We start from the raw sequence: 66,666 nt of genomic DNA, 5'->3' as shown, positions 1-66,666 counted from the left end.
TGGTTCTCCTATGGTCTTTCTTTTATTTTATTTAAAAATTATTTTGAATTATCATATAATAATTATGATTAATAAATATGTAAAAAAATTTCTGCATATGTTATGATTTGAATTTTTAAAATCAAAGATATATTACTCAATCTATGAAGAAAAAGTGTGTATTTTAATTTTTCACATTGGCGAATTGGTAAAACTAAATTTATGTGGCTGATAAATTCATAAATTTTATTTACTCACAATTACAATATTATAATTACTACTTCAAAAAAAATCACAAAATAATGATACAAATAATATAAACGAGCAATATAAAACTGTATTATACATCAAACAAATTAAAAACTATAATATTTTAAAATAATTAGTATTCAAAAAGATATATATAGATTTACCGAACAATTAAAATATTAAAAATAAATACTATGTCAAACAAAATATTTAAAAATATATATATATAACAATAAGTTTATTATTATATTATTATTTTTAGAAAAGATATTGACCTGTGCTTTACAGCACGGGATATCTCCTAGTTATCATATTATAAATGATGATTTTATAGACATAAATTCTCATCTAGTAACTGTAACACCATATAACTATGCACCAGAGCAGATACATTTACCATATAATTTTAAAGAGTACGTAAGTCGGTAAGGGCACTATGTTAAATATTATTTAGGGTTTTTGAGGATCAATCAAATCTATCGACTTCAGATAATGGAAACATCAAAAAGATTTGAAAGCGATAGTGATAGAACCTCTCCTTAAAATTCAAAAATTAAAAAGAATCCCACTTGGAGGAGCTAGAAAGGGATATATGTGTATCAGAGAGTCCTTCTCATAGTTAAGAGCGATGAGTCACACACAACCACAGTTGAAATTGAGTTATAAGGACCACATTTTACTTGATATATTTCATTGTTTGATGAGTATTATATAAAGTTTTTGGAGGGTGGTCATCGTTGTGGGGGCAAAGCATGATTTGTCTTGTTGCTTCTACAGTGTCTCAATAATAGAATGGTTGTTTTTGTAGGCAAGTTAGTATTTAGAGTATTGTCGACGGCGAATCAAGATAAAAGTTTCTATCACTGTACGTACTGCAGGTTTGCGACATGGTCCTAATAATCCCGCCATTTTCGTGTTTCAATAAACTTTTGAATAAACATACATACACATACCAAATTCCTAGTTTTCATGTATCCCTACTGAATTATCAAAAATAAATGAAGAAATTGAATGAAAGAAGAAGAGACATCATTATTGATTATGATTTTGTTTCCTTACAACGTTTTAATTTGATGGGATGCAAAATTTGGAACTATATGCTTCATTTTGATTTGATCTAGTCAGAAAAATAAAATGGAAATGGTATGTATTATTATGAGGGAACGCAATGATAGATTTTAATTTAATGCTTTTGTTTTGAAACGCCAATGTCTTACAAAATCACAGTTTTTTTGTCTTATGGGATTTTTTTCTTTTCAAATTCATGAATATATAAAGAAAGACAAAAAACAAAGACAATAAAACAGCATGAAATGGAATCGTAAGGGTAGTTAGAGTAAGATAAGACATTATAAATGTAACCATTACTGCATTTGAATTATTATGATGCCAAGACCCAACTAAGGAATTTAAGGCGAAAATGACATTTTTGAGTTTTATTACTACAAGAAGCAAAAAGAAAAAAAAAACTTGTTAATACTGCCAATTTTAAAGACTCCCAAAAATTCAGGGTATCTGGTCCCCAATCCTAAATAATGTATAGAAAATTAGTTAAAATAATATTATAATTTTTTTAAAGTAAGGTAATAAATTTTTTTTTTTTTTTTGTAGAACTGTTTAAGGAGTATTTGTTTTAGTGTGTTTTGTTCAAAAATATTTCTTTCATCTATCCATCTTCAAAAATATCCCATATTAAATAATTAAATTTATTAAGTTTTATAAAGTTATAATAGTAACTGTTTCCCAAACACGGGATTCAATATTTATCTTATATTTATTTATAATTGTTTTTCATACATTAGGTTTGGTATGACAAGCAACAAACTGTCATAGGCTTGGTTATCCAAAATTAAACGTAAGTTTAAAAGTAAAAATAAATGTATGAATTGAAGAATAGTTGTTTCATATTGTACATTATCTTTTAATAGTTTTTTTCTAAAGTTTATACTGCGTATAGAATATTATATAAATATTCCATATAATTCTGCACCTACTGTTTAATATAACTCATTTTATATCTTTTATTTTTTTTTTATTTTAGTTATTTTTGTTATATTTAATCTGGGACATGTAAGTTGAAAATAATAATATTGAACAATATATATATATATATATGATATAATAATTTATTTAAACCGTATGAAACTATATTGTCAATCAACATACAAGTATTTTGCATTGGTTCCAAAACGACAATGTGATTCTTAACCAATTTCTTGAATTGGCTACACATTAGCTATGCATTGGTTCCAAAACGACAATGTGGTTCCTAACCAGTTTTTTGAATTGGCTACACATTTGTTTTGCATTGGTTCCAAAATGACAATGTGGTTCCTAACCAATTTCTAGAATTGGCTACACATTGACAAGTTTATTACAGCCAAATTATTGATGCCAGGCTCGTGACATGATTCAGGTTCGTGACCCAATTCTCGTGTCACTCTAACGAGTTCAACTTTCAAGCATTTCACATCGAATTTATTGTTAGCAAGTGTTTTGCTGTCAAGTTCATATATCTTGTATCTTGACAAGCTTCACATTGAATGACATGATTTTATTGTCTTGCAACAAGATTTATAGCTCATGTTCATGACATGAGTTCTAAGTTTTAGTAGAGAACGTCTTGAAGATTTGTGCATCAAGTGTCTCACCATAAGATTCTTGTTAACGAGTGTTTCGTTGTCAAGTTTTTGCATTCAGTGATTTGTCACATAAATTTTGCTAGCGCCTGCTTCCTCAATTGGTTAGCATCAACTATCATATTGAAAAATGCTTCCTCAATGGGTAAGCATCCATAAACTTTTCAAGTCTGTCAATTCATTAGCATTGGTTCTCCAAGGGTAAGCATTTTTCTACTGATTTTGTCATGAGCACATGGCTGATATCACCATGCCGTAAAAATTGAGACGTCGTTGACGTCTTTGTCATTTTGATGATTTGCGCTCCTCACTTTCAGTTTTGTTTAAAATTTGATAAGGTTTCTCACCATTACTTATGACGCTAGTGTATTCGTTTTGATGTCTTTAGTAAGGTTTATAATCTCGTGTTGATTGTTTCTCACTACGTGAAGTCAAAATGTGACGAATGTCGATGTTGATACGATGTATTTTCTTATCATTTTATTTGTGCCCATGCCCACGAGAGAACATCTTCCATGGTTCTGCACTGATACTTGGTAAGTTCTTTGTACAAGTCACCATCATGAAGTAAACTTCTCTTGAATGTCGATATGGCAGTAGACATGTTTCAACTTGGTATTGACACCATCTACTTGTTGAATCATCCCACGTAGGCACGTAACGACTCATCTATCCTATGTCGTACCTCATAAAGGTCATCCACTGTCTTTTCGAGGTTCTGCTGCTTGCTAATTGTTCAACAAAAAGATCCGTCAATGATACAAACAAATTTATTGAGCTGTTTGGCAAGTTGATAAACCACTGAAGCGCAGCCCTGTAAGGCTTGAGCCAAATCCTTTGCACATGGTAGCTTCTTGATATTCTCTTTGAATGGCTGTCGTGAACATTCGTTGTTTGTATTGCGCTATGTAGTTATCCGGGTTGGATGTTCCATCATACATCTTTATTGTTGGTAGCAGGAATTTTCTCGGCATCTCAGTGAGTGCAATTTCATCAGAGAACGGTGTGTCAGCATACAAGTGTAAGTTGCTCTTCCAGATTGGCTGAGCTACACCTGGTAGTCGTTCGATCATCGCTTCCATCTCTCCAAAATGTTTGTTGAACATTGCTTCCAAGTGGGCGAATTGTCCGTGCTCGATTCCTGTCATGCGCGGTGTGTTGACAACTCCTTGTTGATCCAAATTTTCTTCTCGGATAAGGCTTTCACGTGCCTGCCTTGTGTCAGGGTTTCCTCCGCCGTTCTCTTCCTGACGAGGAGTTTCCAACCGTCCGTCTTCCGTTGTGGGTGTTCGATTATAGGTTCTAGGCGTTGAGTTAAGGTCTTGCATCCGATTCACGCTGCAAAATCTATTTCTTGCTTCGGTAAAAACTCTCCCTGCTGTCACCAGCGAGGCATTCTCCTCCCATAGCCAAGCGTTATCTGCCTTGATCTGTGTCATCCTTTGGACTGCCTCGTTCAGCTTAGTAGTCAAGGCTTCAAGCTGAGCAGTGACATTCGCATCGATGTTAGGCGTATCACCTCCGTTTCCCATCATACTCACGTAGTTTACTCTATTCCCTCCTTCTAGCGCCAATTGTTTGTGCAAAAATAACCGATTCGTTTAGAGACTACGGAAACAAGAAATAGATGTTGAATAGTCGTTTTTATTGATCAAAGTATCAAGCTCAAATACAAGAGTTTAAGGCACAACGAGTCAATTTAGAAACCGTTGGTGTGCTTTGGATTTGAGTCGTGTGGCTATGCTTTAGGTCTCTTGTTTTTCTCTTGATTTCGTCCCATATCATGTCGATATCGCTCCCTATTTATAGGGAAGTCTCTTTACCCTAATCCTCATGGGATTTGGGCTTGAGTAACCGCCTCTTCATGAGATAAGGTCGTTCCGAATATTCTCTCCACTAGATTGAATCAAATATTTTATTGATAATGTCGTAGCAAATCAGAGTCGGCCACAAAGTCCAATTACAGCCTGTATTGACTCGTTGTTTGTCGTTACAGCCCGTATTGGCTCGTTAATTGTTGTATCGGTCCGTATCGGCTTGATGTTTGCCATTACAGCCCATATTGGCTCGATGTTTGCCGTTACGGCCCATATTGGCTTGATGCTTGTCATTACGAACCGTATTGGTTTGATGCTTACCGTTACGGCCGGTACTGACTCAATGTTTACCGTTACGTCGGTATTAACTCAATGTTCTAGAGAATGCATAATTCTCTATTATTTATGTATTATAATTTATATGATTAAAATTATGCCAAACATAAACCTTGATATGACCTAAAATTTTGTTGAAACAATCAATGTAACTAAGAGGGTGTGACACCCAGGTTTCAGGGACATGCGGAAAAGTTTAAAATAATTGATTTGACCACCTATATCATCAAAGTGCACTTATCTTTTCAGTCAAAGGTTCTGAGAGAACTCCAGAGTTAAGCGTGCTTGAGCTGGAGTAGTTTCAGGATGGGTGACCTTCCGGGAAGTGACTGTCGGAACTGTGCAAGTGAGAACAAAACACAGGGAAAGATCATGTGTTGATTTTTAGGGACGATAACATATCTTTAAAACCTCCCAGACGTAGCAAACTGGCCGTCAGATATGGATGGGCTCACGGGCCTAGTGGGAGGACGTGAGGCCCATTAAAGAAGGTGGGTCCATGGACTGGGTTGGACATGGGGCCTACTAAGAGGTGGCAGTCGGGACGTTACAGAGGGAGTTTTGAACTTGACAATTTAAGGATTTGGTAGGATTTTAATATTTTGAATTTTTGAATGAGTTTTTAGAATATTTGATTATTTTTTAGAGTTTTAAAAGATTTTTAAAAATCATCAACTGAATAACAAGTGGTTTTAAAAATACTCTAAAATATTTTAAAATGTTATGTTTAATACCTCTAATTTAAACAAAATCTTTAAGTCATAAAATTTTATGGTATTATTCTATAATAAATTTGATGCAAAATTTTATATGGTATTATTTACATATTTAGCTGTAACAGAACAATCAATTCTCTTTTTATTCATTACATATTTACAAAATATTTCATAATAGGTTATTGTAAATTTTGGTAAGAAAGATGGCGCCTTCAAAGTGTCATTTTGTTGCTTTTCTCTTGATCATTTCTCTCGTTGTTAACATTCAATCTATTTGTAAGTTTTTGTTTTCATATGCTAAGAATGTACATATTTTATAGTATGTACATATGACTATCATCAATTTTATAAAATAATTACTAACAAATCTTATAATAATTATATGTAATTATTATATTTCTAATTTGATTAATTTAACAGGGATTACGGATGATTCAAGTGATTATATGTTTAAAGGACCACGTCATAGGAGAGAAGATTGTTACAAAAGATGTGGAGTGAAACCACCTTCTCATGCTGCTTTGTGTGTACCTTTGGGAGATGAGGGACTTGTGTGTTGTTGCCTCTAATAATATGTAGGAAACTGAATATGATTGAAAATTACATATAAATGTTAAATACAATTTAAATAAAATATTATATAATTTCCATATATTTTTTCATATTATGAAATTTTCAATTTACATGTCCTAAGATGGATTAAAATATAATTTAATATTACCTAACTAAAAATTAAAATAATATATTAAGTAGTTACACCACCACTTCTACGACCAATTCCACCAGAGTTCGACTCCGCTAAGTCGCTTTACCCCTGCGTAATAGGCTATTGATCGAGTCCTATCGATTCAATGATGAATATATATATATATATATTATAATAATAGGATATCTAACATGATTTATACCTAACAATAGTAAAAATGTATGAACTTTTTTATATATAATTGATATGTTTAATTTTGAAAAATTAAAATTTCATGTTTAGTTTTACATAAATAAGTCTATGGTATTGTTTTCATGTCACATGAACCCAATAAATGAAAATTGAATATGTAATACTTAGTAAATATAGAGCAAAGAGTGTTTGTAATAATTAAAAACCCTAAAACGTGTTATCACAGTTCAACAATAACAGAGTAACACGTTGTAACACCCGTGTACCGGAATTAAAGTGGAAGAACTGATCAATTTATGTTAAATCATGAAATTGACCGGTTTGGTTTAAATTCACCCGGTTTGGACAGTTTTAGGAAGCCTTAAGTGATGGTTTTTGTAATGCTTTGGACGCCTCTTCTCTCTTATTTCGTGGCTGCTCTTCATTGTTGATGTTGAGAGAAAGAAAGAGGGAGAGAAGGAGAGAAGCTTGTTGTGGTGTGAAGGAGATTTAAGGAGGAAGCAGAATCGTTAGGGTTTGGGAGGAAACAGTTTATACATATCAAATCATTGTGAAAAGTAACGAAATTTGGTATAGTTATTACCAAGCCTTTCATCGTCATTTTCCTTTTGACAGAAGTGAATTTGAGCTAATATTCTAGGAGATATTAGCAGTTTCTTGGGACAGTTTTCCTCAGACGCGAACTGGGACCATCGAGAATTATAACTGAGATCATTGTCTTGTCTGGTTTCCGATCGACACGACATTTTGTGGGAAGCTTTGTGACGTCTAGGACTAGTTTTTTACTGGAAGGATTTGATAGTTAACGGTTGGTTTTTCTTTTAGTGTTTTGTCTTTGAGACTGTTTTTTTTTTTTATGTTTCTGTCCAGTTTTACTATAAGTCGTTTTTGGTTGTGTGGCTTGTTGTAGGGCGTTGTTGGGCTGTTGCAGACGTTAGGAAAGTCTCAACTGGTTGTATTCGTTGTTATAATCAGTTTGATAAGGTGAGTGTGTGACCATGAGCTTATCTGAGCGATTGGGTTGTATGACTTGTTTTGTGTGATGATGTGTAGGTGTGGTGAATGCGTTATTGGGTGTTCTATTTAATCGCTGGTTTGTTATGTTTTATTTGTGGTTATACTTTTGATTTGCTTGTGTGTATAGCTCGTAGATGGGAAGATCGTCTCACTGGGTATTTCTGGTAATACTCACGCATCTCATTATGGATCGGGTTGTTTCACACGTAAAAATCAAACTTTATGGGGAAAAAATGAATTAAAAAAAGTTAAAACAATCATTCATTTCCATGAATACATTATGACAGAGTAAGATTTCTGACTAGATTTAATAACATCTTTGCTAATAATTTTTTTTTGAAATAATGTTTATTAAAATGTGAACCTCTCATTTTTTTTTTTTGGTTTCATTTGAACCTATCTTATTATATAAACCTTGATGACAAAATTACTCATTAACAAGATCGTGACACGTGTCAATTATATCATTTAGATGTTGACACATGTCAATTCTAAATTTATTAAAAATTAAAAAAATGTAAAAATTCAAAACCAACCAAAAAAAGGTTTGATATAAAAGTAAAATAGAGAAAAGAAAACCTAATTTTATTTAAAATCTTTTAAAGAAAAGAAAATATCTTTGTAAACTTCCAAATGTAAAACAAAACTATTAACAGTTTTAAAAATATAAAAAAGCAATTATAAGAAAATTATAAAATTTAAATAGATTTAAATGTTTAAAAAGTATCATTATAAGGAAATTATATATATCATAAAATTCGAAATTATAATATAGTTTATTTATTTTAATTTTAAGTTGCTATTTTTACAAGAAAAATGATTACTTTTTATATAAGATTAAAAATGATTGTGAAAATATACAATTAATTACTGTTTCTATAAAAATTTAAATACTCACCTTTACATAAAGAAAAAGATGGTTGAAGTAAAAAAAATAAAAAATAAAAAAATTGTCTCATATTTTTTTCACCAATCAAATAATTTATTCAAAAATACTGCTATTGTAATATATAAGATAGGAGTATGTAATATTAACATATGCGTTTTTGTAACTATAAAAATGTTAAAGTGAAGAGACATATAATAAGTTATTTAATGTGTTCGTAAAGATAATTTGTTGGTAGTAGTAAAGACTAAAGAATATATTTTAACAGTAAAATATATTTATGTGTACAAATACACTTTTAGTGGTAATGTATATAGTAGATTTGTAAATGGATATACCTTAGTGTATTATAGCAAAAAAGATAACTATTTTCTATAACTAAAAGTTTATCTCTTTACTTTTATACATTGTTTTTCACTTATGAAAAGAATTAAATATATATTCTTTGTTAAATTTAATTTTATTTTAATAACTTTGAACTCATCTACAACTTTTTTTTTAACTAAAAGTGTATTTATTTACCTTTTTTTTCCAACAAAACAATATATTAGAAGGAAATTCCTCGGTTAGTTGTCCAAGCTGGAGGGAAGGGGTTTACAAAAGAAACTTCAGAGATAAGAGAACGCGAAGCATGGACAAGACAATCTGCATTCGTATTTGATGCATGCGGGATCAAAGAGATATATAATAGTGGGAAGGACTCCAGCGAGTTAAACTCATCGAGCAGGTTGGAGAAGGACGGCTAATCTTCAGGGACTGCACAATAGTGAGTAACTCAGCAAAATCAGTCTCGAAATGTTGACAAGCGATCCCTGTAGCACGTATCCGCTCCATGACCAACAACAACGCTTCTAATTCTGAATGTAGGGGGGGAGGGGCTCCATCTTAGACCATCTCCAATGGTTTTCTCTATTTTTTCTTCTATAATAGAGGAACTCTATAATAGAGGAGAGTTTTACTCCAATGGTCCTCTATTCTCATCTCTAAAATAGAGATTCCTCTATTTATAGAGGAACCTTTATAAAAAAAAAATAGGGTTCCTCTATAAATAGAGGAAAAAATAGCAATCTCTGTTTTAGAAGTGAAAATAGAGGACCATTGGAGTAAAACTCACCTCTATTATAAAGTTTCTCTATTATAGAGACATAAATAGAGGACCATTGGAGATGCCCTTAGACACTTGGCCCCCAACAACAAGGTTCGCTCCTTACTAACGCAACACCACCAGCCCAATCCTGAATGCACATTGGTTGCTTTCCAAGAACTATCAATCTGACAACCAGGTGAAGAAACCTGGACATCTGAAGACGGAGATGGAGCTGGCATGATCTGCCATAAAAGAGAGCGTCTCTTCCCAGGCTAACTTATCGTCCAAAGCCTGAGCAATTATATCATTTGCCTCGATCTCTAAACCTTGAAAAATGTTTTTATTTATGGCTTTCCAGATTGTCCATAAAATCTATGGTAATTGAAGAAGTTGATCAGGATCACTCTGTTGAGAGGAGCCCCTCCAGAAAACAAAACCCAAATTCGAGTACACCGATTCATATGGAAAACTGAAAGGACCGACCTTCTTTTTTTTTAATAAATAATAAATAAATATATATATATATATATATATATAAATAAATAAATAAACTACAACTAGTGGTCCCATACCCACTAGCCACCTAATCACATTCACAATCAACAGCGGAATAACAAAACCAATATCCAATAATAAACCAATAATATTCTAATAAAAATCCAATATCATAGCATAAGCAATATCCAAATACAAAACAACAAGAAGCAAGGAACCAGCAACCTAGCAATGTTTCTAATGACTCAACTCTAGCAACCTAGCAATGCCAGACAACATCCAATCGAGTCCCTAGAACATCCTCCTCTTCATTGCTTTGATTCCACGATCACACTTTGCCTTTACCTGTACCACAAACACAAATTGAGATGCATGAGTATTTGATAAACACTCAGTGAGGCAATCCTCCCATCTACTGGGCTATATACACAAGCAACAGTGATTCCAATGTTCCAAACAAACAACAAACAAAACAAACAAACCATGAAACCAAACATCGTCTCGCTGGAAGGGAGGTGTCGACCGACACCAGCCGAGTGTCGACCAACACTGGCCTTGGTGTCGACCGACACTACCCCACAGTGTCGGTCGATGCCCAATTTGCTGGTGTCGACCGACACCAAGTGGTGTCGATCGACACTCCCTCTGCAACTGCGAACCGCACGAAGTCGAGAGTCGAATCTCGCTTCCAAGTCTCCTCCAAATCGTCCAATACTCGAAATCCAAGCCTTATACATCCGTAGGAACCTGTATCAATCAATTCCAGCAAGAAAAACACACAAACAAGCAACAAAACAAGCAAGAACAAGTGAATCAAAGGCTTAGATTAGCCATGGTCATGCACTCACCTCTTTGCAGGAAGATTCAAACCAATAGAAACGAATCCAACACTCTCAGCAACCTTCTAACACGTTCATAGCCCTGGATCTTCACTCCCACAGCAAGATCTCACCAAAAGCACCTTGAAATCTCAAAAACTCTCTCAAGAACTTTTAGGAACTGTTTTCTCCTTTTATTTTTCTCTCAAGCGGCGTAAAACAACAAAAACACGACCCTAGGTCGTTTTCCCCCTTTTAAACCTCGGTTCAATGGTTTCCTTAAACCAAACCGGCCAGAAATCGATAATTAAATCTAACCAGTCGAACCCGAAACAAACAGTGTCGATCGACACCTCATGTGGTGTCGATCGACAGCCCCACCAATTTTACCAAAAATTGGTTTGCGGGTGTTACAAAAACTCTCTGACGAGACCAAAGTTGGAAATAAATCCCAATCTTCACACGAGCGAAGGCATTCAAAAAAAACATGATTAATAGTCTCAACCGCAGAGTCGCACCATTTACACCAAATATCATATTGGACAACTCTGTGTATCAATTTTTTTTATAGATAGTTTTTACTTACTAAAAGTATTTATTTTATATTCTTTGTTAAATTTAATATATTTTAAAAACTCTAAACCCGCACATCGGGCAGGTCCTAATCTAGTCATATTATAAATGATGATAGACGAAAAATTCCCATATTGTGTGACACCCAACACAACATAGGATGATATTATAAACTTTGGATGATTTTATAATATTTCACAACACAACATAGGATGATTTTATTTTAAATAATTTTACATAAATGTCAAATTGGATAATATAGGATTTTGAAAAATCTTTAAAAATCATCAATTGAAAACCAAGTGATTTTAAGAATATTCTAAAATCTTTTAACTTCAATATCCCCCCCCTCCTCTCAAAATCATACTCTTATACCTAGAATTTTGAAGGAATTAAAGAAAAAGAATTTGAGTAACAAGAGATTGTATACTAAAAATAGATTTTACATAAATGTCAAGTTGAATAACGTATGATTTTTAAAGATTTTTTAAAATCATCAATTGACTAACAGGTGATTTTAAAAATACTCTAAAATATTTTAAAATGTTATGTTCAATACCTCTAAGGTAAACAAAATCCTAAGTCATATATTTTTTATGGTATAGAATAAATTTGTTGCAAAATTTTATATGGTATTATTTACATATTCAGCTATAAAAGAACAGTCAATTCTCTTTTTATTCATTAAGTCTAAGTGATTTTACATATATTTCATAGTAGTTTACTGTAGATTTTTGTAAGAAAGATGGCTCCTTCAAAGTCTCATTTTGTTGCTTTTCTCTTGATCATTTCTCTCATTGTTAACGTTCAATCTATTCGTAAGTTTTTGTTTTCAAATACTAAAAATGTGCATATTCTACTGTATATACATATGACTACCATCATTTTTATAAAGAATTATTAAAAAATCTTATGATATTAATACGTAATTATTATATTTCTAATTTGATTAATTTTACAGGAATTACGGATGATTCAAGTGATTGTACGTTTAAAGGACCATGTCATAGGAGAGAAGATTGTTACAAAAGATGTGGAGTGAAACCACCTTCTCATGCTGCTTTGTGTGTACCTTACGGAGTTCAGGGACTTGTATGTTGTTGCCTCTAATAATATGTAGGAAACTGAATATGATTGACAATTACATATAAATGTTAAATACAAATTAAATAAAATATTATATCATTTACATATATTGTTTCATATTATGATATTTTCAATTTACATGTCTCAAGATGGATTAAAATATAATTTAATATTAACTAACTAAAAATTAAAATAATATGTTAAGTAGTTACACCACCACTTCTACGACCGATTCCACCAGAGTTCGACTCCGCTAAGTCGCTTTACCCCGCATAGTAGGAATTTGCTATTGATCGGGTCTTGTCGATTCAATGATGAATATATATATATATATATATATATATATTATAATAATAGGATATCTAACATGATTTATACCTAACAGTCAGTAAAAATGTATGAAATTTTTTATATATAATTGATATGTTTAATTTTGAAAAATTACAATTTCATGTTTAGTTTTAAATAAATAAGTCTATGGTATTGTTTTCTTGTCACATGAACCCAATATATGAAAATTGAATATGTAATACTTAGTAAATGTAGAGTAAAGAGTGTTTGTAATAATTAAAAACCCTAAGACGTGTTATCACAGTTCAACAATAACAGAGTAACACGTTGTAACACCCGTGTACCAGAATTAAAGTGGAAGAACCGATCAATTTATGTTAAAACATGAAATTGACCGGTTTGGTTTAAGTTCACCCGGTTTAGACAGTTTTAGGGAGCCTTAAGTGATGGTTTTGTAATGCTTTGGACACCTCTTCTCTCTTATTTCGTGGTTGCTCTTCATTGTTGATGTTGAGAGAAAGAAAGAGGGAGAGAAGGAGAGAAGCTTGTTGTGGTGTGAAGGAGATTTAAGGAGGAAGCAGAATCATTAGGGTTTGAGAGGAAACAGTTTCTACATATCAAATCGTTGTCAAAGGTAACGAAATTTGTTAGAGTTATTACCAAGACTTTCATCGTCATTCTCCTTTTTACAGAAGTGAATTTGAGTTAATATTCAAGGAGATATTGGCAGTTTCGTGGGACACATTTCCTCAGACGCGAGTTGGGACCATCAGGAATTATAACTGAGATCGTGGTCTCGTCTGGTTTCAGATCGGCACGACATTTTGTGGGACGCTTTGTAACGTCTAGGGCTAGTTTCTTACTGGAAGGATTTGATAGTTAACAGTTGGTTTTTCTTTTAGTGCTTCGTCTTTGAGACTATTCGTTTTTTATGTTTATGTCCAGTTTTGCTATAAGTCGTTTTTTGTTGTGTGGCTTGTTGTAGGGCGTTGTTGGGCTGTTGCAGACGTTAGGAGAGTCTCAACTGGTTGTATTCGTTGTTATAATCAGTTTGATAAGGTGAGTGCGTGACCATGAGCTTATCTGAGCGATTGGGTTGTATGGCTTGTTTTGTGTGATGATGTGTAGGTGTGGTGAATGCGTTATTGGGTGTTCTATTTAATGGCTGGTTTGTTATGTTTTATTTGTGGTTGTACTCTTAATTTGCTTGTGTGTATAGCTCGTAGATGGGAGGATCGCCTCACTGGGTATTTCTGATAATACTCACGCTTCTCATTATGGGTCGGGTTGTTTCACACGTAAAAATCAAACTTTACGGGGAGAAAATAAATAAAAAAAAGTTAAAACAATCATTCATATTCCATTAATACATTATGACTGAGTAAGATTTCTGACTAGAATTAATAACATCTTTGCTAATAAAAGTTTTTTTTAAATAATGTGTATTAAAATGTGAACCTCTCATTTTTTTTTTTGGTTTAATCTGAACCTATCATATTATAAATGATGATAGATGAAAAATTCCCATATTGTGTGTCACCCAACACAACATAGGATGATATTATAAACTTTGGATGATTTTATAATATTTCATAACACAACATAGGATGATTTTATTTTAAATTATTTTACATAAATGTCAAATTGAATAATATAGGATTTTGAAATTTTTTTAAAAATCATCAATTGAAAACCAAGTGATTTTAAGAATATTCTAAAATCTTTTAAAATGTTAACTTCAATATCCCCCCCTCCCCCCTCCTCTCAAAATCATACTCTTATACCTAGAATTTTGAAGGACTTAAAGAAAAATAATTTGAGTAACAAGAGATTGTATACTAAAAATAGATTTTACATAAATGTCAAGTTGAATAACGTATGATTTTTAAAGATTTTTTAAAATTATCAATTGAATAACAGGTGATATTAAAAATACTCTAAAATATTTTAAAATGTTATGTTCAATACCTCTAAGGTAAACAAAATCTTAAGTCATAAAATTTTATGGTATAGAATAAATTTGTTGCAAAATTTTATATGGTATTATTTACATATTCAGCTATAAAAGAACAGTCAATTCTCTTTTTATTCATTAAGTCTAAGTGATTTTACATATATTTCATAGTAGTTTATTGTATATTTTTATAAGAAAGATGGCGCCTTCAAAGTCTCATTTTGTTGCCTTTCTCTTGATCGTTTCTCTCATTGTTAATGCTCAATCTATTCGTAAGTTTTTGTTTTCAAATACTAAAAATGTGCATATTCTACTGTATATACATATGAATGCCATCATTTTTATAAAAGAATTATTAAAATCATGTTATGATATTTATACGTAATTATTATATTTCTAATTTGATTAATTTTACAGGAATTACGGATGATTCAAGTGATTGTACGTTTAAAGGACCATGTCATAGGAGAAAAGATTGTTACAAAAGATGTGGAGTGAAACCACCTTCTCATGCTGCTTTGTGTGTACCTTACGGAGATCAGGGACTTGTATGTTGTTGCCTCTAATAATATGTAGGCATTTGAATACGATTGACAATTACATATATATGTTAAATACATTTTAAATAAAATATTATATACATATATTGTTTCATATTATGAAATTTTCAATTTACATGTCCCAAGATGGATTAAATATAATTTAATATTAACTAACTAAAAATTAAAATTATATGTTAAGTAGTTACACCACCACTTCTACGACCGATTCCACCATAGTTCGACTCCGCTAAGTCGATTTACCGCGTAGTAGGAATTTGCTATTGATTGAGTCTTGTCGATTCAATGATGAATATATATATATATATATATATATATATATTATAATAATAGGATATCTAACATGATTTATACCTAACAATAGTAAAATATGTATGAACTTTTTTATATATAATTGATATGTTTAATTTTGAGAAACTAAAATTTCATGTTTAGTTTTTTTAAAATAATGTTTATTAAAATGTGAACCTCTCATTTTTTTTTTTTTGGTTTCATCTGAACCTATCATATTATAAATGATGATAGATGAAAAATTTCCCATATTGTGTGACACCCAACACAACATATGATGATATTATAAACTTTGGATGATTTTATAATATTTCAATACACAACATAAGCTGATTTTATTTTAAATTATTTTACATAAATATCAAATTGAATAATATAGGATATTGAGAAATCTTTAAAAATCATCAATTGAAAACCAAGCGATTTTAAGAATATTCTAAAATCTTTTAAAATGTTAACTTCAATATGTTGACAAGCGATCCATGTAGCATGTATTCGCTCCATGACCGACAACAACGCTTCTGATTCTGAATGTAGGCGGGAGGGGCTCCATCTTAGACACTTCGCCCCCAACAACAATGTTCGCTCCTCACTAACGCAACACCACCAGCCCAATCCTGAATGCACATTGGTTGCTTTCCAAGAACTATCAATCTGACAACCAGGTGAAGAAACCTGGACATCCGAAGATGGAGATGGAGCTGGCATGATCCGCCGTAAAAGAGAGCATCTCTTCCTAGGCTAACTTATCGCCCAAAGCCTGAGCAATTATATCATTAGCCTCGATCTCTAAACCTTGAAAACCGTTTTTATGGCCTTCTAGATTGCCCATAAAATCTATGGTAATTGAAGAAGTTGATCAGGATCACCCTGTTGAGAGGCACCCCTCCAGAAAAAAAAATCCAAATTCGAGTACACCGACTCATATGGAAAACCCTCTGACGAGACCAAAGTTGGAAATAAATCCCAATTTTCACACGAGTTGGGACTGTGTTTTTTCTTGTGTGTCTATCCGAGTAGTTGGGAGGATCGCCTCATTGAGTATTTATGATAATACTCACGCATCTCATATATGTTGTGGTGCAGGTAAAGGGAAAGTGTGATCCTGGAAACAAGGTGCTGAAGAGGAGGATGTTCTAGTGGTTTGTTGATGTGTTGTCTGGCTACTGTTAGGTTGCTAGAGTCGATTCATTAGAATGTTGCTAGCTTGTTGTTTGTTTAATGACTTTATTGAATGGTTTGCTAATGCTTAGGATGACTTGATCATTAGTTTATTGGTTATTTGTTTAATGGTATCGTTTATGTTATCCGCTGTTGTTGATTGGGGTTAGGTTGTTAGTGAGTATGGGATCACTAGTTTAATAATATATACATATAATATTGTGTCGGGTCGGGTCGTTTCAGTTTGATATCAAAGCCCTTACGTTTCTAGGTACGGGTTCACTAGGGTTTTTGTTGTTGATGTTTGGGATTGCATGCTTTGATTAATTATGTGAGTTAGTCAATTGTGTGTGGCATGGGGTCCTAGAACGTCCTTTTTGAGCCTTCAATGTGATTCCACGGTAAGTTGTATATTGTGTATGGTTAGATTGTTTGCTTAGCCTTCTCTTCTTGGTAGTGTAAAAGTTAGAGGTGGTGCTGTTGCGGGACGTAGACGTGGTCGTGTATGTGGACGTGGTTATGGTAGGGGCAGAGGCCCAGCGGTTAGTGACACCATGGATAAGAGTTTGACAGTAGAGGGCGTCGGCGAGTCGTAGGCATTCAAGGAGGGGTCCTTGAGTGTGGCCGAAGGTAGGGGCTCTAGGATCTTAGGCGCCGATGGAGTCGGTTTGGCTGGTGGTAGTAGAGTTCTAGTTACCGGGAGTGATACCGGCACAGGCTGCGGTGGTGCCGCCTGTAGTGGCGGAGGTGCATCAGCCAATGGCTGCATGTGTACGAGACCATTCCCATTATGTTACCATGCAGAGGGAGATGGGCAGGATCGGTACAGAGTGGTTATCGGGTGAAACCGAACCTTGCAGATGCGTGGAGGACGAGAGTGAAACATAACTTTGGGTCTCTCAGATGTCCTCAGGACTATTGGGTGGACATAGGTATCCACAACCTGGTAGGCGATGCTCACCTATGGTGGAGGTCAGTGGCTGCTAGGAGGCTGTAGAGGGAGATGACTTAGGTTGACTTCGTGGAGGAGTTCAACCGCAAGTACTTTCCCCATGAGGCACTGGACCGGTTGGATGTGGAGTTCAGTCGGCTTCGGATGTATGGGGGTCGGGCGATGAAGTCTGAGGAGGCACAGGCCCGTAGGTTCATGAGGGCCCTTCGTGATGACTTGAGGGTTCATTGCAGAGGGCATAGCTGATTGAGACCACAACGGAGATCGAGGAGGATATTCGGGCACATGCAGTGACGGTTCGTCCAGCAGTCCAGCCAACGAAGACTCAACATCTTGGAGTTTCTGGCAAGGACGGCAAGCCTGCGCTGGGAACCAAGAGGAAGTGAGAGGCTTTGCATAGGCTGAGTGGTGCAGGATGCTACATGTGCTGAGGAATGGACCAAAAGGTGGCTAACTGTTCCCAGATGAATGCTATGATAGCAGCTCAGACGGTGGTTCGTGTATGCTATCACTGTAGGGAGCCTAGGCACATCAAGCCCAAGTGTCTCAATTTGCAGTAGATGGCAGCGGCAGCGGTGCAGTATGGAGTGTAGCTGGTGGCACGGATCGAGCAGGCATCGCGGGTGTACACGACCGTGGAGACTAGTGGAACATGTGCGAGAGGGATCACATGTATAACTAATTAGACCATGACTTTGTGAATTTCAGTAGTTCATATTTTATTAATGTCTGTAATAAAGTGTTAGGGTTCTTAGCACATGAGGTTTATGTAGGGATCTTATTGGTGGGCGGGTTTAGGTCCCACGTCATGTTTGATTATGGAGCAACACATTGATTCATTACCCTAGAGTGCGCTAAGAGCGCCTATATCAGAAGAGATCCAGGAGAGTGAGAGGAAGTTGTCAGAGTTGCGATAGGCAAGTTTCTAAGAGTCCTTTGGCGGGCAAGGGGAGTTGATATTCAGATTGCAGGAGGGTCGACGCCAGTGGATTTTCTTATCAGCCCCATGGAGTTTTATGATGTTATCGTGTGATGGATTAGTTGCATCGTCACAAGGTTCATCTAGATTGTCATCAGGGTAGAGTGGAGTTTTAATATCTAGAAGGGAAGTTGATATTAGATAGATCAAGACCGACTTCGGGAGTCTCATGATCTCAGCCATGCAGGCCGGGAAAATGATCGAGAAGGGGCGTGAAGCCTATTTGGTTACAATTTCGATGCCAGAGTCAGTGGGGCAGTCTACGGTTGGCGGTATCCAGGTTGTAAAAGTTTTTTAGGATGTGTTCCAGTCGTTGCAGGGGTTACCAACATCTCGGTCTAATCTTTTCACGATTGAACAGGAACCAGGGACTACGCCGTTATCCAAGGCGCCTTATAGGATGGCTCCAACAGAGATGACAGAGCTGAAGAAGCAGTTGGAGGACCTTTTGAGCAAGGGATTCATCTGTCCTAGCGTGTCACCGTGGGGAGCGCTGGTGTTGTTCGTTAAGAAGAAGGATGGGAGTTTCCGCTTGTGCAATTGATTATCGGGGTCTGAACTGGGTCACTGTGAAGAACAAGTACCCTCTTCCCAGGATTGATGAGTTGTTGGATTAGTTGAGGGGTGCTACTTGGTTCTCCACGATTTACTTGGTGACGGGTTATCATCAGATCCCGATAGATGAGGCAGACGTGAGGAAGACGGCTTTCAAGACAATGTATGGGCATTATGAGTTTGTGGTGATGCTTTTTGGGTTGACTAACGCGCCATCAGCGTTTGAGATTGATGAACAGCGTGTTCCAGGAGTTTATGGATGTGTCAATCATCATTTTCATCGACGATATCATCTTTCCTTGTTTTATGTTGGAATGATTTATTGGTTTAGTGGCTATAGAATTATTATTGGTTTATTGGTTATTGGATAATTGCTGGTTGATTTTATTGGTTTATAGATGTTTATTTCTGCTGCTGTGTTTTAATGGGGTTAGGATGTTAGTGAGTATGGGATCACTAGTTTAATATTGAATTATAAACAAACAAACAAATGGTTTTGGGTCGTTTCAGTATTAACTAAATGTTCAACTTTTAGGCTATTTCCTAAACAGAATTGCATCATATTCAATCATAAACAATCATTCAATCATAACGATCAAGCAATCTTCAAATATTTTCTAGTCTTCCATAAAACTATGGTATCATTCATTCTACTTTAAAATAATAATAATAAATACTTAAATGGTTTATTGTATCTAAGACATTGTGCTTTCTCTCCAAGTTTTTCAATAAACAATCAACATAATACCCTAATTATCTAAGGTCTCTATAAATATAGAGTATCATTAGCTATCTTAACTCATCAAGCAATCAACTTACCTCATAATAAATAAATAAAAAATTCTTTCCATAGCAATTAGTAGTAGCTCAATCCGTGACATTCCTCAACAATGTGAAGCCGTACAAGACGTGTGGTGTGTGCAAGTGAAGGTCATCTATACTTGAAAGACGGTGATGTGAAGGCAATATACATTTCTATATCACCTATTTATAATAATTATCTCACCTATTTAAATTTCTATATCATATAGAAATATTCACATAAACTTTCTTTTACAGGGTACAAAAATCCATGCTTTCTTTAAAAGGAGCATCTAAAATATTTTGAAAATTTGATTTTCTAGGACAATGGAGAATGTTGCTGGTGAGATTGTTGTTTGTTTGTTTGGTCAGATTTACTCGCTTTGCACAACTGACATCTATTTTGCATTTTCAAAATTGATAATTATCACCTTTTGTTTTGAAAAGGTGTAAGCTTCATGTGAAAGGTATGGATGGAACTTGATGTGAGCACGGAACCGGACACGCGACCAGGAATGACCGTACCGGACCAGGACGCCCAGGATGCTGCCGAGACGCTTGCATTACCCGCGGGACAACATCGAGCCGATGCACCAAGGATCACGCCAGGAGCCACTACACGTTCCAAGAGCTCATCAAAGGCCGCAAGACAAAGGTTCAGCCGGTTTGTGCAAGCATTTGTCCGAGAAGATCAAGAGAGCAATCTGGCCAAGACAACTCAAGTGGAGATCGTTCGCACGGCCTTCATCCTTATCCAAGGAGGAAGGCGACCAAGCCGTTAGGATCATGACCCTTACTCTTTTTCCTTACTCCGGGTTTGTCCCACGAGGTTTACCGGAGAAGGTTTTAATGAGGCGATGAGTCCTAACGCAAACCGCCGCGTTTGAAGCTAATGACGTGGTTCCCGCGTCAAAGCCTAAGGACGTGTTATCTTTTGTTTAAGTGTTGCATTTTGAACAATTATCTAGAGTCTTCCTTTGTAACGGTTGAAAAGTGTGACGTGTGTGGTTCTGTTTAAATAACATTGAGGGTGACGTGTTCTCCATCAAAGGAAACACGTCAAGGGCAAACGTGTGCGGACCATAGTGAGTTCGCGTGTCCTTGGTTCCCTCTAAACCCCCACACTATTTAAACTTCTCTATCTCTTAGCTGCAACTTTTAGACTTGAATGAAATTATTTTTCCAAAGAATGATTCTTTGTTTCTTGTCTAAACTCTCTCTTTAGCCTTAGTCTGGGACTAGCTCTCGAGAAACCCTAGTAGACTCACGAACCCGGTTCGTAATCTACTGGTTTGGCCGTATCACGAGTCGAGCCAACATTCATGCATCGTCATTCGATCCACCCTCGCTTCCATCTCGTCTAGCTCGCCAATCCTTGGTTCGCTAGCCGCTGGCCGTTCCCGACGAACAGTTCCATACCGCTATCGCCCGTATAGTCCGTTTGACCGAGAGTCGCGATCACCTTACCAACTCACGTTTCTCTCGTCCGTTCACCACCAAAACTAGTTTCCCTCGTTCGAATCTTCTCCCCACTACAAGAATATTGACTTTTGATAGCATCGGAATAACGCTATCTAACGATACCATAGCGTTCTAACAAACGTTGTATCTGCGCCCGTCATCGTAGATCAGACACTTAAGATAACGGTTTTCTATTATGCTATCATATCTTTTTATACAATAGCGTTTATTTTTCTGTAATTAAACACTATATAATAGCAATTTTTATCTGCTATTGTATATTTAATTATTCATAGATATAGACATCTGAATTTAAAATTTAAATTTTAGATTATAAAATTTGTAATTTAATTTATAAAGCTAAAAATAATCAATAATATTAATTATAGTAATTTACAAAGACAACCATTTTTATCTAAATATTATTTACTCAATGTCGAACAAGACAAATTAAAACTTAAAATTGAAATAGAAAACCACTAAGTCGTCATCGCCTTCTATTTTCTTCTGCATCTTCTCCATCTTTATTTTTTTTCTTTGCATTCAACTATCTCACCCAGTCTTGTTGTTGGAATCTTCAACCCCACAACCCATCTCATACCTTGATTTTCATACCTGAAGCAGTCAAGATCTCCAAGAAAAAAAAAACGGAGGACAAAATGAGAATAAAGAAGAAGATCTAATAGATTAAAGCTTGAACTGAGATAAATTGGAATAAACTTTAAGATCTGAATCAATTTTAAATCAAAGATGTGCTACTAAACTGTAGCAAAAGTTCAAAGAATAGTTCCATTTAAGCTAAAATGAAACAGAAATTTGAAGCTAAAACCTGAACAAACAGAAAACATCAATGAAAGAAACAACTTAATTTCGTAGAGAATCAAGGCCAAACTAGTATAAAGATTAAACTCTAACCTCTTATATGACTTCACCTCAACTAGATTTGTCACTTTCTTTCCGATACGTAGTCTCTATCCTCACCATATCGTTTCTTCCTTCATCAGTCGTCGCCATAGATTCCTCCCTTTCCACCATCGAGAAGTCTCAGATCCAACGAAAAAGCTCTTATTCTTCGTTCCCAATTATCAATCTATGAGAACATCAATTCCTTCAAAGATCAAACCACAAAGACATCTTTACCATCATCATGCCTCAATTAAATCAAACTACAAAAAAAAACCCAACACTAAAAATTCTCAAAATCATAAGATTTTTGAATGAAAAGCATAAATTGATGAACCCTAAAACAATCAACAGACTCAAATGCTAACATGTGGAAGCCGCGACAGATCTGGGAGACGGGATGGTGGCGACGCCGACGAGGACGAAGGAGATCCCTTGAAAGCTTCATAGAGTCAACAAAACATCTCTGGTCACATCTTATTTGAATACTCCGGCGGTAGAGATTCAGCAGCGACGAGATCTAGAACAGATCTAGGGGTTCATGATTTTTGGTGGACAAGAGGAAGATGACTCAGTTAGGTTCGATGGAGTAGCGAGGAAAATTATTCATCTAGTTATGAATCTGGGTTAAGGGTTTTGATGAGTATCCATAGATGGACAGAAGTAGTAGAAATTAAAAAAGCTTGATAAGTGAAACAATGGAGGGAGAGTAAACGAAAGTGAGAGGGAGAATGAAATTTTGGTAGCCGCTTCCTTTTTTTCACTAAGTTATAAGCGGACAAATGAATTAGGTTTTTCGCATCAATCAAAGATAGCGTCTTACTTTTGCCAAACGCTATAAAAAACCGAGGCGTATGTCAACCATAGCAAAACACCATCAAACGCTATATTAGAGTGCTATCAATACCTCAATTTCTTGTAGTACCCCTATCATTCCTCATCGTTTGGCCCGAAGGAAGTTCTCGCAATACTGAACGACCCGAGGATCCGACTTCCTATCCGTACCGCGAGTCGACCAGCGCTCACATCAGCTGGTATCAGAGCTAAAAGGTTCTACCCAAAGGTTGTATATTTCTGAAACCCAGAACTTTCTTTTATTTGTTTAAAGTTTTAATCTTTGAGTGTTTCCAGTAGTCTTTGTTCTTCTCCTCTTGTTTCGTTAGGGCGTTTAGTTTAAATTTATGCGTAGTATTGTTGTTAGGACGTTTGAGTTTTATTTTGTTCATCGTTTTATTATTGCTGTTCATCCTTGTTCTTGCTTAGGAATCGACAAATCCATAAAGTAGAGTGTTTGCTTTTTCTTTCGTGTTGTGGTCCCAACTTTTTATTTAGTCTTAGGTTGTCGTTTTGCATTGCTGTCTTCAATCATGGTCTGGCCCAAAGAAATATCTTATCCCTTGTCCTTTGAACGAAATATACTCACGAATATTCGTTTGTTGCAACGAGGTTTGGGACCGATCGGACAGCGTAACACGTACGGACCAACAACATCCACCGGAGATCCCTTTACCTCCACCGGAGATTGGCGCCACCTTGACGGTCCTTCGCAACAGCATAGAACGTCTGGCCGAACGAATGACACGTCTCGAACTCGCTAACCCTCCAAGGGAAGACCCACTGCCCATGCGATGCCAACGACAAGATCTGGAACCAAGCAACCAATCTGACGAAGATTATGAACCGCGTCTGAGGCAACGGCACTGACGCGATGACCGGTATGAGGACGCACCACGGCCGAACGAACCAAGACATAAGATGGCGGCCCCAACCTTTGCCGACAAATCTGATCCCGAGGCCTACCTCGACTGGAAGAGCCGGATGGAGCACCTTTACTCCTGCTACAACTATCCGAAGATCCGTAAGATCTCTTACGCCGTGGCCTAGTTTACTGATTACGCACTTACGTGGTGGGATCGCTTAGTAGCCAAACAACACCGCAACCATGACCGACCGTATGCTACTTGGGAAGTCATGAAAGCCGTCATGGGGCGACGATACGTTCCACCATTCTATCATTGTCAGCTCCAAAAGAAATTTAGGAGACTCACCCAAGGACAGCGAATGGTGGAAGAGTATTATGAAGAGTTCAAGAACTTGAGCAACCGAGTCCAAGTAGAGGGCACCGAGGAGTCCCTTATGGTGCAGTTCCTCGACGGCCTACAAGATCGGATCGCACGAAAGGTCGAGCGTCAACCGTACCAAGGGTTTGAGGAACTATTGCACCTAGCGGTGCAGATCAAAGCCCAAATCAAGAAGAAGGTCGCCGCTACAAGCTGCACCAGAGCTCAAGGGGTGCCTAACTGGTCACCTAACGCTTCACCCTCCAACCGGCCAGAGGAGAAACCAAAGGCGGCCGTTGTTGAATCGAGGTTCAAGCCCAATGAACCGACCAACGACAACCAGCAAAGGACGACCAATGACGTACGGAGCCAGGATATCATTTGTTACAAGTGCCAGGGCCGAGGACATTATGCCCGAGATTGCCCGAAAGCCCGAAATATGATCATCACCGAGTCCAGAGAGATCGAGTCCGAAGGAGAAGTGGCCGAAGAGAACGATCAGGCCTAGGCGGACCTGGAGGAGGCAGTAGCTGATATGCTCAAATTTAACCCTGAGCTACTCTCTCAAATTAAGAGGTAAATGTAGTACTTAGGGATCGAATCCACAAGAACTCTAGATTCACACAATATATTTAATAATCTTTTAATTATGCTAAACCAAAATTGTAATTTAAATAGCAATGCAAAAAAACAGAAAATAAAAGAGTTGTAAGTCAATAGGAATAAACGCTAGGCCTAGAGAAATTCTCAGGAAATCATGGAAAATCAGATCAATTAATTAAACAAGCAGGATTCAACAATTAAGCACCGTTCTTGAACTCTAAACACAATTGTAAAATAAATCAGTTCTCACTGCAAATATTATCTAAGTTTTAAAACCAGAAAATCCAAATCTCTTTGCAAAATTCAAGTTAAAAACCAGCAATGAAATCAAGTTTAGATAAATTCACAAAATTACTAAATCAAATCTCTTTGCAGAAAGTAATTTTGCTCACCAAAGGTTTTGGTCAGGAAAATCAATTATATTCTCATATCAATTAATAATCCTAAGATCTAAATCCAGATGACTAATCAAAGATCTAGCATTAAAAACAACTTATGGTGAAGAACAAGAAAGATAATGAATATTAAATTAACAGATCTAATAATCCATGAAACCCCTAATGAAAAACCCTAAATCTAACAAGTAGATCTACTCAGACATAATTGTAAGAACACAAATCATGAATAAAATAGATAGCATTAAGAGATTAAAAGAAGAAGAAAAGGAGTTCTGAATCTTCTCTGAAGGAGTCTTGATTCTTCTCTCCAAAAGCTCTCTAAAATCTCTCACAGGGTTTTGCTCTCAAAAGTTGCAGAGAAAAATAAAGCTTAGGTCTAAACAATGACCATAAAAATCCTATTTATATTCCTAAACACGTCCAGGGACTAATGATGCAAATAAGGAAAACTTTGGGGCAGCTTTGTAAATCTTCATAACTTGTGGGGAAAACTTCCAATTTCGTATTTGGCTTTGTGTCGATCGATACATCACTTGCATCGACCGATGCAAGTCTCTGAACTTCGTCTCCCATCTTTGCAGCTCAGCCTCAATGCTTTATTAAGCTCCAAATCTTCATATTTAGCTCCATTAAGCTCCTATCCATGTTAAATCCTATAAAGACTCTAAAAATACCAAAAAGACTCTATAATTAAGACTTATATCATGGCTAAAAACACCTAAAAACCATGATATATCAATTCCCCCAGACTTAGCCTTTGCTTGCCCTCAAGCAAAACAGAAACTTCATCTGTGAAAGAGGTTTGAAAACGCAGGAACTCATTTTCTTTTTAAAGTAATGCCATGATAATCCAAACCTTAATCCACATGCTTAGCAGATAAATCTAAATCGAACCACCATGTACTTCTCCGTTGACTTTCATAGCATCCCAAATTCAAACCAAATTTCACTACTTCCTCCATTAAGCTTTCATTTGCGAGTCTCATCAATTTGATCAATATCAAGAACCTTCTAGACTCATTCCCGTACAATACCATAACAAACAAGACATATCTTTTACCACATGTGGTACTCATTCTCTCCTCCAGACTTATTCTATTTTATCTTCCTTAGAGCTTTGCTTTGTTTTTTTTTTCTCAAAGTTGTAGGCGAATAATGGGGTCATCGGTAATTTACCTACCCCTCGCTTCCAAGTTTTGTATGATCATTTGACTCAAGAGTAGAATAATGAGGTCATAGGTAATTTACCTACCTCTCTACACTGATCAAAATCATCTCATCTTTTATTCTTTTTTTTTTAAAACAAAGCTCTCAGGATTTTTTTAAACTTGAATAAGGGAGAGGAGTACCATTTTCTTTCAGAAGTCTTACTTGTCAGGTATGAACAAGGAGTCAAGCTCTATGAACATCAGTCTCCTTGATGAGGTAAAAAGAAAAGTACAGAAATTACCTCAAGCTTTTGTGGATTCTGTTGGAAATTTGGATGTCTCTGGTTCACTGGTCAGCCATTGGATTTTTCATTAGTCGGATTTGTGGATTCAATCTGCAGCATTACTTGTCAGGTATGAACAAGGAGTCAAGCTCTATGAACATCAGTCTCCTTGATGAGGTAAAAAGAAAAGTACAGAAATTACCTCAAGCTTTTGTGGATTCTGTTGGAAATTTGGATGTCTCTAGTTCACTGGTCAGCCATTGGATTTTTCATTAGTCGGATTTGTGGATTCAATCTGCAGCATTAATCAACCAAGGCAGTACACTAAAAAGAAAAATCATAGTTCCCAACAAAAATTTTGACTCAATAAAACCATTTTTTTTTTACTCTCAAAAACAAAAACGTAGTTAGTAACTGCCTCCCCCAGACTTAAACAACACTGTCCCCAGTGCTATCAAGTAAGAGATTGGCGAATAAAAATAAAAATAAATGAAAATCAAAAGAAAAATGAAAAAGAAAAACCTACCAGTGGGTTGCCTCCCACTAAGCGCTTGTTTTCAGTCATTAGCTTGACTGTGTCGGATCTCAGGTATCCGGTGGATTGGAACATGGCAGTGAATGCTTCTGAGAGGATGTCCTCTTCATCCAAGGGGGTGTGTAGGCTTTAGCTGCATGAGGTTTGACAAGGATGTGAGGAGCAGGACCAGGACGGGACTGAGGGATGGGTGGCTTTCTTTTAAGTCCTGCAAAATCATCAACAGAAGAAACAAGCGCACTACGATAATCTCGCGGCTTGGTTAACTGTACAACAGTTTTTGTACCTTTGAAATTCTTATTGATGATAGGAGAAGGTTTGGGAGAAGGAGATGCATACCTTGGCCTTACCTGTGGGTTCTGGACTGTGGAATGGTGAGATTTCAGCTTTACAACTGGTCTAGGACTTGCAGCTAAGGAATCAACCCGAGAATCTTCTGTTTTGGACAAGTCCGAGCCGATTCTGGAAGGAGTGTCGATCGATGCAACAGCTGCATCGATCGATGCTTGGTCTGCAACTCGGATTTCTTCAACGATTCTGCAACTAACCTCTGAAATCCGTGTTTCCAGTACAAAAACGTCATCTAACAGCGACTTGTCATGGATCAGAACCTCATCATGGTCTCTAGTACTGATTAGATGATCTCCACTCCAATCTTCAAGCTTAGCAGGATGTTTACTCACTTTATCAACAGTCTCCATCTCTTTGACATACCCAGCAGTACTGTCTCCATGAAGCTCAATGATCAGATTGTCATCAGAAACAACCTCCACAGAAAATGTTTGACCATCAATAGTTGGAACCCTTCTCAGCTTGTCCATCTCAAAGTTCTTAACCAAATCTTCTACATTCAGAGCTATGTGTCCCTTCTTAACATCAATGATGGCACAGCTGAAGCCAAGAAAGAGCGTCCTAAAATGAGAGGATCACTAGGCTCTTTGTCATATTCCAGCACCACAAAGTCAGTGGGAATTATGCATTCTCCAATCTTAATCGGAACATCTTCTAAGACACCTTCAGGAATCCTTCTAGATCGATCAGCTAAGATAAGAGAGATCTTAGTTGGCTTGAAATCCGTCATCCCAAGACTCACAGCAACAGAATGTGGCATTAAATTGATACTAGAACCAAGATCACATAGAGAGTGAGGAAACCTTCCTGTGGAGATAGAGCAATCTAACACAAAACTTCCAGGATCTGGTAACTTCTCTGCAATCCTACTCTGAATCACTGCACTTACTTCTTTAGAGACAACCACCTCCTGCTTCTTATCCTTCTTGCTCTGTGGAGGCTGCTTCAACAGAATTGAGCTGACATCCTTGGTAAGCAAAGCTCCTTCCTCAGGACTCAAACCATTGGTGACCATTCTCTTCACATATCTCTTAATACCAGGAGAAAACTTGACAGCATCAATCAAAGGCATCTCAATCATTACCTTGTCCATCATACCTTTGCATCTAGCTTCTTCAATCTCTTGTTTGGATCTCCTAGGCTTGGGAAAAGGAACCTTAGGCTTGTATGCTTTTTCTGAATCAGATGGTTGAACTGGAACAGAAACCGTAGCTGTCTGTGGGGGGTGTCGATCAACGCTTGATGGTGGTTGCATCGATCGATGCTGATGTGTATCGGTCGATGCAACATTTGCTCCCGGATGGTTGTCTTCTTCCTTCACCAAAATCGCATTACAAGCATGCTTGGGGTTCTCAGTTCTTCTAGAAAGAAGTTCCTCTTGTCTTTTAACAGACCCAGCAGTCTGAATCACTTGATTTTCCAGCTTCTTGACATGAGTGTTTAATGCATCAAACTTTCGAGACAGTTCATTGTAGACATTATCAATCTTCCCATTGAATGTCACTGTCTACTGCTCTTGTCCTTGAAGAATTTGATCAAGCATGGCCTCCATTTGACTCTCAGAAGTCTGTGGAGGTGGAGACTGATAAGAAGAATTACCATAGGTCCTTGTAAAGTCGGTGTTCTGTTGTTGCTTATGGTAATCTGTCTTAGGCATGTAGCCTGTAGAGTTCCCACTGTAAGGTCTATTGCTTTGTTGATTTTCAAACTTCTGACCCTGATACCCAGCTCCATACACATAGTTGACATCTTCTTCTATAGTCTCTGGCTTTGGCTCAAATATCTCAACATCTTCAGCAAAATGGACAGACTTCTTTCCCACAAGAAGATTGTGCACTGTATCCAACTTAGCATTCACCATAGCAAACTGATTTGAATCATGCCCTTCATGTGCCCTTCTCCGCTCTAAGTCTGCATTCTTGGTACTGTTGCTTGATGCTAGCCTTTCAATCAACTTTTCAGCATCATCTGGGTACCTTGTCTTGAAGTTCCCATCACTAGCTGCATCCAAAGCCATCTGATACCTCCAATCAATACCACTGAAGAAGATACTAATCAACTGCACCTCTGAGAACACATGATGTGGACAGTCTCTCTGGTATGCTTTGAACCTTACCCAAGCAGCTTTGTAAGATTCAGCTGGTCCTTGTCTAAAGGTAAAGAGCTTGATCCTCCTCATCAGACATCGCATCATCATAGAAGTAGTTCAAGAAAGCTACCTTGATGTCATTCCAGGTCTTCAGAGATCCTAGTTTCAGCTGCCTTAGCCAGTGAGAAGCTTCCCCAGCAAGAGAGTAGGGGAAAAGCTTGCAGTAGAGATAGTCTTCTATGACTCCATTAGCCTTGATGCTTGTAACTATGTCCTCGAAGTGCTCAATGTGGTCTAGAGGCTTCTCATGTGGCAAGTTCTGGAATGGTCTCTGGCCAACAAGAGCGAAGTAGGCAGGCTTCAGCTCAAAATCATTCCTTGGGAATGGAGGAGGGACAATTGCGGAGCGGTTCTCATAGAATAAGTCTGGTCTGTTGAAATCCGCAAGAGTCTTGACAAGCTCTCCATTGTTGTCCCGTCGCTTTTGAACATTCTCCACATCGGCTCTGGCATTGCATCGATCGATGCCATCATTGCGTCGGTCGATGCCTTCCTGGTTGCGTCAATCGTTGCCATCGTTGCGTCGCTCGAAGCCACGTGCATTCTCATCGGCCACGACGAGTTCTTCCTGAATAATCCGTCCTTCAGCATCAAGTTTCTGGCCTTGCTCGTTGTACACATTACCCTCTTGATCCTTCAAAACCCCAGCCTCATCAGGTCTCAATATGATTGTATTGGCCATCTTCACTGACTTGGCTGCTTTTGTGTTTTCACGCTCTAGTTGTCCTAACTCTTGGTTTGTAAGCTTCACAACTGGACCAGTAGGATTTTTCCTGGTGCTAGGCTTAGGCATGTACCTGAAACACACAAGAGAAAAGAAACAAAAGCGTGTGAGTAAAATAGAAAAAGAAAAATTTAGACAAAATCAAAGACTTTAATCTAATGGTGAATCAAAAGAGTCTCTGGCAACGGCGCCAAAATTTGATATGCTCAAATTTAATCCTGAGCTACTTTCTCAAATTAAGAGGTCAATGTAGTACTTAGGGATCGAATCCACAAGAACTCAAGATTCACCCAATATATTTAATAATCTTTTAATTATGCTAAACCAAAATTGTAATTTAAATAGCAATGCAAAAAAACAGAAAATAAAAGAGTTGTAAGTCAATAGGAATAAATGTTGGGCCTAGAGAAATTCTCAGGAAATCATGGAAAATCAGATCAATTAATTAAACAAGCAGTATTCAACAATTAAGCACCGTTCTTGAACTCTAAACACAATTGTAAAATAAATCAGTTCTCACTGCAAATATTATCTAAGTTTTAAAACCAGAAAATCCAAATCTCTTTGCAAAATTCAAGTTAAAAACCAGCAATAAAATCAAGTTTAGATAAATTCACAAAATTACTAAATCAAATCTCTTTGCAGAAAGTAATTTTGCTCACCAAAGGTTTTGGTCAGGAAAATCAATTATATTCTCATATCAATTAATAATCCTAAGATCTAAACCCAGATGACTAATCAAAGATCTAGCATTAAAAACAACCTATGGTGAAGAACAAGAAAGATAATGAATCTTAAATTAACAGATCTAATAATCCATGAAACCCCTAATGAAAAACCCTAAACCTAACAAGTAGATCTACTCAGACATAATTGTAAGAACACAAATCATGAATAAAATAGATAGCATTAAGAGATTAAAAGAAGAAGAAAAGGAGTTCTGAATCTTCTCTGAAGGAGTCTTGATTCTTCTCTCCAAAAGCTCTCTAAAATCTCTCACAGGATTTTGCTCTCAAAAGTTGCAGGGAAAAATAAAGCTTAGGTCTAAACAATGACCATAAAAATCCTATTTATATTCCTAAACACGTCCAGGGACTAATGATGTAAATAAAGAAAACTTTGGGGCAGCTTTGTAAATCTTCATAACTTGTGGGGAAAACTTCCAATTTCGTATTTGGCTTTGTGACGATCGATACATCACTTGCATCGACCGATGCAAGTCTCTGAACTTCCTCTCCCATCTTTGCAGCTCAGCCTCAATGCTTTATTAAGCTCCAAATCTTCATATTTAGTTCCATTAAGCTCTCATCCATGTTAAATCCTATAAAGACTCAAAAGACTCTAAAAATACCAAAAAGACTCTATAATTAAGACTTATATCATGGCCAAAAACACCTAAAAACTATGATATATCAATTCCCCCAGACTTAGCCTTTGCTTGCCCTCAAGCAAAACAGAAACTTCATCTGTGAAAGAGGTTTGAAAACGTAGGAACTCATTTTCTTTTTAAAGTAATGCCATGATAATCCAAACCTTAATCCACATGCTTAGCAGATAAATCCAAATCGAACCACCATGTAGCGAGCACGGTAAGCGGGAAGGTGTGTGGCTTGATCATCGATGGAGGCTCCTGCACGAATGTAGCGAGCTCCTATATGGTCAATAAACTCTCTTTACCAACCACATGCCACCCCAGACCCTACAAACTTAAGTGGTTGGACGATAAGACCGTGATAAAGGTGAAGGATCAAGTCCTCGTTCCATTCAGTGTCGGACCGTACAAGGATGAAGTCCTATGCGATGTAGTACCGATGCAAGCTAGCCACCTCTTGTTAGGAAGGCCATCGCAGTTTGATAAGGGAACCTTGCATTGCGGTCGCACGAACCACTATACGTTTGTACATGATAACAAACGTATCAGCTTAAAACCTTTGACACTAACACAAGTTCGTGAAATGCAATCTAGACTGTCTAAGGATTCGAACCCTAAAATGAACTTTCTAATTCAATCTAGTGATGTTAGAAAGTCCCTTAAGGACTCCAACCAAGTTTTATTGATGGTTTGTAGAGATTTGTTGGTTGAAGGGATTGAGGGTTCGATGGACGCACTACTGGAAGCTATCCGAAACGTTCTTTGACGTTTTGTGGATGTGTTCCCGGACGAGCTGCCCGAAGGTTTACCACCGATCCGAGGAATCGAACATCAGATCGATCTAGTCCCTGGAGTCCAGCTGCTGAACCGCCCTGCGTACCGAGTCAATCCGGAGGAAGCCAAGGAGTTAGAGCGACAAGTAGCCGAGCTCATGTCCCAAGGATATGTTCGAGAGAGCCTCAGTCCGTGTGGCATCCCTGTCCTACTCGTACGAAAGAAAGAAGGAACCTGGCGTATGTTTGTCGAATGCCGAGCCGTGAACAACATCACGATCAAGTACCGGCACCTGATACAGAGACTTGATGACATGCTGGACGAATTAAATGGTTCAAGCATTTTCACTAAGATTGACCTCAAAAGCGGTTACCACCAAGTGATGATAAAGGAAGGGGACGAGTGGAAAACCGCATTCAAAACCAAGCAAGGTGTGTACGAATGGTTAGTTATGCCATTCGGTTTATCTAACGCACCATCTACTTTCATGCGATTGATGAACCATGTTTTGAGAGCTTATATCAACAAGTTTGTTGTGGTTTACTTTGATGATATTCTTGTTTATAGCTCATGCCTATCTGATCATGTTAAACATCTAGAACATGTTTTAAACACTCTCCGCGAAGAGCATATGTACGCCAACTTGAAAAAGTGCGTCTTTGCTGCTAATGAACTAGTTTTCCTAGGTTTTGTTGTTAGTGAATAGGGACTTAAGGTTGAAGGTGAGAAAATCCGAGCCATAGAGGAATGGCCCACGCCAACCAGTATCTCCCACGTACGGTCATTTCATGGACTCGCCAGTTTCTACCGATGATTCGTGAAAGACTTCAGCACGGTCGCTGCGCCTCTTACCGCGGTGATCAAAAAGAAGCAGGAGTTCAAATGGGAAGAAGATCAGGAGTGAACCTTCAAGGAGCTTAAAAGACGCCTCACCCAAGCGCCCCTAGTCGTCCTGCCCGATTTCAACAAACCCTTCGAAGTGGAGTGTGATGCATCCGGTGTAGGCATTAGAGCCGTCCTGACGCAAGGAGGTAAACCGGTGGCCTATTTCAGCGAGAAGCTCAGCAGCGCCAGCCTCAACTATCCTACCTATGATAAGGAGCTATACGCATTGGTCTGTGCTATGGAGACTTGGCAGCATTACCCGTTGGCCCGCGAATTTGTGATCCACACGGATCATGAAACTTTGAAACACCTGCGAGGCCAAACTAATCTCAAAAGGAGGCACGCCAAGTGGCTAGAGTTCATTGAGTCTTTCCCCTACGTGATCAAATACAAGAAAGGCAAAGAGAATATCGTTGCCGACGCCTTGTCACGGAGGCACGCCTTGATCACTACCATGGACGCCAAGGTGTTGGAGTTTGAGAGCATCAAGGAGGCGTACGCCAACGACACTGAGTTCGGAGATTGTTTCAAGAATCATGGCAAGGGCATGTACACCAAGTTCTATGTTTACGATGGCTATCTGTTCCGGGGCCGATGTTTATGCATCCCAACTGGTTCTATCCGAGAGTTGCTGATCCGAGAAGAGCATAGTGGAGGCCTGACCGGACACTTTGGTGTAACAAAAACCTTGGCCATGCTTCAAGAACACTTTTACTGGCCAAGGATGCAAAGTATGGTCGAGAAGCATTGTGGGCAATGCGTGGTGTGTCACGCGTCCAAGTCAACTACCCACCCGCACGGCCTATACACACCACTACCGATTTCGACTGGACCTTGGATCGACCTATCCATGGATTTTGTCCTCGGGTTGCCACCTATACACTGGAAGGACAGTTTGATGGTCGTAGTCGATCGGTTCTCAAAGATGGTGCATTTCATTCCTTGCCATAAAAGCCATGATGCGGTTCAATTGGCCGACTTGTTTTTCGGTCAAGTAGTTCGGCTTCACGGCTTACCGAGGACCATCATTTCTGACCGTGATCCGAAGATCCTAAGACATTTCTGGCGAACTCTATGGAAGAAACTTGGAACCAAGCTGCTGTACTCCACCGCCGCACACCCGCAGACCAACGGCTAGGCCGAAGTTGTTAACCGAACCATCGGAGTCTTACTCCGCACGACCATTGCAAGCAATAAAGGAACCTGGCTGGAGTGCGTCCCACTAATCGAGTTCGCATACAATCAAGCCATCCACTCGGCTACCAAAAAGTCGCCATTCGAGGTTGCTTACGGGTTTAAACCCCTCACTCCGATGGATTTGCTACCACTACCACCGGACGAAGTCGAGAGTCAAGATGGAGCCGCAAGAGCCGAGTTGGTCAAGAAGATTCATCAAGAAGTTCGAGCAAACATCAAGAGGAGAACCGAACAATATGCACGTTTTCTCAACCGCGGACGCAAGCCTATGCTATTCAAACCGGGAGATTGGGTTTGGTTGCACCTAAGGCCGGAGCATTTCGCCCAGAAGAGGAAGGACAACGCCTACAACCTTGAGCTGCCAAGTGAGTACAACACTTCTACATCGTTCAACGTTACTGATCTTGTTCCGTTTGATGCAGGTGATGACGAAGAAGTTTTGGGGACAAAACCTTCTCAAGGGGGATGGAATGATGTGAGCACGGAACCAGACACGCGACCAGGAATGACCGTACCGGACCAGGACGCTCAGGACATTGCCGAGACGCTTGCATTACCCGCAGGACAACATCGACCCGATGCACCAAGGATCACACCAAGAGCCACTACACGTTCCAAGAGCTCATCAAAGGCCGCAAGACAAAGGTTCAACCGGTTTGTGCAAGAATTTGTCTGAGAAGATCAAGAGAGCAATCCGGCCAAGACAACTCAAGTGGAGATCGTTCGCACGGCCTTCATCCTTATCCAAGGATGAAGGCGACCAAGCCGTTAGGATCATCACCCGTACTCTTTTTACTTACTCCGGGTTTATCCCACGAGGTTTACCGGAGAAGGTTTTAATGAGGCGATACGTCCTAACGCAAACCGCCGCATTTTGAAGCCAATGACATGGTTCCCGCGTCAAAACCGAAGGACGAGTTATCTTTTGTTTAAGTGTTGCGTTTTGAACAATTATCTAGAGTCTTCCTTTGTAACGGTTGAAAAGTGTGACGTGTGTGGTTCTGTTTGAATCACATTGAGGGCGACGTTTTTTCCATCAAAGGAAACACGTCAAGAGCAAACGTGTGCGGACCATAGCGAGTCTGCGTGTCCTTGGTTCCCTCTAAACCCTCACACTATTTAAACCTCTCTATCTCTTAGCTGCAACTTTTAGACTTGAATGAAATTATTGTCCCAAAGAGTGATTATTTGTTTCTTGTCTCAACTCTCTCTTTAGCCTTAGTCCGGGACTAGCTCTCGAGAAACCCTAGTAGACTCACGAACCGGGTTCGTAATCTACTGGTTTGGCCGTATCACGAGTCGAGCCAACACTCGTGTGTCGTCATTCGATCCACCCTCGCTTCCATCTCGTCTAGCTCGCCAATCCTTGGTTCACTAGCCGCTGGCCGTTCCCGACAAACCTTTCTGTACCGCTATCACCCGTATAGTCCGTTCGACCGAGAGTCGCGAACACTGCACCAACTCACCTTTCCCTTGTCCGTTCACCACCAAAACTCGTTTCCCTCGTTTGAATCGTCTCCCCTATCATTCCCCATCGTTTGACCTGAAGGATGTTCTCGCAATACTGAACGACCCGAGGATCTGACTTTTTGTCCGTACCGCGAGCCGACCTGCGCTTACATCAGAACTAGTAAGATGATATTGATGCTTTTCGACAATATGGCTTAAGATATTGTTGGCTCCCCTGTAAAGAATCTTCTACATGGATCGTTTAAGCTTTCAACGGGTCATTTGATAAGGTTATTTTTCAAGACTCTTTGAAATGAAAATCCATGTCATCGTGTGGCCCGTGTGTGTCGGTCCTTCGAGACATTGTGTGGCTTTTGTGGCGGGCTGTTTAGTCAATTGTGTAGCCTTTGTGGCAGGCTGTTTAGCCAATATGTCATGTTTAGGCGATCATTCAGGATGTTTGGTCTTCGTGCCGGTCCTTCGGGATGTATGGTCTTCGTGACGGTCTTTTGGAACGAGTGGTCTTCGTGACGGTCCTTCGGGACGAGTGGTCTTCGTGACGGTACTTCGGGATGTGTGGCCTTGGTGGCGGTTCTTGTTTGGCCTTGGTGGCGGTCTGGTTTACGACATTTATTTGGCCTTGGTGGCAATCTATTTAGACATTGTCGACATTTGTGGCGGTCCTGTTTAGGACATTTGTAGGCCTTAGTGGCGGCCCTTGTGGCATGTTGATGATCCTTGTGTGGTCGTTAGGTATTCCAGTGAGGGAATATGTGGTTGGTAGGACATTTTGATGTTTTACGTGTTCAGAATTATTTCCTCTAAGGACAATTGGTCCTGAACGACTCCTGGATGAATTTAGTTCTCCTAGTACCGTCATATCCTGAGACTGTGTGGCTAGAGAGTATGACTGGTATATCGACTTTGGATGACGATCCGGAGGAGCACTGTAGTGTGGAAACATGAGAGATGAGTATTGGACTTTCCTTATATATCATGGCATGCGGGCTTAGGCCCGATGAGTAGTCAATATTATGGCATGCAGGCTAAGGTCTGATGAGGAGCAAACAAAATCTCAAGGTTGAGACCTATGAGTAAAGGAAAGCCCAAAAGTTGAGACCAAATAATGCTTGGAACGTAAGTCTATCACCTGGAGGTAACCTTCGCAGATTGATCGAAGGATGTGCGGGCCGTGGAGATGGTTGCATGGGAGTCCTTGGTTGATAGTTGTTCGAGATTTGAGGATGAATCTATATTGGTGGGGGAGAATTGTAACGTTTGGGAACTGAAATCTCAGTTTGGGATCTGCATCGATCGATGCAGGTGTTGCATCGATATAAGTTCAGCTTATGTTAAACACTTATTTTGTTGCATTTTGGTTGGGCAAAACCTAGGAGTCGAGTATAAAAGGATATCTCGACGTCCTTGACCAAGATTGGTCGTTTCTGTGATAAAAGAGAGAAAAGAAAGAGAGAAGCCGTTCAGAAGAGTTTTTGGAGATTTTGGTGCCTGTTCTTGAGAGATCTTGCATGTGGAGTGCAGATCTGTGGTTGGGATCGTCGTATGAGCTTGCTTGGAGGCTTTTTTTATGAGTTTAGATCTAGTTTTTGTCATTCTCAAATGTGAGTGCGTGACCCTGGCTGATCTAAGCGAATTGATGGTTGTTTTTGTGTGATTTTTGGTTGTTAATTGCTTGTTTGATCACTTGTGAATGTTCCTTGTAAGTTTTGTGACCTTTCACCGGTCGATGCAGTTAGGGATTTGACGACAATGGAAAGAGCTACATCGATCGATGCAAAGAGTGCATCAGTCGATGCAGCTATGAGATTCGGAGGATTGCATCGATCGATGAAAGGTGTGCATCGGTCAACGCAAGGTCGCGGAGTTACACATTGTCTAGTTTGCTTGTTTTGTGAGTTGATTGTGATTATCTTTTCACTTGTGTGTATAGCCCAGTGGATGGGAGGATCGCCTCAGAGAGTATTTATTATAATACTCACGCATCTCATATGTGTTGTAATGCATATAAAGGCAAAATGTGATCATGGAATTAAGGCGATGGAGAGGAGGATGTTCTAGTGGCTCGTTGATGTATTGTCTTGCTTCTGTTAGCTTGCTAGAGTCGAGTCATTAGAATGATGCTAGGTTGCTGGTTTAATGTTTAATGACTTTGTTAGATGTTTTATTACTGTTTAGTATGAATTGATCATTGGTTTATTGGTTATTGGTTTAATAGTATCATTTATGTTATCCGCTGTTGTTGATTGGGAGGTTGTCAGTGAGTATAGGATCAATAGTTTAATAATATATTTAAAAAACAAAAAAAAATATTAGGTCGGGTCGTTTTAGTTCTCTCAGGACCTTTGATCGAAAAGATAAGTGCACATTAGTGACATAGGTGGCGAAATCAATTCTTTTAAAACTCTCTGCATGTCCTCGAAACTGGAATGTCACAATTCACCCTTACTTACAGATCGCAATTTCCTCGTTACGCACCAAAAGTTTCACCCCGACGGTGTGAGCCTACTCGACTCCACACTCATCTGGGTTCGGCTTGGATAACCCTTGTAACGCCCGACCGCCACCTCTTAGTGGGCCCATGTCCAATCCTAGTACATGGGCCCAACTTCTTTAATGAGTCTCACGTCTTCTCTCTAGGCTTGTGAGTCCATCCTATCCGTCAGTCGGTTTGCTTCATCCAGGAGGTTTTAAAGACTTGCTACCATCTCTACAAATCACCACCTGATCTTTCGCTGTGTTTTGTTCTCACTTGCACATTTCCGACAATCACTTCCCGGAAGGTCACCAATCCTGAGACTTCTCTATCATAAGCTGATAACTCTCTAATTTACATGTTTTAGACACCCTTTTTCATCCATGTTTTGCATTATAAATACCCTAACCTTAGCAATTTTAGGTATTTAACCTTAGGAATTTGCATTTAGGCCGTTTAGGGTGCTGCAGTGTTGCATTTGTGCATTTTGGATAAAAACAGGCGCTTTGGAGCCCAAAAAGGGGAAGAATGAGGTAAAACCCGAACGTGTAATCGATGGAGTGATTGTGCAAGAAGAACAGTCCCAACCTTAACCCAACCAAAGAGGATCTAAGAGCAGGAAGAAGAACCTGAAGACCTACCCGAGCATCCACACGACTCGAACCTCATGCAGAACCTCGTGCAAACCTTCAGGCAGAGCTGGGAAGCTAGGTCAAAGGGGTTTCCATATATAAGCCCCCTCCTTATTTTCTCGCCAGCAAGCCGCAGACACTCACGAACCAGAGAGCGAGAGCTTCTGAGAGAGAGGGAGAGAGAGAGAGAGAGAGCGATTTACACATTTTCTTACTTTGTTAGGATTCGATTTTTACTTCTTTTGCTACTCTTTTCATTTTCGATTTTGTATTCTATTACTTTTATCTTATTTTCAGTTCAATGCAACTTTCATTTGCTATTTACCATGAGATCTGAGTAGTGAATCAAAGTTTCTAAGGATGGGATAGGCGAGTATGTGTTCTTGATCGATTATGATATCTTAGCTTGATTGTTTATTTTATATAAAATCCTTTCTTGATTGGTATACTTAATGCTACTTTCAGATTGAGATTAGATCTAGGGTATTTTGCCATCGAGAGATGTTGTTGAAATGCTTGAACCAACCAATGCTAGATATTTACTCACTTAGCCTAAGAGATTAGATGTGTAAGGAGTTTATTGAAAATAATGAATCGGATTTTAATGCCCGCTTAGTCATGTTTCTCCAACGAGAGTTGGGTAAGGGAGTGACTAAGGTTGATTGTTTCTATCACGAGAGTGTTTTTGCAAAGTTTAGAGATTCATTGTCTAGGGAATATTTGCTTGAGGCATGTGAGATATCCCAAATTGATCAGGAGCACTTATGAGTCGATTACCCCATCCTTAGGAGCTTTCATACTTGATTGTTTAGCCTTTTACCTATAACTCGACCCATTACCCGAACTGGTACTCAATCACCAGCCTCGTGTATACCCTCGAGTTGTTCATCTTTGTGTTCTTGATTTCTTATGTAATCCAATTACCCCACTCGATCTGGTACCCGAATGCTTGCATCATGTGCTTAGGTCATGTGGTTCTTGTTTTATTTACTTTTTGTTTCTTTTAGGTTGTTAGATAAAACTCCATTATTGCTTGGCTGGACTTGCATTGTTCTGATCAAATCTTATCTGCTAGCATAACAACCATTTAGATTGATAACCCTTTGTACTACAACTGGATAGGGAATTGATACCCTGAGTGATAACCCTTTGCCATTTGGTTTTTGATTGTTACATTTAAGATTTCAGCACTTGCTAGATTAAGTTATTTTTATCTCAAAAGATTCAATACTGACTTATTTACTTTTGTGTTTCATTGTTTTGCATATCAGGAACAACCCGAGAACCCACCTGACCCGTCACTCGATCACCTGGATCGAGTTGGCCTTCGTGTACCCACTCGGATAATTGATTGTGCATGCAAACACAATCCAAGGGTAGTCAACACTTGAGTCCTTTCATCGATAATATCAGCAGACCACGGTTACTCCGACAGCAACAAGTACAACAACCACAACCAACAATTGAGGAGGTCATGAATAATCAGAATGGTCCACAAACTCCTTAAGAAAGGACCAACATAGGAGCAGGAGATGCTTCATCTACTCATACTCAAAGACATGGCATTGTGCCACCTGCTGTTCAAAACAACAATTTTGAGATCAAGAGTAGTCTCATCCAGATTTCAGAGCAACAAGTTTCATAGCCTGCCAATGGAGGACCCACTGGATCATTTGGATGAGTTTGATAGGCTATGTATCCTCACAAAAATAAATGGAGTTAGCTAATATGGATTCAAGCTCCGGCTTTTCCCATTTTCTTTGGGTGATAAAGCACACGTTTGGGAGAAATTACTTCCCAAGGAGTCTTTTACCACATGGGAAGCATGCAAAAAGGTGTTCCTCGCCAAAATTTTCTCCAGCTCCAGAACTGCAAGGCTGCAGAATGACATCTCCAGCTTTGTTCAGAAAAGCAACGAGACGTTCAGTGAAGCCTGGGAACGTTTCAAGGGATACACCGGCCGATGCCCGCATCATGGATTCAGCAATGCTTCATTGCTAAGTACACTTTACCGCGGTGTAGTCCAAAAGATAAGGATGTTGCTGGACACTGCCAGCAATGAAAATTTTCTCAACAAGGATGTTGATGGAGGTTGGGACCTGGTGGAGAATTTAGCTCAATCTGATGGGCACTACAATGAGGAATATGATCGCACCATACGATCATCCGGAGAGGACGATGCAAAGTATAAGCGCGACATGCAAGCCCTCAATGATAAATTGGACAAACTCCTCAACCAGCAACAACATGTCCATTCAATCTCAGAGGAAGACCAGTTTCAGCAGCAAGATGGGGAGAATGCTCAGCTAGAGGATGTGTACTACATCAACAATCAATGGGGTTACAATAAAGGATACAACAACTACAAACCAAACCCAAACCTCTCCTACTGTAACCCCAATGTTGCTAATCCTCAGGATCAAATCTACCCATCCGCAGTCCAAGGAAACATGGCCAGCCAAATCCTTCGTCCAGTATAATCAAGGCTATGCTCCTAAGCAGCAGTACCCCATCAATTACCACCAACCAATTGCACCACATGGATTCCCACCACAGCAAGGATCATAGAACCAACCTCAAGAGGCTGACCTATGCAGATTGATTAAGCAGATCATATAGGGCCAGACATCGGCAGCGATGGGCAACGCCAAACGGTTTGCAGAGATGAACAACAAGATAGACTCTGGGTACAATGACCTCAATGCTAAGTATAATTCTCTCAATAATAAGTTGAGATACCTAGAAGGCCAAAACATCGCACAACTGCCTCAAAAGCTAGGCCAGCTTCCCGGTAAATCTGTTCAGAACCCAAAACTGCTCAGGCAATCTTTCTTGAAGATGTCGATGATTACCTCACTGAAGACAGTGATGGTAAAGATGGGGAAGATATGGATCACTGTGGAATCTATGAGCACCAATATTACTTATCCAAGTATCAACCCGATCCTTCACTCGACCAGACCGATCGAGTTGGCGATCGAACACTGGCTCAAGAATCGCTAACCGATGCACCACTCGAGGCTGAAACCGACACCCTACCCGATGATGGTGATTGGATGAGCCATCGGGCAGACGTCCAGATGACAGATTGATCTCAACTTCCTGTAGCTGAGGAAAGGGAATTGGAGGATGATAACTCTCTAATTTACATGTTTTTAGCATCCTTTTTTGTCCATATTTTGCATTGTTTATACCCTTAACTTAGCATTTTTAGGTCATTAACTGTAGGAATTCACTTTTAGGCCATTTAAGGAGTTGTATTCTTGCATTTGCATACTTTGGATGAAAACAGGTGCTTAAGAGCCTAAAATGGGGAAAAACAAGGACAAACCCGAGCATGTACCCGAAGGAGCCATAGAGCTGCAAGAACAGTCTGAACCCCAACACGATCGAGGAGGATCCGAGAGCAGGAAGAACAACCCGAAGATCTACCCGAGGAGTAACTCGACCTTATCCTCGTGTACCCCATCGAGTAGACCCTCAGGCAGGACTGGGAAGCTAGGTCAAAGGGGTTTCCATATATAAACCCCTCCTCTTCTTCCTCGCAAACGAGCACGCCGTAGACCCTCAAACCAGAGAGCGAGAGCTTCTGTGAGAGAACTGAGCGACTCAAAACACTTTTCACTTTTTGTTAGGATTTATTTCATATCTTTTTATCGTTTCTTTAGATTTTTATCTTGTACTCTTATTCTCTACTCTATCTTTTAATACAATGCAATTTTCGTTCATATATGCTTTTATGTTTCTTGCTATGATTTCTGAGTAGTGTAGTAAAGTTTCTAGGGATGGGATAGATGATTTTGTGTTCTTGATCGGTTAGGATGTCTTAGTTTGATTGTATATATTTAATAGATTCCCTTCTAGATTGGTGTTCTTAATGCTGTCAATAAAGCGAGAGGGTGAGATTAGATCTAAGGTGTTTTACCACCAAGAGGTGTAGATGAGATGCTTGAATCAACCAATGCTAGAGGTTTACTCACTTAGCCTAAGAGATTAGATGAGTAAGGGGTTTACTGACAATAATGAATTGGTTCTTATTGCCTGCTTGGTCATGTTTCTCCAACGAGAGTTGGGTAGGAGAGTGATCAAGGTTGATTGTTTCTATCAAGAGAGTGTTTTAACAAGATTTTAGAGATTCATTGTCTAGAGAATATTTGCTTGAGGCATGTAAGACATCTGTACTGGTCAGGAATACTTAGGATTCGATTACCCCATCCTTAGAAGCTTTCGTATCTTAATTGCTTGCATTTTCATTCATCACTCGATCCCTTACCCGAAACGGTACACGATCACCTGCTTCGAGTAATCCCTCGAGTTGTTCATACTTCATTTTCTTACTCGATCACCCCACCCGATCTTGTACTTGAATGCTTGCATCGAGTGCTTAGGTCGTGTGGTTCTTTGTTTATATTCTTTTCTTTTATTATTGACAACATCATTATTTTACCCATTTTAGCTATAGTTTTAATATGCATTTAGGATGAGTTTGATATGATTTCAAAGCTTTAATGTCTATTATCAAGTATTTTAGGTTTCAAGAAGGTTTTACAGGTTTTGTAGCAAAAAGGACCAAAAGGCAAGGAAAATACGTTTTAGGAAAGATTTAGAGCTTTACAGAACGGGCAACGTTTGAAGAACTTCCAGAACTCACATTTCGACTTACTTGTTGTCTATGGAAAGCTGGAAGAGTCATCTTTCTCCTCGAAGTGTAATCAAGTCGATCCATCCAACCAGCTGGAAGAGTGTGCCTTCAAAGTGCCTCAAAGCAGCCCCTAAAAGTCAACGACCAGAGAAGCAGCCACGACCAGAGCCCTCTATTGTTCATCTTTGAAGCCTTGAAGTTCACCAAACTCTTTCTCTTTCTTTTGTTCGTTTGTTACATTAGTTTTCTAAAGGAAGAAGATCTTTACAACTTTGTTTGACAACCATTGATGTAATATCTAAAACCCTTTTCACTATTTATTCTCTTATGTTTATGAGTCTATTAAACCTTGCTTTGATGATTCCCTTAAACATGCTAGAGTAGTTTACTAGTTGGGTTTAAAGGGATAATCAAAGGGGGAGATGATCTTAGTTTAGGTGGCAATTTTTAGTGTTTGTTAGATTTAAATTATGTTTATTCTATGCTTTAATTCTAAGTCTTTACTTAATGCTTTAAGTTAGCCTCATGAGCTAACTATGATCTAAATTGTGTGTGCTTTGCCAAAAGCTTGCATGTGTGCTTGACCTAAGTTATATGTGTGGGAAGACATAGGAAGCACATACCCCTTACCTATGGAATTCCATGGATTAGAATCGAACCTGTTTTAAATGCTTTGATCTATGCGTCGTAGCCTGCGACAGTTGAGTTACGGGGTATAGTGATCTTAGACGGTTAGCTTGAGAACTTTAAGTTAACGGTTTATTAGTGTTTCGTAGTCCGAGTTTTAGATAAACAAACTAACCCTAAACTTTCCTAGATAGATAGATCATTGAACCCCTGCGATTCCCCTTGATGCCCAACACTTGTCTCATTTATTTTACTTGCATTTTATTTTTGTTTACTTGCTTACTACAACCGTGACAACCAAAACCCCCTTTTTATTGAGTCATAGCCTTACTTACTTCTGTTGGATTCCGTTGAACAACAACTCACTCTCTGTGGGATCAATCCTTAAATACTACTACCGATTAGCTGTGCACTTTCAGCCGTCGTGTGGTCTTTTAAGGTAAAAGATTTGAAGTGAAAAACCACACATATCAAAGCTTGTTGGCGCCGTTGCCGGGGAGAGATGTTGTTTACAAGAGTCTAGGAACTAGAGTAACGTCTATGACACCTTGCTTTTTAATTTTCTTTTAGTTTTTCATTGTTTCAGGAGACCTTGAGGATGAACCTCGATGCTCTCTCAGGAGATTTTGAGAATCTTACTATAGCCAAGCTCATGTCACGCTACCGAGCCACGGACGGAGACCCATCCAGTCCACAAGCCCACTCGCTGCACGGTTCACGTATTGGTCATTCTCGACCAAGCATTGTACCATCACTTAGGCGACCTTGTCGCAGTGCTTTCACTCAACCACCTAAAGGCCGAGCACCACTTTGACCAGCTTACTGCCGAGCTGACCTTTCCTAAGCGCCGTACCACACGGACGTGCCATGCTTCACAACGGACCAGTACCTTGATCCGCAAGAAGTCATGCAAGCCGATGTCAATGAAAACGTTTTCTATGACAATCGAAAACCAATCACTTCAAGGAGCTCTTACAATGAAGACAAGCTCATGAAGATGATAGATGAACTTATATCAAGTCAAGAGGAGGCTGATAAAGTTCTTAATACTAAACTAGATAATATGAGTATTGAGTTTGGAGCTAAACTCGAGATTATCACCAAGGATGTTACCCACTTGGAGGAATCAATCAATGCTCGTTTCAAACAACTTTGAGGATTTACAAGATCATAGTACGAAGCTTATCAATATGGGCTACACCATTGACACCATCGAGAGCCGCCTAGAGTGGAAAGTAGAAGCCATATTCAACAAATCCGGTGAGTGCAACAACTGGAGTGATGATCAAGTATATCAACTTACTGATGCTGAAGAATAACATGGAGCCTCTCTTGAGTTCCCAGCCGATTCTAACAAGTCCAAGGAGTGGACTAGAGAAGAGCACTACCAAACCGATGAAGGAGAATCTTATTTTGAAGAAAACGCCAAGGAGAGCCACAAGTTTCTTAAGGAGATTGAATATGAACTAAAGGAGAAAAACCATGACCTTGATGCTAGAATTGAAGACCTTACCTCAAGTGTTACTGGACACAAGGAGGAAGAAGCTCGATTCGATGGGAAAGAAGAAGAGGAAAAGGAAACCCTATTCGAAAAAGGAAAATATTATAATTTCCTTTTAGAAAAAGGAAAATTTTCTTTTACTTCAACACAAGAGAATTTCGTGGAGAACAAACCACAAGGTAACCCTATTCCTCCTTTACAAGATCACGACGAAGGAGAGACCCTAGAAGTCATAGAAGAACTTGAAGAAGAACCGTGGGAGACAAGCTACAAATTTCCATGGAAACCAAAAGCTTCAACCACAACTCACTCAAGCACTCTCGAGAAGAAGAAGGAGTAAACCTTGCAAAGGTTTTTTTGGCCACTACCACACCCTATGCTCCACCACCACGAGACCTAGAAGGTCTAGGAAAGGGGGAAGCGGAGCTGCCAACCGCAAACTGTACGGCCGAAACAAGAGAGGAAGACTATGCTAGAGAGCCACTTGAGGCCTACATTGAAGGAAGATCCAAGAGAGCTTGTCTAAGGACAACCCACTCTCCTCATCCTGCTTGAGAAAGCAAGCTAACGTCGAGCCAACGACGTTAAACAAGAGCGCTTCTTGGGAGGCAACCCATGTCTAGTAAGTATTTATTTTTAGGATTTATTTTCTTTTACTTTTAATATTTTTTCATTTTAGTTTCAGGTTTTCATAAAAAAATAAAAAAAAGGAAAAGCCAAAAAGAAGGAAGAAGAAGGTCAATTGGTTGTGTACATACACTAAGTCTAGTGGCTAGCACCACCAACTGACCGGCCATGTTCAACATGTCCGATGCAAGCCGAAGGCAACGGATCATCACAATCCTCATGTGATCGATGCCGAGAGTCCCCACTAGCCATACCAGCCATAGCCAATGCCATGTCCTGCACCGTGTACCGCGTATCATCTCCCATGTACCGCGTACCGCACCACCGTACCAGCTGCTATGTCCGCGTCCGTTCACCCGTGTACCGCGAGACAATTCTGAACCACCACCATCCTTACCACCAACCATCACCATTCTTTTACTTAGGTATGCATTTGTTATTTTTATTTTCTCATTATTATTGATGGTTTTAGGTTTTTGTTTCAAGGAGAATGCATTTAGAGATATATCAAATAGAATTCGAATGAACTTAGCCTAGTTCATACTCGATGTCAAGCAACCAAAGGATGTACAAATGGTTAGTCACCACAGTTTCATACCACAGCCAATTTCTAAGACAATTTGTGGGCAACCATAAAATGTCTAAGAGTCGACAACATAATCCCATCAAGGTGACATTGTTCTTAAACCCTACACTTTTCCTTATGATTTTTAATCCTCATCTCTTTCTTTTTTCCCACCGAGGACGGTGTGATTTAAATCTGGGGGGAAGGATGTTCCATCCTATACTAATGCTACTTTCTATTTTGTTGACTTGAGATATTTTTCCACTTTTCACATCAATAATTTTGAAGTTTTTATCGAGTCACATTTTTTTTTATTGAGTCAAAACTAGTAGGGGATTATGATCTTATTCTAACGGTTTATTTGATTTGGATTAACACTCTTATGATTCTTGATTATGCTTGACAACAGAACCGAAGTTTGGAAAGACTGTGAGCCGACTCAACAATCCCCCAAGTCCCTATTCGATGGATATTTAGATGATCTAACGTTGTCTCTAACTTTTATAGGACCTAAACCGGACTTAATTTTCAAGCCCAGGGAATTGGTATACATTGGACTAGATCTCTACATTCAAGCCACATAAGACATTGCACTTCTTCAAAAGTATGTTCCCCTCTCTCTTCCCTTCAATACTAAAAGAAAAAAAAAGAAGAAAAGAAAAAAAAAAATAATCAAAAAAGAGAATAAAAGATGAGATGATTTTGATCAATTTAGAGAGGTAGGTAAATTACATGTGACCTCATTATTCTACTCTTGAGTCAAATGATCACACAAAGCTTGGAAGCAAGGGGTAGGTAAATTACCGATGACCCAAGTATTCGCCTACATCTTTGATTTAAAAAAAAAGGAAAAGAAAGAAGAAGTGAGAAAAGGGAGAGGAAAGGAATCATATGAAGAAAGTCTTGGCTTGAAGAGAGTCTGCAAGCCATTGATCGATTTTCCCTTGGTAAGATTTCAATTTTTATTATTGCTTTAATCTATGTAAAGAGAAGCCAATGGAGATTCTGGAAACTCTAAAGAATTGTGGGATCAAGGAGAGTTGATGACTCTCATGGTGGATTACAAATGTAAGTTCCTAATGTCAAGGCGATGAAGAATGAAAAGACAATATCCCCAAAGATAAGTGAATTTTCATTATTTTCAAAACCTCTTTTCCATGATTTAGTTTGATTATTTGCTTGAGGACAAGCAAAGACTAAGTCTGGGGGAGTTGATAACATCATTATTTTACCCATTTTAGCAATAGTTTTAGTATGCATTTAGGATGAGTTTGATATGATTTCAAGGCTTTAATGTCTATTATCAAATATTTTAGGTTTCAAGAAGGTTTTACAGGTTTTGTAGCAAAAATGACCAAAAGGCAAAGAAAATACGTTTTAGGAAAGATTCAGAGCTTTTTAGAACGGCCAACGTTTGAAGAACTTACAAAACTCACATTTCGACGTACCTGGTGTCTATGGAAAGCTGGAAGCGTCATCTTTCTCCTCAAAGTGGAATCAAGTCGATCCATCCAACCATCCGGAAGTTATGCCCGATTTACCGAGACGTACCTTAAACCGACCTAAGAAGAACCATCAACCACCACGGCGGCCCAGTCCAACCCTTCACCACCATTCTAGAAGCTTCCTACGCCGCCCTTTGCCAAGCACTTATCAAGAAAAGATGTTTCTACCCTTACAAAACCCTAAACCTAGAGAACCCTATAAATACTCTTCTAAGCCCTAGGGTTTAGAGTGTGCCTTCAAAGTGCCTCAAAGCAGCCCCTAAAAGCCGACGACCAGAGAAGCAGCCACGACCAGAGCCCTCTCTCGTTCATCCTTGAAGCCTTGAAGTTCACCAAACTCTTTCTCTTTCTTTTGTTCGTTTGTTACATTAGTTTTCTAAAGGAAGAAAATCTTTACAACTTTGTTTGACAACCATTGAAGTAATATCTAAAACCCTTTCCTCTATTTATTCTTTTATGTTTATGAGTCTATTAAACCTTGCTTTGATGATTCCCTTAAACATGCTAGAGTAGTTTTCTAGTTGGGTTTAAAGGGATAATCAAAGGGGAGAGATGATTTTAGTTTAGGTGACAATTTTTAGGGTTTGATAGATTTAAATTCTGTTTATTCTATGTTTTTATTCTAAGTATTTACTTAATGCTTTTAAGTTAGCCTCATGAACTAACTATGATCTAAAGTGTGTGTGCTTTGCCAAAAGCTTGCATGTGTGCTTGACCTAGCTTAGATGTGTGGGGAGACATAGGAAGCACATACCCCTTACCTATGGAATTCCATGGATTAGAATCGAACCTGTTTTAAATGCTTTGATCTATGTGCCGTAGCCTGCGACAGTTGAGTTACGGGGTGTAGTGATCTTAGATGGTTAGCTTGAGAACCTTAAGTTAACGTTTTCTTAGTGTTTTGTAGTCCAAGTTTTAGATAAATAAACTAACCCTAAACTTTCCTAGATAGATAGATCATTGAACCCCTGCGATTCCCATTGATGCCCAACACTTGTCTCATTTATTTTACTTGCATTTTTATTTTCGTTTACTTGCTTACTACAACCGTGACAACCAAAACCCCCTTTTTATTGAGTCCTAGCCTTACTTACTTCCGTTGAACAACAACTCTCTCTGTGGGATCAATCCCTAAATACTACTACCGATTAGCTGTGCACTTTCAGCCGTCGTGTGGTCTTTTAAGGTAAAAGATTTGAAGTGAAAAACCACACACATCTATTATTTTAGGATTGTTAGACAAAATCCTTAATTGCTTGGCTTGACTTGCATTGTTCTGATTGCATCCTTCCTGCTAGCATAAACAACCATTTGGATTGATAACCCTTTGTACTACAACTGCATAGGGAATTGATACCCTGGGTGAAAATCCGCTTATCAGAGGAAAGATTCAGAGCAGCTCTTGACATCCAATTAGAGGCGCTTGCAGATCGTATGTCTAACCGGAAAGCCCCCCCCCCTCCTAATTTCTTGCCACCACACGCTCTTAGAGAGGAAATCATCAAAGAAACAGCCCAGCGGAAGATAGAAGTAAAGGAAGCTGTGAAAGAAATTGGGAATGCGATCCTGAGGAGTGGAGTGTGTTTAGATCATGAACTGAGGATCAATGAGAAACTAGAGGACCCCGGCTCTTTCACTCTGCCATGTTCAATAGGCCTTCAGATCTTCACCAATTGTCTGTGCAATTTGGGAGCTTCAGTCAGTATCATGCAACTTTCAGTTGCCAACAAGATGGGTTTCAGCAGTTTTAAACCAAGTAGCCTATATTGGGTCCTAGCTGATAGGACAATTAGGCATCAGCATGGTATCCTGGAAAATTTGCCTCTCAGGATCGGAAGAGTGGAGATTCCTACCGATTTCATGATCCTTGACATGGATAAGAAAGCAGAAGATCCACTGATCCTAGGAAGACCATTCTTGGCAACAGTAGGTGCGGTGATAGATGTGAAAAAAGGACAGATAAGCATTGAGCATGAAGAGCACATCAAAATGAAATTTGACATCAAGAATGGAATAAAAAAGCCAACCATTGATGGTCAGGTTTTATCCATCCAAACGATGCCAAGGATAATCAAACGTTGCCAAGAAGTTCATACTGCCTTTGCTGTGGAACCAGGACAAGAACCAGAAAATCCGTTGAATAAGCTTGCTACAATGGAGAGGACTCTGAAACCTCTCTCTCCCAAACACAATGCTTGAAGAGCATGAAAAGTCAAGCTTAGTGACTTAAAACAAGATCACTTGGGAGGAAGTCCCAAAGGTAACTTTTAATCTCTTCTCATTTAATTTTATTTTATTTGTTTTGTTTTGTTTCATTTGGATTTTATAATAGTTTTATGTTTCTTCAAGTATTCTATAAAATATATATATATATATTATAATAAAATTAAAATAAAAAGGGAAAAAAGAAGAAAAAAAGAAATTTTGGGGAACCCGAGGCTGTACCCGAATATGTACCCAACGCGCCTAATCGTGTTCCTACTCGGGTGGCGAGTTGAGTCTGAATTCCCCAAAACTGAAACCCTAGTGGCTGCCTCTTCTATTTAATGGGACCAAACCTCTTTTCCCCCAACATCAAACCGATAAGTCCTCAAAACTCCTAAGCTTCCATCTTTCTATTTTTCTCTCAAAGTCGAGTGTTCTAAGATTTTCGGGAACTAACCCTATTGATCTCGGTTTAGTCTATGTTCTTCTTTTCAAGGATCCACCTATGGCTCCAAAGATCAAAACATATCAAAAGAAGGGAACCAGATCAACCTCCGCCGCTACCAGAACCAGAGGAGAAGGCATCCCTGCTCACGATTCCCGAGGAGGTGGAAAGGTTTTGCATACCCAACTGGCGAGTGGACGTTTCCAATCCCCTACCCAATGCTCAACCCGATCCGCCACCCGAGGAGATACTTGAGCACCCGATCATGTGGACAGCTGTGTTCGCTCACCAAGCTCAAATGATCTGTCCAATGATCATTCCAATCCAGCACGCACATCCTCAGTAAATCCTCCAAAGTCTGGATTGTCCTTTCCGACTGACCGTCCGTCTGAGGATGATAGGTTGTACTCATATGCACTTTCGTCCCCATCTCTGCCTGAAACGTCCTCCAGAACACCGAAGTTAACTTGGAATCTCTATCAGACACAATACTAGCAGGCACACCATGCAATCTGACTATTTCCCTCACGTACTTTCTAGCCAAAACCGCTGCTCCATCAGTTTTCTAGATGGCCAGAAAGTGTGCAGACTTAGTCAAACAGTCCACGATAACCTAAATCGCATAAAACGTCCTCCACAACCTGAATACCTCCAACAGAAGACTGCCCTACTGACTCCAGCATCGAAATTGTAACCAAGTAGGACTCACGCCCCTTCTCGATCATCTTTCCAGCCTGCACGGCTGAGATCACGAGGCTCCCCGAAGTCGGTCTCACTCCCTCGAAAACCAACTTCCCTTCTGGATGCTCAAGGACCACCCTGCCCCTATAACAGTCCAGATGCACCCTATGACGATGCAACCAATTCATCCCCAGAATTACATCATACAACTGCACTTGACTGATAATCAAATTTGTCGGCCTCGACTCCTGATGTTCATATATTTTACCCTGTTTTCCCTTAGTATATTCACATTTTTTGCATCTTTTGCTATCCATTTTGACCATTATTGCATAGCTTTAGGACTAATCATGCATTAGAGTATAGTTGCATTGTATTTGCATCTTTTCATGCATAAACAGGTGATTTTGGAGCTTAAGGAGCATGGAAGCAATGCTGAGGAGAAGTGAAGCAATCATGGAGGAAAAGCAAGAGAGTTAAGGCTGAAGAAACAAGGTCCGGAGTCCCACTCGACCGCCCACTCGACCAGACACTCGACCGTGTGCAGAGAGGGACTCGACCGAGTGAAAGCTGCACGAGAGAAGCCAACTTGACCGGTCACTCGACCGAGCATCGGGTCGAGTTGGCCGAGCCGCCTAGCTATTTTGTCTTTTAGCATTTTTAGGGCTTCCACTACTTTTTCTATTTAAAGACCTTGTACCCAGCAGCCACCAAGAGTCCAGCTTTTTAGAATAGTCAGAAACCTAGTTTTTACCCTTTTGGGAATTATTCCTTTTGCACTTTTATTTTTCTTAGATCTTGTACTCTTTTAAGAGAGAAAACATAAGATTCTTGGATTTTATTGGTTTCATAACTTTCAAGATATTAAGAATTCGTGTTTGATTTCTTCTTGAATATTGTAGATCTTTGCTTTATCTTTCATTTGATGCAAGTTTCAGTATTTTCTGGGTTTATGACTTTGATGTTTATCATGTGTTCTTGTGAGTAGTAGCTTAGGATCTTGAGGATGGGTTAGGCTGGGCTGTGTTTGAGGTTTGTTTGCTTTGGTCAAGCTTGATTGTGGTAGAATCTCTTCTAGGCTAGATGTTCTTAATGCTGATCCTATAACTGAGAGGGTAAGGTTTGATTTCAAGCATCTTAGCATCACACCAATGTTTAAGAAGCATAGATAAGGCTAGATCTAGAGCTTACCATTAGGCTTGCTAAGAGATTAGAGGTCTTGTTTGGTATGAGACATATTGCTTAATGCCTGCTTGTGTAGATTCTTTACTTTGTGAGAACAAGTCTAGAAATGCATAGGTTTGATTGTTTTTTGCCATGAGAGTGGATTAAACTTGTCTTAGAAATATATGTCTAGAGATTAGCTCAAAGTTTGCTTGAGATTTTTTGACCATGTTAGATGACCTCATCCATTAGTCCAGCCCATGAATCTCACCTCAAGGCCTTCCTTGTTTATTGATTTTTAAGTTTTAATCCTGCTGTTTGATTGTTGTTTGATTCGTTCTTGTGTTGCTCTGTTTTTCTTGCATTGCTCTGTTTCACAAATTTGTCCAGCTCGACATTTCACTCGATCAACACTCGATCGAGTGCTTGCTCGAGTTCATCCCCAGAACTCTTGTTTATGATTTGTAGTTGTCCTGTCTTATATCTTGTTTCATTCTAGTTGCATTTCTGTTGCTTTCTCTTATTATCCTGTTCATTACTTGTCTTGCATTAGTTCATTAGCATAGTTTCCATTTTTGTTCTATCTTTATAGTAGTGATAATCATTCTGTTCCATTTACATTTAGCATCTAGTTCTAGTAGCTTTACTTTCTGCTCTTTACATTTCATCAATAGGACTGTTAGTGACAAACATCCTTTGCATACTTGGCTTAACTTAGGCACATATACACATCTTGATTGTTCACAAACTCTCAGATTGGATTGACACCTCTTATACTGCAACTGCATAAGGGGAATTGAAACACCCTGCCATCCATTCATTTCATATCTCACCATTGCATACATCCATCAATCCACATCACCCATACCACAAACATATTGTGTTTCAATTTGGCGCTGTTGCCCATTTGAGTGTGTTTTGTGACAATTAGGATCAATAGAAGTCTAAGATTAAGTTTGTTTATCCACTTGTTCACTACTGATCTCGTTTCTTCTACTGCTTGTCTTGATTGAGTTTCAGGTACCAGCTCGACCATCAACTCGACCGAGTGCATGATCGAGCACTTGATCGAGTTAGAAGCCGGATACAAATAGACATCACTTCCCAGTCGACTCGACCACCCACTCGAGCCTGGGCTCGATCGAGTATATGTTCGAGTCCATCATTGTGTTTCATAGCAGTATGTTCCCTTCTGTACCATGGCAACATCAACCCGGATTCCAGGCTCAATGGTGTCACCCTCCAATGTTCCAGACCTCACAAGCCCAAGAACCTGACTTAAAAGCTATGATGCAACAATTTTTACTTGGGCAAGCAACTGGGCAGATTGAGGTAGCAAAGCAGTTTGATGAGCTGAACCAAACATTGAATTCCTATTCTAATGAACTAAACTCTAAGGTCAAGTACATGGAGAGCTCCATTGCTTCTCTTTCAGCTCCTAAGCCACACCAACTTCTTGAAGAAGCTATTCAAAACCCAAGGGAGTTTACAGCTAAAGCTATTAATCTCTATGAAGAAAAAGTCACTGAGGACAGTAAGGTTCAAGGTGGGGAGGATTCGTCATTTATTGAAGCCCAGAGTGAAGATTGTGCACAACAGACTGAATCCGTCAAAGCACTCGACCAGGTGCTCGAGCCAGCACTCGACCGAGTGCCAGATCGAGTGGCGGATCAAGTTGAAGAATCTGAAGCTGTTAAGCCTGTCAAGTACATTCCTCCTGCTTACAAACTGCCTCTACCATTCCTAGGGCGTTTCAAGGCACAAAAGCTGAAAGAACTCAGGGAGATAATTGAGAAAAGGGATGAGATGGCCTTGCAACAAGAGGAAGTGATGGCTTTGAAGGAAGAGGTTGTCATTGAGAAGAGAGAAGTGATGGCCATACTACAAGAGGTTGTTATTGAGGAGAAGGAGGAAGATAGAGGACCTCCTTTGGAAAAATATGCTCACAATCTTGAATTATCCAAGCAGAAGGCTCAAGACCAAGACATGAAGGATTTGAAAGAGATTGGGAAAGCTATTATACCAACCAAGCTTAAGGATCCAGGTTCATTTAACCTACCTTGCTCCATCAGCTATATGCACTTCAACAAGTGCCTATGTGACCTAGGAGCTTTAGTGAGCTTAATGCCATACTCAGTGGCTGAGAAGTTGGGATATGAATACTTTAAGCCTTGCAATCTCTATATTGGCCTAGCAGCTGGATCTAAGAGGGATGTGCTTGGAGTAATTGAGGATTTTCCAGTAAAGATAGGGAAAGCTAGAATCCCAACTGATTTTGTGATCATGAACATGGACCAAGAGCCAGAAGATCCTCTCATCTTGGGAAGACCATTCCTAGCCACAATTGGGGCTGTAATTGATGTTAAGATGGGAACCATCAAGCTCCACCTTGCTAAAGACTTCACTATGAAGTTTGACATCAAGAATTCAACACATCAACCTACTATTGAAGGTCAGCACTTTGTGGTAGAGGAAAAAGCTAGTTGTGAAGTTTTTGAGGATGGAGAGGACCCTAGGATTAAAGGTTCAGCCCAAGCCAAAACTGTCCAAGAACTAAAGGGTTCAGTTCAAGTGCTAGCTGGTTTAGTGAAGAAACTTCAAGCTCAGCTCAACAAGAGGTCTTTGAAGAAGGCAAGACCAAGACTCAAGCTTAAGAAGAAACAAAGTTCAAGTGTTAAGGAGGTAGTGATCAAGAAACAACGCCAAGGTTACCAAGTTAAGCCAGGGGATTTCATCACCTCCTTGGTCTCCAAACCAAACTTGAAGAGCTATAGAAGTCAAGCTTAGTGACTTTAAACAAGCTCACTACGGAGGAAGTCCCTAAGGTATCTCTGTTTATATTGCTTAAGATTTTGGTATTTTGACTTTTGTTTTGGTGTTTTCATGGTCAGGGAAGCAAGGGAGTCTAAACAGAAGAAGATAGGGAGATCCGCAGTCCAGCTCGACCCCCCCCCCCACTCGAGCACGCACTCGACCGAACGGTCGATCGCCATCGTCGAGCTGCCCCAATCTCCATCTCCAAGTCACCAACAAGCCCTCAACTACTCCTTTGACAGCATGCAAGAGGATGTGGACAACTTCTTCTCTAATCCTTGAGGTACCACTATCACCTTCCATTGTAAATATCATTTGAAATTGTGTTTTGTTTTTGGTCTTGAATCCTCAATCAAATTTCTTTCACACAGAGGACTGTGTGATTTAAGTTTGGAGGAGGGTTTGAGATAGCATTTGATATTGTGTGTTGTGTTCTTATTTTAAATTTTTAGCATCATCATGTTAGTATTTGCATATCATCTAAGGCATAGAAAAACCCTAAAAATTTGAAAAAATTTTGCAAAAATCTTTATAAAAAAGAGTGTTCATGTAGTTTGCATTGTAAATTAGGATCTTGTTTAGCATGTTTCATGTAGGACTGTATAATATTTACATTAGGGATCTATGATGATTAGCTTGCTTAATTCACTAGACTAGGATCAATGCCCAAGTTAATAGTACTTTGATGCTAGTTGAGTGGTTAGAAGCATAAGATTGAACCAAGCCTTGAATTCCTGCATTGCAATTGGTCTAAATTGAAGCATGTTGTGATTTGACACCATTTCCTACTTATAAGAACCTAATATTGAATTTCAATTACCAATGTGTGCATTGCTTTAAACTCATGGATACCATATACATATTTGGATCATCTTTCTTCTTTTTACCACTCTTGTTGATCCAAGTAGCTGATTTCCTCATTAAGAATCAGCTCCTCTACCCATTAACCAACCCTTCTTTCAAGCCATGTTTATTCTTGTGTGTGTGAGACCTATTTTTGGGATTGAGCTTGGTAGAATGTGTTAGGTTTGAACTGACAAGAGTAAAGCCTTGTGTAGTTCTAGTTTGCATTTTTCAAACTAGATAGGATTAGGTGGTTCACTTGTTGGGTTTTGGACTTGGCTGTTTTGAAAAGAAAAGAGGAAAAAGAGAAAGAAAAAGGTTAGAGTCTTTAAGAGGAGAATGTGTTTAAGCAAAGTCTAGTGAAAGGATGGGAAGTAAAAATTGTTGAAGATGGTTCTAGTTAAAAAAAAAAAAAAAAAGAAAGAAAAAAAAAGTCTAGCAAAATGTTTGTATGTCTTGAGAATAAGAAGAAAAGAGAACCATAGCAAATAAGTAAGAATTCCCCATCCCACTAGAAAGATCAAATAAAAAACCTCTCCTAAGACTTGAAAGCCAAAAGAGAAAAAGGTGAAAGAGAAAAGAAGAAGTTAAAGGGTAGCACTAGGATCATTTGGGTTTAGATTGATAGGATAAACACTTTGGTGCCTTTGGGTAGACAAGGTTTTGTTCTTGTATGTGTCTAAGTGTTCTTACCTTTAGCATTCTTCTAAAGCTCAATCCATTTTTTATGAGAGAACCTTGATATTGATAAGCCCCACTCTTAAAGAGAGACCACCATTGTCTCTAAACCTTTATCTCCAAGCCAAATGAGTTTAAGCATTGCATAGAATTGATTCATGTTCTTGATTAATGAATGTTCAAGGAAATGGTTGATTTGAATGCATGTGGATATCTAAGACTCAAATCAGTAAAGGTTGTGATATGCTTGTCTAAAATCTTTAAGTACAGCTCATTCAATTTGCATCATAATACTAGTAACTTGGACATTGATTCTAGATGGTCTATTTGCAAGCTTTCGGAGCTGAGATCCCACTTTCAAACCTCACCTACCTTCTTATGTCTTGATTATTTGCTTTAGGGCAAGCAAAGACAAGCAAAGACTAAGTTTGGGGGTGTTGATGTTCATATATTTTACCCTGTTTTCCCTTAGTATATTCACATCTTTTGCATCTTTTGCTATCCATTTTGACCATTATTGCATAGCTTTAGGACTAATCATGCATTAGAGTATAGTTGCATTGCATTTGCATCTTTTCATGCATAAACAGGTGATTTTGGAGTTTAAGGAGCATGGAAGCAATGCTGAGGAGAAGTGAAGCAATCACGGAGGAAAAGCAAGAGAGTTAAGGCTGAAGAAACAAGGTCCGGAGTCCCACTCGACCGCCCACTCGACCAGACACTCGACCGTGTGCAGAGAGGGACTCGAATGAGTGGAAGCTGCACGAGAGAAGCCAACTCGACCGGTCACTCGACCGGTCACTCGACCGAGCACCGGGTCGAGTTGGCCAAGCCACCTAACTATTTTCTCTTTTAGCATTTTTAGGGCTTCCACTACTTTTTCTATTTAAAGACCTTGTACCCAGCAGCCACCAAGAGTCCAGCTTTTTAGAATAGTCAAAAACCTAGTTTTTACCCTTTTGGGAATTATTCCTTTTGCACTTTTATTTTTCTTAGATCTTGTACTCTTTTAAGAGAGAAAACATAAGATTCTTGGATTTTGTTGGTTTCATAACTTTCAAGATATTAAGAGGTCGTGTTTGATTCTTTCTTGAATATTGTAGATCTTTGCTATATCTTTCATTTGATGCAAGTTTCAGTATTTTCTGGGTTTATGACTTTGATGTTCATCATGTGTTCTTGTGAGTAGTAGCTTAGGATCTTGAGGATGGGTTAGGCTGGGCTGTGTTTGAGGTTTGTTTGCTTTGGTCAAGCTTGATTGTGGTAGAATCTCTTCTAGGCTAGATGTTCTTAATGTTGATCCTATAACTGAGAGGGTAAGGTTTGATTTCAAGCATCTTAGCATCACACCAATGTTTAAGAAGCATAGATAAGGCTAGATCTAGAGCTTACCATTAGGCTTGCTAAGAGATTAGAGGTCTTGTTTGGTATGAGACATATTGCTTAATGCCTGCTTGTGTAGATACTTTACTTTGTGAGAACAAGTCTAGAGATGCATAGTTTGATTGTTTCTTGCCATGAGAGTGGATCAAACATGTCTTAGATTTATATGTCTAGAGATTAGCTTAAAGTTTGCTTGAGATTTCTTTACCAAGTTAGATGACCTCAATCATTAGTCCAGCCCATGAATCCCTCCTCAAGGCCTTCCTTGTTTATTGATTTTTAAGTTTTAATCCTGCTGTTTGATTGTTGTTTGATTCGTTCTTGTGTTGCTCTGTTTTTCTTGCATTGCTCTGTTTCACGGATTTGTCCAGCTCGACCCTGCACTCGATCAACACTCGATCGAGTGCTTGCTCGAGTTCATCCCCAGAACTCTTGTTTATGATTTGTAGTTGTCCTCTCTTATCTCTTGTTTCATTCTAGTTGCATTTCTGTTGCTTTCTCTTATTATCCTGTTCATTACTTGTCTTGCATTATTTCATTAGCATAGTTTCCATTTCTGTTCTAGCTTTATATTAGTGATAATCATTCTGTTCCATTTACATTTAGCATCTAGTTCTAGTAGCTTTACTTTCTGCTCTTTACATTTCATCAATAGGACTGTTAGTGACAAACATCCTTCGCATACTTGGCTTAACTTAGGCACATATACACATCTTGATTGTTCACAAACTCTCAGATTGGATTGACACCTCTTATATTTCAACTGCATAAGGGGAATTGAAACACCCTGCCATCCATTCATTTCATATCTCACCATTGCATACATCCATCAATCCACATCACCCATACCACAAACATATTGTGTTCCAACTCCCCTGCGATCTGAATATCCACATCCCTCACTCGGCCAAAGACTCTCAGGAACTTGCCTCCCGCAACTCTGACAACACCCGCTCTCTCACCGAGATCTACTCTGATACTAGAGCTCTCATCGCACTCCGCAGTAATGAAGCAATGGGTTGTTCCAGAGTCAAACAGAACGTGGGACATAAACCAGCCCACCGACAAGGTCCCTACACAAATCTCATGTGTTGAGAACCTAACATTCTATCACAAGCAAACAAACATAAATCTGAACTACTGAATTGACCAAGTTCGAGTCTCAGAAGTTATACCTATGATCGCTCCTGCACTGGTGCCACTAGTCTTCACAGTCGAGTACACCCGCGGTGTCGGCTTGATCCATCCCACCGGCTGCACACCCAGCTGCACTCCTGGTGCCATCCAACCTGCACCGCTGCTACTGCCATCTGCTGCAACTTGAGACAACGAGGCTTGATATGCCCCGTCTCCATGTAGTGTTAACACACTGGGGTATCTGCCCGCTGCTCCGTCACTGCCCGCTGCTCACCCCTCTGCGGACAGTTGGCCACCTTGTGGTCCATGCTACCACACCCAAAGCATCCCGTACCACCGGACCCCAATCTCTACATAGCATCATACTTCCGCTTCTGCCCCTGCACAGGCTTGCCGCCCTTGCTAAGAACAGAATGTGGCTGAGTCCGCTTCGGCTGCACCGGAGGACTGACCACCACCACCTGTGACCTCAAGTCATCCTCTATCCCAGCTGCAACCTCTACCAGCTCCGCTCTCGTAGCGTAGCTCCTCGCCCTGCACCGAGTCCTCAGATCGTCCCGGAGAGCCAACAAGAACCTCCGCACCTGAGCCAACTCTTGCTCCACATATACCACAAGCCGACTGAACTCCGCATCCAGCTCCCGCACCTTACGGTTCCCCTGGGTCAACCTCAAGAACCACGCCTCCTGTAAAAAATAATTGAAGTTAATCTCCCTCACAAAATCCATCCAAGTCATCTCTCGCTGCACCCTTGTAACACATATATGTTTGTGGTATGGGTGATGTGGATTGATGGATGTATGCAATGGTGAGATATGAAATGAATGGATGGCAGGGTGTTTCAATTCCCCTTATGCAGTTGCAATATAAGAGGTGTCAATCCAATCTGAGAGTTTGTGAACAACCAAAATGTGTATATGTGCCTAAGTTAAGCCAAGTATGCAAAGGATGTTTGTCACTAACAGTCCTATTGATGAAATGTAAAGAGCAGAAAGTAAAGCTACTAGAACTAGATGCTAAATGTAAATGGAACAGAATGATTATCACTAATATAAAGCTAGAACAGAAATGGAAACTATGCTAATGAACTAATGCAAGACAAGTAATGAACATGATAATAAGAGAAAGCAACAGAAATGCAACTAGAATGAAACAAGAGATAAGATAGGACAACTACAAATCATAAACAAGAGTTCTGGGGATGAACTCGAGCAAGCACTCGATCGAGTGTTGATCGAGTGCAGGGTCGAGCTGGACAAATCCGTGAAACAGAGCAATGCAAGAAAAACAGAGCAACACAAGAACGAATCAAACAACAATCAAACAGCAGGATTAAAACTTAAAAATCAATAAACAAGGAAGGCCTTGAGGAGGGATTCATGGGCTGGACTAATGATTGAGGTCATCTAACTTGGTAAAGAAATCTCAAGCAAACTTTAAGCTAATCTCTAGACATATAAATCTAAGACATGTTTGATCCACTCTCATGGCAAGAAACAATCAAACTATGCATCTCTAGACTTGTTCTCACAAAGTAAAGTATCTACACAAGCAGGCATTAAGCAATATGTCTCATACCAAACAAGACCTCTAATCTCTTAGCAAGCCTAATGGTAAGCTCTAGATCTAGCCTTATCTATGCTCCTTAAACATTGGTGTGATGCTAAGATGCTTGAAATCAAACCCTAACCTCTCAGTTCAGGATTAGCATTGGGAAGATCTAGCCTAGAAGAGATTCTACCACAATCAAGCTTGACCAAAGCAAACAAACCTCAAACACAGCCCAGCCTAACCCATCCTCAAGATCCTAAGCTACTACTCACAAGAACACATGATGAACATCAAAGTCATAAACCCAGAAAATATTGAAACTTGCATCAAATGAAAGATTAAGCAAAGATCTACAATATTCAAGAAGGAATCAAACACGAATTCTTAATATCTTGAAAGTTATGAAACCAACAAAATCCAAGAATCTTATGTTTTCCCTCTTAAAAGAGTACAAGATCTAAGAAAAATAAAAGTGCAAAAAGAATAATTCCCAAAAGGGTAAAAACTAGGTTTCTGACTATTCTAAAAAGCTGGACTCTTGGTGGCTGCTGGGTACAAGGTCTTTAAATAGAAAAAGTAGTGGAAGCCCTAAAAATGCTAAAAGACAAAATAGTTAGGCGGCTCGGCCAACTCGACCCGGTGCTCGGTCGAGTGACCGGTCGAGTTGGCTTCTCTCGTGCAGCTTCCACTCGGTCGAATCCCTCTTTGCACACGGTCTAGTGTCTGGTCGAGTGTGGGGTTGAGTGGGACTCTGGACCTTGGTTCTTCAGCCTTAACTCTCTTGCTTTTCCTTCATGATTGCCTCACTTCTCCTCAGCAATGCTTCCATGCTCCTTAAGCTCCAAAATCACCAGTTTATGCATGAAAAGATGCAAATGCAATGCAACTAAATTCTAATGCATGATTAGTCCTAAAGCTGTGCAATAATGGTAAAAATGGATAGCAAAAGATGTAAAAGATGTGAATATACTAAGGGAAAACATGGTAAAATATATGAACATCAACCCTCCGTGCTGTCACCGACCTCCACCACACAGGTGCAACTCCTGTCAGGTAGTGCACTGCCAAGTACACCCTATACTGGTCGGGACACCGAAGCGATTGGAAAATATCCTTCATCTGCTCCCTCCACTCATCCGCCACACTCGGATCTGTGCCTCCCGAGAAAGAACCCGTAACCACATGTCGTAGTTGCACCATCATCTAAACATATTGTGCATCCACTACCCTGGTCCCTGGCTGCACAACTGCCTGCACACCAGCTGCAGGCTGCACCGCTGGAACCTGCCCACCAACACTTGGCGGCACTACAGGAACCTGCTCACAAACCCGTGGTGGCACTGCTGGAACCTGCCCACCAACCTCTCGCGGCACTGCTGCTGGAAACCGCGCCAATACCTAAGCTAGCAAGCCCATCAGGACATCCTCCCTACCTGGAGCACCCTCCCCTGGAACCCTCACTCCCAGGGCAACACCGTGACCGAAACTGGGCACATCAGCTGCCGACACCCAAACCATCCTGGTCTCCAGACACTCTAGGATGAACCTGTGACTCTGCCACCTCCTCACTGGCCATGCTCTGGTTCACACTCTCACTGGCCTCGGGAACCTGACCCCGTCCACGACCACGACCACGTCCACGCTTGCGACCAACAGCATCCTCACCTCTAACCATCTGTATCACCAAGAACAGAAGGCTAAGCAAACAAATAATTCTAACAACACAAGAACACAACTCACCGTGGAATCACAAAGCAGGCTCGAAGAGGATGTTCTAAGACCTCATGCCACACGCAATTGAATAACTCACATAATCAACTCTAGCATGAAATCCTAAACACCAACAGCAAAAGCTACAGTGAACCCTAGACCTAGAACCGTAAGGGCTCTGATACCAAAATGAAACAACCCTTCCGGTTTTTTTTAATATATATTAATAATTCTCTAGTGGTCCCATACTCACTAACAACCTAGCAACAATCAACAATAGCGGATAACCAAATAATTCCATTAAAACAGTAAAGATTCCAACAATAAATAATCAAATAAACCAACAAGGTCAATAACCAAAATCCAACATCCTACAATGATCCACCAACTCAATTCTAGCAACCTAACAATAGCTAGACCACAATCAATCAAGCATCTAGAACATCCTCCTCCTCATCGCCTTGATTCCACGATCACATTTTGTCTTTACCTGCACCACAAACACAAATTGAAATGCATGAGTATTGTCATAAACATTCAGTGATGCAATCCTCCCATCTACTGGCTATACACACAAGCATTTGAGAATCCCATGTCAAACAATCATCAAACAAATACAATCAAACCAGGAAGCAAGCAATCATCAACCAACGAAGGTTGGTGTCGACCAACACCATACCAGTGTCGATCGACACTGAAAACCTGGTGTCGACCGACACCTGTTCGACACCTCCCAAAAATCCTAGTTGTGTCGACTGACACCTCCACATGGTGTCGATCGACACACCATAGAATTCTCGAGCCGTCCTCGCTCTGGTGTCGACCGACACACCAATGGTGTCGATCTACACTGATGTCGAACATCGTCTTCCTCCAAATGATTCCCAAGCGTCCCAAACTCATCCACATGCCACATAAGGCCATAGAAGCCCCAAATCGACCACAAGCAAGCAAGGAATCAATCAAACAACTCAAAGAACACAAAAACATAGAATTCTCAAGCTTAGATAAGCTATGGTCATGCACTCACCTCTTTTGCAGGAAGATTTGATTGAGCAACGGTGGAAACAACACCTTAAGAAGCTTCTACTTCGTTTCCAGCAACAACACTCCCTTCCCCAGCAACAGATCTCATCAAAAACCACCAAGAACAAGCCAAAAACCTCTCAACTCACAAGTTCTCTCCTTTCTCTCTTTTTCTTAACTCAAATGGTGACCAAAACACTCCAATACCCTTCACTTTGTCGCTTCTCCGCTTATATACCCGGTTTGGACAACCCAATTAAACCAAACCAATCCAAAAATTGCGAATTAAAACAATCTGGTCGAACCAAAAAAGCTGGTGTCGACACCCATCCCCAAATATCACTATTTGGTTCGCGGATGTTACAGACTTTTACGGCTATTTCCTAAACAGAATTGCATCATATTCAGTCATAAACAATCATTCAATCATAACGATCAAGCAATCTTCAAATATATTCTAATCTTCCATAAAACTATGGTATCATTCATTCTACTTTAAAATAATAATAATAAAATATTTAAATAGTTTATTGTATCTAAGATATTGTGCTTTCTCTCCAAGTTTTTCAATAAACGATCAACATAATACCCTAATTATCTAAGTTCTCTATAAATATAGAGTATCATTAGCTATCTTAACTCATCAAGCAATCAACTTACCTCATAATAATAATAATAAAAATTTCTTTCCATAGCAATTAGTAGTAGCTCAATCCGTGACATTCCTCAACTATGTGAAGTCGTACAAGACGTGTGGTGTATGCAAGTGAAGGTCCTCCATACCTGAAAGACGGTGATGTGAAGGCAATATACATCTGCTTATAATAATTATCTCACATGTTTATAATACTCACATCAACTTTATTTTACAGGGTACAAAAATCCATGCTTTCTTTTAAAAAAAATTATCTAAAACATTTTGAAAATGTTATTTTCTAGGACAATGGAGAATGCTGCTGGTGAGATTGTTGTTTGTTTGTTTGGTCAGATTTACTCGCTTTACACAATAGACATCTATTTTGCGGTTTCAAAATTTGATAATTATCACCTTTTGTTTTGAAAAGGTGTAAGCTTCATGTGAAAAGTATGGATGGAACTAGTCAGATGATATTGATGCTTTTCAACAATATGGCTTAAGAGATTGTTGGCTCCCCTGTAAACGATCTTCGTAAACGATCTTCTACATAGATCGTTTAAGCTTTCAATGGGTCATTTGAAGAGGTTATTTTAAAAACTCTTTAAAATTAAAATCCATGTTTTAGATGTTGCTTTATAAACTTTTTAAAATAAATTTGTTTTTTTTGTTTAATGATGATATATTTGTGTACTCTTCCTTTATAACGGTTATCTAATGAATAATTAGTTTTTCTTTTATTTCTAGAAGGGATGTTTTTATTGCTTTATCACGATCATCTAAGAATTGGATCAAAGTAGGAGTGTTTAATTCAGTAGTTTTGTCTTTTTGATCAGCTATTTCCCGAAGAATCAAGTGAGAGTCTGAGGAAGAAGACCCATGATGTAAGATGCTGACACCAAAAACAATTATTCATACATCAAATTGAATCGAAGCGGCTTGTTGAAAACAAACTCTCCTCTGAAATTTCAAAGTTTATCTATAGTAATAGAGAGATATACATAGAGGAAGAGAAGATATACTGAAAGAGTCCCTCTTCTTCCATTGAGAGATGAAGCTTTGTGATCAGATGATACTAAGATTTTGGGGAGAGAATTATAGCCTAATTCGTCGTCAAGAACGAATTTTAAAGATATTTTAATAAATAAAGTTAATTTTATTTTCTTTCTCGTTAATAACTTTTACCACTTTTTAATTTTATTGAAGGCCTGTCCACCGACCACCATGGCAGCCCAGTCCAACCCTTCACCACCGTTCTAGAAGCTTCCTACGCCGCCCTTTACCAAGCACTTATCAAGAGAAGACGTTTCTACCCTTACAAAATCCTAAACCTGGAGAGAACCCTATAAATACTCTTCTATGCCCTAGG

At 39.2% G+C, this 66,666-nt stretch overlaps 3 protein-coding genes and 1 non-coding gene across 4 annotated transcripts; 3 read left to right on the top strand and 1 right to left on the bottom strand.

Moving 5' to 3' along the window:
* Window positions 1-5,939: 5,939 nt before the first annotated feature.
* On the top strand, window positions 5,940-6,305 carry LOC109127681 (putative defensin-like protein 270). Its single transcript, XM_019232916.1, has 2 exons — window positions 5,940-6,012; window positions 6,157-6,305. The coding sequence occupies exons 1-2, from the start codon at window positions 5,940-5,942 to the stop codon at window positions 6,303-6,305; spliced, it is 222 nt and encodes a 73-aa protein (XP_019088461.1).
* A 5,912-nt stretch (window positions 6,306-12,217) lies between these two features.
* On the top strand, window positions 12,218-12,703 carry LOC109127662 (putative defensin-like protein 270). Its single transcript, XM_019232839.2, has 2 exons — window positions 12,218-12,328; window positions 12,472-12,703. Exons 1-2 carry the CDS (start codon window positions 12,256-12,258, stop codon window positions 12,618-12,620), a joined length of 222 nt encoding a protein of 73 aa, XP_019088384.1. The 5' UTR covers window positions 12,218-12,255; the 3' UTR covers window positions 12,621-12,703.
* Window positions 12,704-15,011: 2,308 nt separating this feature from the next.
* LOC109127678 (putative defensin-like protein 270) lies at window positions 15,012-15,495 on the top strand. Its single transcript, XM_019232911.2, has 2 exons — window positions 15,012-15,113; window positions 15,259-15,495. Exons 1-2 carry the CDS (start codon window positions 15,041-15,043, stop codon window positions 15,405-15,407), a joined length of 222 nt encoding a protein of 73 aa, XP_019088456.1. The 5' UTR covers window positions 15,012-15,040; the 3' UTR covers window positions 15,408-15,495.
* A 25,938-nt stretch (window positions 15,496-41,433) lies between these two features.
* Window positions 41,434-41,540, bottom strand: LOC147948919 (small nucleolar RNA R71). Its single transcript, XR_015586139.1, has one exon. It is a non-coding gene; the product is annotated as a small nucleolar RNA R71 (small nucleolar RNA).
* Window positions 41,541-66,666: the final 25,126 nt, after the last annotated feature.

The sequence above is a fragment of the Camelina sativa genome, chromosome 2 (assembly GCF_030686135.1).
Source record: "Camelina sativa cultivar CO46 ecotype springtype chromosome 2, ASM3068613v1".
Classification (NCBI taxonomy): domain Eukaryota; kingdom Viridiplantae; phylum Streptophyta; class Magnoliopsida; order Brassicales; family Brassicaceae; genus Camelina; species Camelina sativa.
Note: the sequence above shows the minus strand (reverse complement) of the source record. Positions and strands in the feature narration are given on the sequence as shown.

Bases quoted from the DNA above. Each gene is read 5' to 3' on its own strand.
- LOC109127662 (XM_019232839.2), top strand. From the start codon at position 12,256: ATGGCTCCTTCAAAGTCTCATTTTGTTGCTTTTCTCTTGATCATTTCT. The intron at 12,329-12,471 runs GTAAGTTTTTGT...TTAATTTTACAG, and splicing joins TGTTAACGTTCAATCTATTC to GAATTACGGATGATTCAAGT.
- LOC109127681 (XM_019232916.1), top strand. From the start codon at position 5,940: ATGGCGCCTTCAAAGTGTCATTTTGTTGCTTTTCTCTTGATCATTTCT. The intron at 6,013-6,156 runs GTAAGTTTTTGT...TTAATTTAACAG, and splicing joins TGTTAACATTCAATCTATTT to GGATTACGGATGATTCAAGT.
- LOC109127678 (XM_019232911.2), top strand. From the start codon at position 15,041: ATGGCGCCTTCAAAGTCTCATTTTGTTGCCTTTCTCTTGATCGTTTCT. The intron at 15,114-15,258 runs GTAAGTTTTTGT...TTAATTTTACAG, and splicing joins TGTTAATGCTCAATCTATTC to GAATTACGGATGATTCAAGT.